General features: G+C 36.1%; 3 protein-coding genes and 1 long non-coding RNA gene across 12 annotated transcripts; 3 read left to right on the forward strand and 1 right to left on the reverse strand.

Annotated features, from left to right (window-relative positions):
* Window positions 1–17,432: 17,432 nt before the first annotated feature.
* LOC113285630 (E3 ubiquitin-protein ligase CCNB1IP1 homolog) lies at window positions 17,433–20,952 on the forward strand. Of its 5 annotated transcripts, none has more exons than XM_026534438.1 (10): window positions 17,433–17,570; window positions 17,671–17,746; window positions 18,357–18,436; window positions 18,546–18,618; window positions 19,080–19,125; window positions 19,203–19,233; window positions 19,357–19,612; window positions 19,709–19,872; window positions 20,044–20,317; window positions 20,526–20,952. In XM_026534438.1, exons 3-10 carry the CDS (start codon window positions 18,367–18,369, stop codon window positions 20,530–20,532), a joined length of 921 nt encoding a protein of 306 aa, XP_026390223.1. In that variant the 5' UTR covers window positions 17,433–17,570; window positions 17,671–17,746; window positions 18,357–18,366; the 3' UTR covers window positions 20,533–20,952. The 5 variants fall into 5 exon arrangements, with proteins under 5 accessions (XP_026390223.1, XP_026390226.1, XP_026390224.1 ...); XM_026534441.1 differs by having other exon boundaries at window positions 20,080–20,317; XM_026534439.1 differs by lacking the exon at window positions 17,671–17,746.
* A 112-nt stretch (window positions 20,953–21,064) lies between these two features.
* LOC113287469 (NADH kinase-like) lies at window positions 21,065–24,587 on the reverse strand. Of its 4 annotated transcripts, none has more exons than XM_026536235.1 (7): window positions 24,270–24,375; window positions 22,753–22,834; window positions 22,607–22,669; window positions 22,225–22,470; window positions 22,025–22,105; window positions 21,600–21,751; window positions 21,065–21,501 (listed from the first exon to the last, which is right to left on the reverse strand). In XM_026536235.1, the coding sequence occupies exons 2-7, from the start codon at window positions 22,819–22,821 to the stop codon at window positions 21,135–21,137; spliced, it is 978 nt and encodes a 325-aa protein (XP_026392020.1). In that variant the 5' UTR covers window positions 22,822–22,834; window positions 24,270–24,375; the 3' UTR covers window positions 21,065–21,134. The 4 variants fall into 4 exon arrangements, with proteins under 4 accessions (XP_026392020.1, XP_026392019.1, XP_026392018.1 ...); XM_026536234.1 differs by having other exon boundaries at window positions 22,753–22,890; window positions 24,270–24,373; XM_026536233.1 differs by lacking the exon at window positions 22,753–22,834 and having other exon boundaries at window positions 24,270–24,587.
* Window positions 24,588–53,496: 28,909 nt separating this feature from the next.
* Window positions 53,497–56,617, forward strand: LOC113287470. 2 transcript variants are annotated; one of them, XR_003330082.1, is made up of 4 exons: window positions 53,497–54,213; window positions 54,541–54,769; window positions 54,851–55,099; window positions 55,997–56,617. It is a non-coding gene; the product is annotated as an uncharacterized LOC113287470 (long non-coding RNA). The 2 variants fall into 2 exon arrangements; XR_003330083.1 differs by having other exon boundaries at window positions 54,654–54,769; window positions 55,997–56,616.
* A 2,035-nt stretch (window positions 56,618–58,652) lies between these two features.
* Window positions 58,653–59,383, forward strand: LOC113290784 (aspartic proteinase CDR1-like). The gene is made up of 2 exons (XM_026540369.1): window positions 58,653–58,659; window positions 58,809–59,383. The coding sequence occupies exons 1-2, from the start codon at window positions 58,653–58,655 to the stop codon at window positions 59,381–59,383; spliced, it is 582 nt and encodes a 193-aa protein (XP_026396154.1).
* The last annotated feature ends 12,706 nt before the right edge of the window (window positions 59,384–72,089 follow it).

The following is a 72,089-nucleotide window of genomic DNA, read 5'->3' on the forward strand; positions in this document are numbered from 1 at the left end:
TGATGGTTTATGCTTAGTCCTAGGGATTTTTGATATGCCATGCTTAAGAAATACAAGTAATATTTTATAAAATCTACTTTGGCAAAGAGTAGAGTTAATATTCATTTTGTTTTGAATTATAATTGCCTAGAATTAATTTCTGAACCATTTAAGAAATAAATTTGGCCGAATCCTAAGCCCCAGTAACTCTCACCATTGTTAATATTTTATTGTATATATTTATTTATTTTTTATTAAGTCTAAAAAAATTATCCTTCACAAATCCGAGAGTTTGAACCTCATTACTACAACCACGAAAAATCATTAATCAAATTGTTGTTTTAAAAAAGGAATAAGAGACGCCATTTGTTTCCATTGCGGGATGGCGCTAGAAGGAATTGTAATTATACCTTGGAATATTGGTTGATGTTGGAGATATTTCTCATTGAACAAGCCTGTGCAAATGGACTGTGGCTAGTCGTAAATGTTCCAGATGTTTTTCATGAACAGAGATTTATTGTGATGGCTACTCTTTCGAATGCCGAGTCCTCCTTCCGATATCGGTTTGTTTAGCTTATTCCACCCTATTGGGTGGAGCTTTTTGACAAATGAATCATGTCGCCAGAAAAAATTTCTAGCGATCCGATCAATTTGTTTGTGCACATGAGAGGGGAAAAGTTGGGTTTGCATAAGGTGATTGCAGGTCGGTGTTAAAGAGGTTTTGATGAGAACAAGTCTTCCTGCAGGGGTAAGGCATTTTGTCATCCATCCTTGAGCTTTACGAGCCAGTCGCTTGAATATTGGTTCGAAAATGTGTCTAGAGTTTCTCCCGTGTTTGAATTGCACTCCTAAATATATAGGTCGGATTGATGTGGTTGGCATGTCGAAGGAATGGTGTAGAGAATCTATGTTTTGATGTTGTAGCCTCAGATGGTGAATGATTATTGATTTCGATGTGTTGATTATTTGTCCTGTCGATAAGTTGTATGATCGAAGTATCCTTTTTAGGTGACTGATACCTTCATGTGTCGCCCTGTACGTGATGAGGATATCGTCTGCATACATTAGATGTAGAATGGGTGGTTCCTTTTTCGAAATTCGGAGACCCTGAATCATATTCCGAGCTTCGAGATTTCCAAGATTTGTTGAAAAAACACAGATAATGAAAATGTAGGAAGATATGGGATCTCCTTGTCTGATTCCCCTGGTAGGTGTGATGAATCCATATGGTGTACCATTGATGTTGACTGAGTAAGTGACTGATTTGATACATAACATGATATAGTCCACAAATATTGATGGAAAGCCCAAAGCTTTTTTGATGAATCCCCAATCAAGGCTATCATAAGCTTTATGAATATCCAACTTTAAAGTTATTTTGGGTGCAATAGTGATTGAAGATGTTTTGATGTGGTGAAACAACTCTCTTGCAATAGTTATATTATCATGTATTGATCTTTGAGGTACGAATGCACTCTGATAAGGGCTCATTAAGAATGGGAGAAGAGGGTGTAACCGGTTGACCAGTATTTTGGAAATGACTTTGTAACTGACATTGCATAGACTGATAAGTCTAAATTGGGATGGTTTTGTTGGATTGTCTACTTTTAGGATTAACGTTATGTTTGTGTGATTCATGAGAGGGTGAATGTGTAAAGAATTGAAAGAACTTTGTACCATAGCTATAAGTTGACTGTGAGTGGTTTCCCAGAAAACTTTAAGAAACTTACTGGTGTATCCGTCCGGTCCAGGAGCGCTTCCACAATTGATGGAAAACAAATCTTGCTTGATTTCTTTCACGGTTACCTCCGCTGAAAGCATGTCAAATTGTGATGATGTCAATCTTGGGGTGATATCCTTAAAAAGATCCTCATCTATTATTGTATTTGGGGATGTGTATTGATAAGTGAAATGATCCATAATGAGATGGATAACCAGATATTTATCGCTGACCCAATTGTTTTGATGATCTTGTAATTGCGTCATGTTGTTACGGCTTCGGTGTATGGTTGCTTTGGTACGGAAGAAAGTCGTATTGTTATCCCCTGATTGAAGCCATTGGATTCTGGATCTTTGCTGCCAGTATGTTGCATGGCATTGGAGTAATGTGAGGTGTTGACTTCATATCTCTTTTTCTTGATTTATCTAATAATCTAGTTCTTCTCCGGTTTGAATAGCACAGTTATGTTGAGCTTGCTTAAATTGTGTTGTTGATTTGCGAATAAATTTTGGAAGATGTCCAAAAGTTTCCTTGTTCCATCCATCATAGATTGTGATGTTGTGATCAACCTTAGTTGAAGGTCTAGGGCAGAATCTGCATCACTTTGTTGAGTCCATGCCGATTCGATAACTTGTTTAAGTTGTGGATGTGTGAGCCAGAGATGCTCAAACTTGTGATTTTTTTGCCCCTGCCAATCTATTGCTTTGGTTTGCAGTAGGATGGGGGCATGATCAGATGCAATCCTCGGGAGGTGAGTGACTCATGCATGAGGATTTGTTTTACGCCAATGTTGGGTTGCCATTGCTCTATCAAGTCTTTCCACGATGTCGTCTTGACCTTGTTGATTTCTGTCCAAGTGAATGGATCTCCTCGAAATCCTAAATCAATGAAACCCATTTGATCTATCATTATTAGAAACGGTTGAGTCTGATTGTATGTGGTTTGTCTTCCCCCCGGCCCCTTTTTTCCGATTGGTCCATGATGTCATTAAAGTCGCCTATCAGCATCCAGGAGGTTGAGTTATTGATATTGGGGAAGATTGATAGAAAATCTCTCCAAAGATCAATTCTTTCATTTGGATGCGGAGGAACACGTATAAGAGCTGAAATAGGGGTAGCCCCCTCCATGGCATCAGGTACCCATACATGAAGGGGGAATTGTGCAGATTTAGCAACTGCACCAAGGAATAATAAGGAGGCACACAAACTATTATTCTCAATCAAGTTATGGATTGTACAAAGCCATGGTTGTGTTGGGGCTGGAGCAGTGATAAGGACATGTATGTAACTTTGGGGTTGAAGTAGAACCTGAACGTTTAGGTTGTTCCACATGAGACATAGTCCTCCTCTACGACTAATTGTCAAAACTGAGGTTAGGTTTTGGAATTCAATGGATTGGGCAAGTCTTGACATATGACGCTCAGTGGCTAAAGTTTCAGAGATGAATAGGATATTTGGCTTGTGTAATGATGTTAACTCCTGTACGTGTTGTATTGTAACCGGATTGTTGACGCCTTGGAAATTCCAGGCCAAGATGTTCATCTTAGGTTTAAAAAGGCTTTGAGTCTGGTTAATGGTTGTAGGTTTTTGTTGAAAATTGAAGCTGGTGGTTGCGATGGGGTGGAAAAAAATGGAATAAGGTGATATAACTAAGATATTGAGGCGGGCTTGGAAATGGGCTTTTTATTAGGTTAGAAATGAAATTGATTGTGTTTGGTATGTACTGAGAAGCGTCGAGATGAGGCGGCTTATTTGAGCTAACTAACACTAATACACCATAAAAAGGCTAAGGATCAAAGCGGTGAAGCAATATGCAGTTTAATTGCGATTAATTTGGTATGTTGGAGTGTCATGCTTGTTCCAAAGGAAAGACTTAAAGCAGTTGAGAAATCAATAAAGGTACATAAAACAAGAAGAAGTGATGGATTAGATCAAACATGATAAACGAAATCTTCTTTTTTAATCAAGAAGAAAGTAAATTAATCAAAATGAAAAATAAAATAAGTAAAAAACCTTCTAGCACCTAAAACTCTAGATACTAATTTTTCTGGATGAGGAAGCCGAAGACAGGAGAAGCCCAAAAAACGGGGTCGAAAAAAATGACTAAAAAAAGGTGACCAAATAAAAGAAGACACTTAAGATAACTCCCCAGACGGAAATTGAGACAAGCCCTTAAACGAAACGACAATCCCAATAAAGATCTTGATTAGATAAATATGTCAAATAAATTCCACCTAAACCGCCCATACGTGGCGACATAACCTACCAATGGAAGTAGACAGCGAATATACATCTCGAGACAAAACTTCGAGATCAAGAAAGAAACGATGAATTTTCTTACACACGGTTTGAAGCCGAGTCAACCCGGAGCAACACGTCCGACATGGAACACATCATCTTCTCCGATGAGAGCTAACAAGAAAAGCAAAAACTTCTCCTATTGTAATGAGAATCAAAACCCAACAACAATAAAACTATGAGTCTATTGATAAAATTGCTTCTACGATAAATTTTCACTACCATAGATGAAAATCACTACCGCTCCAAACGACTTCCTTGATAACCGTTGGGAAAACAGTGAGAAACAAAGGGCCACGATTCCCCAAACTAAAAGCAGAAACCTAAATATCTACCATTATTTGATCTTCAGAAAAAACAATAAGGAAACCCAAGAAGAAAAACATAAATAAATGAGGAAAATAAAGTATGAGCTTCACACAGAGAGGAAGCAACATAGAGCAAAAGAAAATAAACAAAATAAATCTAATCCATTATTTGAAGCTACTTCGAAATACCAAAATTGAAAAACAAACCTGACTCTGTCCCGCCCGGAACAAGGTCTGCCACCACAAGAGAGGACTACTCCCGACTTGCCATTATGCAGGATGATGTTTTGATTTCCATGTATGTTAGTAATCAAAAGATGGGTTTTGACAATTCACAGTGGTCTGGGACATACAGTGGTTTGAGGATTTCAGGCTTCCTTCTTCAGAATACTGAACCAGAAGACCTTTTCGATTAGTTGATGTTTGTGCAGTTGTGATGATGGTTTAGAACTTAGAGAGAGTGTGTGTGTGAGTGAGGAAGTCCTGAGTGGTTTTTTATTTTCTTCTTTTTGGTTGACAATCCACATTATAAGAATAAGGCTAAGTCTTATAGGCTAGATTGATCTGCTAGATTAGCTAAAAAGTGTTGCAGTTCAAAAAAAAATGTTGTCTATTTGTTAACACTAGTTCTCTCTCCTAACATTTGCTCGCAGTTGAACTAGTAGCGAAATAATATCGCTGAATGTTTCAGCGCTACAAAATTACCTTTTCGTTGAATGGTTCAGCGCAGATTGATTTATTTTTTAATCTGACGGCTGAGATTGGTTCCGCTGAACCAAACAGTGTTGGGCGGTAATCTGAGTTGATTGATAAGCACGTAAATGCTACATTTTATACCCATGTTTATACTAGTCAGGACTCGATATTTTTTTAATAATACTATTTTAGTGTTTTTTTGTAGAAAGTACTCGCGAATCTGATCACTGAAGAATAAATGGCTAAAGTAAGAGCCTAAATAGTGTTTGCGACAAAAATGGAACCCACATTGCTGCTTAGAACATCGGAAGAGCTGAATTCTGGTTTGCCATGCTTTATGGTAACCGAACCAACCAAGCCCATCTCTTGGCTAGAGAACGAACAGTGGTGCCGGGAAATACCAAATGACGTGGCAGGTTCTCCACCGCAATTCCCTATAACATACATAATCTTGTCTTTGCCAAAGTAAAAGAAATTTTTATTTCTTTATTCAAGCTGGTGGTGTTGGTCATGGCTGTGAACTGGTTGGGTTTCGAATATGAAAAATGACCTGAAGAAGATGAACCTGAAGTCTAAGACCGAGATGGTGGCCAATGGAAGCTATGTTGCTTATTGCGGCTTTTGTGTCATGGTTCGCTGGAGTTGGATGTTTGCCAATGAACGAAGGTGACTGAGAAGTATATCAGGCGTAAAAATAAGATGAGTGGAGATGGATTCTCGAATTGGTGGTGACTGTTCGAGGGCTCTACAGCAGGGAATGGAGTTTGGGTTCTCAACTGTGCTTTCGAATTCAAGATGGACTTAAACCGGACGTTGCTGAATTGCAGTCGATGGTTAAACAGCTGGAAGTGATGGGTTTTTTGCCAGTTCTTGGCATGGCATCGATTGGTAATCTCAAATAAAGAAGAAATTGGATGGCTGATAATTGAGAAGTGGTGGTGTTGTTGTTTATCGAAGTTCAACATTTATTATCTTACTTGGTTTCGAGTATAAGACAATCACGGAGCTGGGAAGCTAAGAAGTTAGAAGCGGACATGGCAGCGAGCATTCTTCCAAAGGATGATAGGTGTTATATTGATCTCCATAGGCCAAGGTGATGTCGTGGTGCTGTGGCTGAGAGCAGACGCGAAGAGTGAATTGGTGGGGCAGCAACTTATTGTGTTCTTCGTTGTGGACTGAAGATGAGTCAGAAGTGGGACTCAGCTGCTGTTGCATGCAGTGGTGGTTGATGAAAATGGTCGAGGAAGTTGTAGCTGATGGTTAGACGGAGTTGCAAAGGAGATGGAGGAGGATAGACAGTGAAAAGATGGAAAAAGGCACGGTGTATACGCTGGCTGATGGTTGAAGTAGAGTCGTGGTATTGGTGGAGCTATACTGCCGGAATTAAGAAGCTGGTGCTGTAGTTTAGGAATTTTCAGTCAAGAAAACAAAACATGAAAACAAAGGAAAAGAGGAGTTAGTTGTGGTTAGATTTGGAAACCGGTGTGGTGATCACATTGGGCCTGGATCGCATTAACTTTTAAAGAAAAAGTTATTATCATTATAATTTTTAGGGTTATGACCAGATGTGTAGCGAGTTTTGTGTATGGTATTTTCTATGACCAGCTGTGTAGCGGGTTTCATTTTATGACCAGCTTTGTGCGGGTTTAATTTTCTCTTATGATATGACCAGCTGTGTAGCGGGTCAATTCTTTGTTTTACTCGAAGACTAGCAAAATATAAGTGTGAGGGTGTTGATAAGCACGTAAGTGCTACATTTTATACCCATATTTATACTAGTTAGGACTCAATATTTTTGTTAATAACACTATTTTGGTTATTTTTGTAGAAAGTAATCGTGAATCTGATCACTGAAGAATAAATGGCTAAAGTAAGAGCCTAAATAGTGTTTGCGACAAAAATGGAACCAACGCTGCTTCTTAGGACACTGGAAGAGCTGAATTCTGGTTTGCCATGCTTTATGGTAATCGAACCAACCAAGCCCATCTCTTGGCTAGAGAACGAACAGTGGTGCTTGGAAATACCAAATGACGTGGCAGGTTCTCCACCTCAATTCCCTACAACATACATATTCTTGTCTTTGCCAACGTAAAAGAAATTTTTATTTCTTTATTCAAGATGGTGGTGTTGGTCATGGTTGTGAACTGGTTGGGTTTTGAATACATTTCCGAATCTGAAAAATGACCTAAAGAAGAAGAACCTGAAGTCTAAAACCGAGATGGTGGCCAGTGGAAGCTATGCTGCCGGTTGCGGCTGTTGTGTCATGGTTTGCTGGAGTTGGATGTTTTCCAGTGAACGAAGGTGACTGAGAAGTATGTCAGGCGTAAAAAAAAGATGAGTGGAGATGGATTCTCGAACTGGTGGTGACTGTTCGAGGGCTCTACAGCAGCGAATGGAGTTTGGGTTCTCAACTGTGCTTTCGAATTCAAGATGGACTTAAACCGGACGTTACTGAATTGCAGTCGATGGTTAAACAGCTGGAAGTGATGGGTTTTAGGCCAGTTCTTGGCATGGCATCGACTGGTAATCTCAAAGAAGAAATTGGCTGGCTGATAATTGAGAAGTGGTGGTGCTAGCGTTTATCGAAGTTCGAAATTTATTATCTTACTTGGTTTCGAATATAAGACAATCACAGAGCTGGGAAGCTAAGAAGTTAGAAGTGGAGATGGCGGCGAGCATTCTTCCAGAGGATGATGGGTGCTACATTGATCTCCATAGGCCAAGGTGATGTCGTGGTGTTGTGGCTGAGAGCAGACGCGAAGAGTGAATTGGTGGGGCAGCAGCTTATTGTGTTCTTCGTTGTGGACTGAAGATGAGTCAGAGATGGGAGTCAGCTGCTGTTGCATGCAGTGTTGGTTGATGAAAATGGTCGAGGAAGTTGTAGCTGATGGTTAGACGGAGTTGCGAAGGAGATGGAGGAGGATAGACAGTAAAAAGATGGAAAAAGTCACGGCGTATACGCTGGATGATGGTTGAAGTAGAGTCGTGGTATTGGTGGAGCTATACTGCCGGAATTAAAAAGTTGGTGTTGTACTTCAGTAATTTTTAGTCGAGAAAACAAAGGAAAAGAGGAGTTAGTTGTAGTTGGATTTGGAAACCGGTGTGGTGATCGCATAGGGCCTGGACTGGGCTTTATAGCTAGTTGCTGGTGCTCGACCTAGGGGGATTCAGAGAACTATATAAATCAAGAGAGATGGACTGAGAAGGGATTGCGGCAACAGAAGGTTGCGGCTACAGAGCCGAAACCAGGAGAAGGAAAAGGAGGCGCGGCTGTGAAGTGCTCATATAGAAGGCGAGAACGACTGATTTCATCGTGGTGACGGCGCGATTATTATTGGTTTATCTTTCTAATCTCTTAGTCATTTATTTTTTTATGGGTTTTGAGAAACCCATAGCCATGTTCTAATTTCTTTGTAACTAGAGTTTATGTTGAAACCACTTTGGAGCATTAAACCAATTTAATTTGAAGCACATATGGTTTTGAGGCTATTATGATTTGAATAAATTAACTCTTGATATTGTTTATTGATTTAATCGAAATATGAGTTGTTGCTTCACCGGTTTCATAACCTTTGCGCCTAATTGTTAGGTTCATAAATATTTTTGTCTCATTATTTGATATTCCATGCTTTCATTGATGGCTTATGCTTAGAAGAGCCAGATGATATTTGTGAATCAATATTTTAGTTTCGTATAATTTTCTCGCTAACGCAATTTGATGGTGCATGCTTTGGTGTAAACTTTTGATGTGTCATGCTTAGGGTGTCCCTATGATATTTGAGATTCTAATACATATAATAGGTGATGTCAATAGAACGAACGATAAATAAATATTCATGGATTATGTTTCATTTCAGTAATTGAATAGAAATAGTGGTGGATACCATAGAACCCTGGTTACTGACTCTTCCATTGATTTCTTTTTATTACATTAGTTTATTTTTATGTTATTATTCATTCAAAAATCCAAAAAAAAAAATATTATTGCTGGTTAGTTAATTAGGAATACTGATTATTGATATTTCCAGCGTTCCTTGTGGGAACGACTCGTACTTGCCTCTGTCTACTAGTTATACACCGTTCAATTGCGGTTATCACATATAGGGTTCTTCCAGAATCCTATCACTGATGGGGGCTGCTAATCTAGTTGCTAGATTAGCATTCTCATAGGACTTAGGAGGTAGTCATAGCTGACGTGGACTGCTAATCTAGATGCTAGATTAGCACACCATATGACTTAGCCTAAGAGCTTTGAAAATGATAGTGAAGCGATTGAGCCAATGAAAATTCGAGAATGGATCATGATCTCGTTATTCGAGAATAAATCTAAGTTTATAGATCTATCATGTTGTTTTTGTGTGAATATATATTTTGATTTAAGCTATTCGATTGATTTGTGATATAATTCACATAAGATCTTTTTTTGTTCTAGTCATATAGTGACGTATAAATTAAAGTCACATTATTTCATGTCTGTTACGGACGAGAGAAATAAGATGGTGACTAAAAATGATATTATCGAATCCCTGCAATATATGAAGATTAAGTATTTCAATTGTTCTCAGAAGTTTACTTATCTTTTAGCCAGTTACGGACAAAAAGAGTAAAGAGTGTAACTTAAAAGAAATCATGAGGTCACTTTCTAATCACATCTACAATAAAAAAAACGATCTCATGAAAATAAGCAACACACAAAGAATAATAAATAAAGATCAAGTGTCGTAAACATCATCAGAATAAAATTTAACTAAATAAACTTCAGTAATTAATAGATGATAAATATGAAGTAGTAATATACGAAAAAGATTAATAAACTACTTCAAAATAATAGTTTTTCCTCCTTAAAACAAATAAGAATAAGTCCTCAGAAGGAGTTACCTGGAAACAAAAAAATTTGAGAAATTTTCCATCATCTCCAAAAAAAAGAAGAAGATTGTTAACGGCATCATAACATAGGGCTCATGATGTTTAGCTTTGAGGGCTCCAATCAATAGTTCATATTTCTTGACACTAGCTTACTATCAGACTTCGGACTAGAAATTAGTTGTGACCGAATACACCCTTCAAACGGTTCAGTTACAGTCACGCTCCTTACGTCTCTTGAACCTTGCAAGGTTCTACGCACTTGATTACCTTGGTTGACGTCCTTTACATCCTAGAGTTGCTTCAACAAGTGAAGACTTTTGATACCAATCTGCCTCTAACAGATAAGCCTATTTGATTTCCGTTTAGATCAAAGATCAAGATGTAGAAATATGTTTGCAATAGAAAAAGATAACAAACCTCACAAATCTGGAACTTACGACTCCCGAATAGCATCCTAGATTCTTAACCACCTCTCAAGAACAATCTTCGAAAGATCAACTAAGATCAGTCTTTATATATCTATCTTGAGGAATCAAAAAATCTGAGACGATGAGAACTTTGCGATTACTATCTATCTTGCCTGAAAAAAGATTATGAAAACCTCGATAACAGAAAAGCAAGATCAAGATTCACCAATTATCAAGATAAAGATAGTCGGACCTGGCTTCACGAATCCTCAAAGCTAACTCTTTTAGTCGTAGACCTAAAAACGTTTCACAGAGGAAACCTATGTCAATAAAGAACGACTCCAGAATCAACTAGGACACAAAGTGGCAGCGATTGATTTTTCCAGTTGACGGAGATGATCTATTTATAGTTTTCAAAGACCAGGGTTAACTTAGAATTCAAGCTAAGATAACTTGAGAATCAGGCAAACAATTTAGGTCTTCAAAATACAATTGAAAACTATGCATATAGGTTGGGTTACAGAACCGTGTATAATGCCTGTTCGGTTTGACAAGTTAGCCAAAGAACTGAAAGCTATTTGATGTTCATTTAAACACCTAAGAAATTAATCATGATACAAACACATAAGTTTTTAAGTAATCAATGAAGTCTTGGAAGTGTTTAAGAGAGTTCTAGCAATGCTAAATATATTAAAATAATAAGTCTTTAAGCATCTGCTGAACAATGTCGAGTCAGTTGGTACAACGGTTTGCCAACCCAAAGGGCTTGTTCACGAGTCAGGGTGTTACGGTTCCTGAACCGAGTTCGCCAACCCTACAAGACTATCGAACTCAGTTGACCACCGTTCGTGAATGTTAGCCTATTTATCCAACTTGTAAGATTCAGTTCACCACGGTTTTCCAATCGGGTTCGTGAACTGTTCCCAACTAAACTTGCGGTTTGCGAACTGGTTCTCCAACCTTCCTATATTTATGTATGTCATATATATATGCTTTGCGAACTGGTTCGCAAACCTACACTGTGTAGAATTTTCAGTAAAACCTACCATGTGTAGAAATTTCAGTAAGTTCACATTTCTCTCTTTGAAACATTCCCAAGTGATATAATCATTTGCATGGACTGAAAAAGCGGGGGTATGACAACCAAACCTAATAATTCGTTCGGAAATCTGTATGGACTAACTCCAATATAATTCCGAGATAACCAATTATAAAGCGGGCTCAATCAAGAAATATACCAAAGAGTTATATCTTAATTTCTCAATACAATCTGCAATCGAATAAATAGAAATCTGTGAGTCCGGTTGATATGAGAAATAACTTGGACGGTACCAAAGACCAATGCCCAAGTGTCAATCAATTTATATCAACAACCAAATGTCGGATTTACCAATTGATTGAACTACGCACGAACTGTGATATTTCAATTATATAAACAAATATAATGCGGAAAAGAAATAGCACAAACACCAGAAGTTTTGTTAACGAGGAAACCGCAAATACAGAAAAACCCCGGGACATAGTCCAGATTTGAACACCACATTGTATTAAGCCACTAAAGACACTAGCCTACTACAAGTTAACTTCGGACTGGAATGTAGTTGAGCCCTAACCAAGTCTCACACCGATTAAGGTACAGTCTCGTTCCTTACGTCTCTGAATCCCAGCAGGACTCTACACACTTGATTCCCTTAGCTGATCTCACCCACAACTAAGAGTTGCTACGACCCAAATTCGAAAACTTATAAACAAATTTGTCTCCCAAAGATAAGTCTATCTAATAGATAACTCTGTCTCCCACAGAAGTACCTATGAATTTTTTGTTCATTGTTTTGATAAATCAAGGTGAACAGAAACCGATTGATAATTCGATCTTATATTCCCGAAAAATAACCTAAAAATATCAATGACCTCACAATAAATTAACTATATGGTAGTAGAAAAAGTTATTGTGGAATCACAAAGAATGAGACAGAGAGCTTTGTGATTACTTTTTATATATTACCTATCGGAGATAAATCTCGAGTTAATCTTAGAGAAGATAGTACTCAATACGATAGAAAAAGTAAGATCGCAACTACAAAGAAAATAGTTAAAACATAAGTTAAAGGAGAATTGACTCTAGTCGCAACTAGGACACATGAAAGTGTCGGGATTAGGTTTTTCAGTTTCTAGAGTTCTCTCCATAGTATTTTAAACCAGGGTTTGCTTTCAATCAAAGCTAAGATAACTTAGTAACATAACATTCAATGTTCATCGTTAGATGAAAACCTGATTTAAGATTCAAGCTAAGTCTGCTTAAAACCAAAGAAATATCTCTCCACCGTTATATGGTCTTAGTTTGTTACACACAAATGAAATATACTTTCATTTAGATATGAGTAACCGTACCTAAACGTGTATATTGAGTTGGCTCAATAATAGTTAATCGAAGTTAGCCGTATGAACACTTTTGTTTTAACCACATTCATCTAACACATCTAGATAAACTATGATGATCAATCAACCATGAAAGTTTATTAAATGAATCTAATTTTGTTTAAAATATCGTTGTTCAATTTTTCACAATTTTACAAAAATATATATGAACCAATTGAATCAAAATCAGATTGATTCCTGAGAATCAATTCATGAACATTAAGCCACGGTTTGCAAAGATTGCATTCCTTAATTCATAAATGCATTTGTTCATGAGTATAAAAACATAATAAACCGATTTTAGAAATTTAACCACCGAGTTTGCAAACGAGTATGCAAACTATAGCTTTCGGACTTTGGTTTTGTCCAGCAGTTTGCAAATCGGTATGCATACTGTTGTCCCAGACCTTAACTCAGGTAGAATCGTTCTCATACTGATATGCAAACTTGGTTCCCGGATTTTAACAGTTAAAACCGTTCGCATACTGGTATGCAAACAAGGTTTCCATACCTGAATCATACCACAACAATTTTCATACTGGTATGCATACTGTGATGTATCCAGACAAAGGTTAATTGTTCTAAACTCCCATTTCAATCATTGAAACATCCTTAGAAGACGACAATAGTTGTCTCACACAAACTATTAGCTTATAAATAATTTTCAAGTGATCGAATGATCAATACAAAACTTTCCGAGTCGACATCAAATGATTGTTTCATACAAATCATGTAAGGTGTTTCAAAGAGATTTTCACATGATCATCTTTTGACTTATTATTTAGTTTCTAACAAATAAATTGTTTCCAACTAAACTCGTCAAGAATACGATGAATGTAGCTAAATCAAAAAAGCTTCCGACACATATTTCGAGAAATAGATAACCGAGTTAAACTCAGATTGAAATATCAAATGTGTATAATATAAAAGTTTATATAGATGTACGACTTAGTCTCATTAAGAGATAGAATATAATAGACTTCTGAGTGATAGATAGGTTTTAGTTTCCACATACCTTTTGCTGATGAAGTTTCTCCACGCTCTCCTCAGTAGATATTCGTCTTCAATCGATGAACGTCGTGAAGTCTAAAACTCAACTACACATTTTATCCTAATCTGAGACATAGCTATAAGTAGACTATAAATCAAGATTTATAATTTTGATCACCTAAACTTGACAAACAAGCTTGCGAGTTCGACCGAGCAATGCTCTACCATGGGCAATTTTCAATTGATCGAAAAATTATTTCATAAAACTAATATATTGTTAAGGACCTTTGAACATCTAATCGTTAAATCATATTTCGAGATTTTTCACAAGACATGCTTGACTCGGAACATTTTCTTTGTAATTCCACTATAAGTCATATGACATAGTCTCGATAGATAGAACGATGGTATATAGAGTAAAATAGAATGGTTCAGTCTTCACATACCTGATACATAAGTTCTCCAAATGTCTTAGTCGATCTTCAGTCTTCAAGGGTGATCTATGATACACAACTACAATTCTAACCTATCCGAGACTTGACTTAGTAGACTATAAATCAAGATTTAGTTTTGATCATCTAACACTGACAACAAGCTTGAGATAGCAGAACTTATGGCTTTAACCGAGCAATGCTATATCACTTGGTTCCCTTCCTGATGCCTACCTTAATATTGACCCCAACTGATAACATGATTGTGTGCTTTAGGCTTTCTTAGTTGAATTTGATCAGAACAACTTTCGTTTAATAAAATATATTTTATTGAAAGGATTAGTCTTCGTATTCACTGACACTATTGATATAGCTTTGCTTGTTTGTCCTTTTGCAATGTATATAATGGTTTCCTATATATTAAATTTAGGGACTCATAAGCATATAAAGGATTAAGTAACCCATCTAGACTAGTTGAATGATTTAACTTCCCGTTCTAAAGATAATTTCTAAAACATTCCTATTTTTTTCTTCTAATGTACACATAGTATTGTGTACATAATTATACACATGTAGATTGTTAATGTATTTATAGTTGTACACCTGCATATTTTTAATATGTATATAGTTGTACATACACTGATTATTAATGGTAGAGAACTGTATTATACCATAATGTACCTTTGACATCAACCTTTTCTAGTTTTAGGTATTTAATTTAGGGACTCATAAGCTCAAATAATAGAGCGCCCAAACCTATCATAATGTTTGTGGAGGTTGATGGTTCAAATCTATCCTAGTTTCCATGTTATATTTATCCAATATGGATAGATTTTTGTAGATGTGTACATAGTTGTACACCATTGTCCCATCTCATGAATATATTGCTTGTTTTATGGGTGTGAATATTGGATTTTCTGGATGTATACATAGGTGTACATCATTGTCCTGTCTCATTGATATATTGTCTATTTTGTGGGTATAGATGTTGGATTTCTTTAAATTTTTATAGATGTATACATGTCTCTACACCATTGTCCCGTCTCATGGATATATTTCCTGTTATGTGAGAATGAATGTTGGAGATGTGTACATAATTGTAGACCAATGTCAATTAAAAAACGAAAATTATATAGTCATGTGGTATTCTTTTTGTAGATTTTGGAAAGAGCTTTCCGAATAAATAATATTTGCGATTTTTGGACAAGTTGTTCGAATGATAAATTGTTTTTAAATTATTTTTATGTTATTTAAAATCGCTAACATCATCATGAGTCATTTTGGACTAAACTATAAATATTTGGACTAAATTGTGAATCATGAAGGTTATTTGTGTACTTTTCATATATGCGTTTCCTCCCCTTCTAAAGATCTGTAATTTGCGTTCCTCCCTAAAAAAAATTAAATTAGTATTTCCTCCTACGTCAAGTATTCTGTCCATTTGCCAGTTAGCTGACTCAGCAGGATCGTTTACGTAGCAAATATATACACATGTCAAACATGTTTCCAAAAATACCCTTATCTTCTTTGGTTAGTTAAACCAAAATTCATTTGCCCCAAATCAGTAGAACCCATCGATTCCTTATTCAAATTCTTTATCATAAAGCATCAACTAGAAATGAACAATAGAATCAAACATATCCAGTTCCCTCCCGAAAGAGAAAAAATGAGATGAACCCACATGGATTGAAATTTTTAGTTTTTGATTCTCAACATTGCAATCTATGTTTGCTTGAGTTACTCTAGCTCTATATTTCGTTCCCTTGTTTTGATTTTATGTTTGAGCAAATTCTCTCCATCAACTGATAAGAGTTAACAAAGTTCATCAGAGAAACAAACCTGAGTTAAGATAAAAACACCTCATACACCAATCGACTTGGCCTACAAAATCGATTAAAAGGATAACTTTTATTTCTATTTCTCCAATTTCAGTCGTAATTACTCGGATCTTGTTTCTCTGAACAATTTTTTCTTTTAAATAAAACACCCAAAAAACTAAGGTTTGTTCTTGCATTTTTTTAATTTCCTCTCTATATTTTCACCAGATTTCGAATCTTAATATAAACTGGTATTTAGACAATTTCATATTGAATACCCAATTAATTTTTTTGGAAAGAAATACACTTCAAAACTTCCTCCTAATTTGGTGTTCTTAGTCTGCAACTATCCTCGAGGATGCGAGGAGATGAAGAAGATGGTGCATTTGTTTATGTTTATGAATTGGTTTTTGAATGATTCCAATAGTTATAAAGTTGGATGGGATAGTTTGATTGATATCAGACGTTGGTGGAGCTGATACATACCAGAAAATCAGCTTCATTACCAAATTGCAATAAATTTTCAATTGAATCATCAAAGGAATAATCAAAGTTCTGAATTTTACCAGATTGGTAAACCCCTTCGAGGAAAACAATTGTATTAATGACAACAAGGAATTTAACTAAAGTTCTTGTTGTTTCATCATCACTGGAACCACTAGCATTATATAAAGAGATTCATCGGATCAGACAAACAAAGAAATTTTAAACTAAAAGGAAGGAGGTACTGACTAAAGAAAGACGAAACCTTGTCGAGATTGAATGGCTCTCTGAATCATTAACTTTAAATAGTTGGTTTCCGGTAAGTGGTTTGTCAATTCCTCAACTTTATTTCTGACTTCCTACAAATTCCATTTCCTTTAGAAACCAGAAGCACTTGTGAAGAAGGCCAGGATATACCAGGGATCTAACCGAAATAATTCTTACATATACCACGTGTACAATAATGTTGACTCAGCTAACCTATGTTTGGATGGAAAAAATAACCATACGAGGAAACACTTATTTGAAACTATTATGGAGGAAACGCTAAATCCCGCACAAATTAATAAAGAACTAATTTGTATCATGCTGAATGGTCAGGACTAGTATTTGGATTGGAAGATGGCAGCCAAACATAGATTAAACCGTTTATACGAAGGTGGCCGCCGACGGCTACAACACCAATCCTAAGATTTTAGGACCCAATCTATGCATAGCCCCGTAGGCTACAAAGTCCTAAACTGGGGCCTTACACATCCGCAATTGAGGTGGAACGAAGTCATATCTTAAACGGAAGTGATAGACTCACCGCGGGTTAGATCCCACGGTGTATCCCGCAAGAGAGAAAAATTCAATTTTCTTATGACCAGGCGGTTTAGCAGGATGGGTTAAGTGTGGGTTAAGTGTGGATCCCACCCCCTCTCTCACACTCTCATTATCGCCTATCGGGATGGCCCGCGGGGTTGTAAATCATTTCCGCATCTTAAATATGGCAAATCTCCAATTGTTTGCCGCCTCTTTTCATTTCAGAATTCTCAAATCAAAATTCGAGAGAGACGGAGAGTTCGGAAAACTTATTGGTTGTTCGTTGTAGCGATCTTGAGAGTGAGAGATACTGAGATAATTGGTAGTAAATTGATCGATTCTTCTAGTCCAGCGGTAAGTTTGAATTTGGAATTCAACTTCTCTGGATTTTGATATCGAATTTCGTACATGTTTCTGCTCGATTCCAAGGTTAAATCTCGTTTTATTTTTGAAGTCTGAGATTAGGTCTGTTCGCTCTGTATCTGACGAAGAAATCTTGAGAGATTTAAATTTTCTGCTTGAAAATACTGGTAAAATTCGTGATTTTCCATTTATTCCCTTTTTTTCTTTGGTTGTTTGATTTGATTTACAGATGTGAGTTTTTTTTTTTTTGTTGTGATTCTTAAGAGGTTTTTTTGATTCTACATCACCAATTGTCATTAAATCCAGGAGTTTCGTTTTTCTCTACGATTTCCTTACAAAGCCCTAATTTGGAACTTTCCGCAGTTCTGAACCATGAACGGTCATTACAAACCCTAATTTGGTGGATGTGATTCATGTGAAGTTCTTCTCGTATATAAAAACTTTCAATTTCGATAATTCCCCTATGTTTTATCATGTAAAGTGTAGCTTGTGGTCTTCTCTAAACAAACGTCTTTGATCTTCTCTGAACATGTTGTGATTTCTTTCAGTCTTCGGAATCTGGTATAAATTGTTTTTCATGATTTGGATATTTAAGACTAGGCTGTAGAACGATTCATTTAGTAAATGAGGTCATTAAGCACTGCGTATGGATTGTATATCATCATGCTTCAGACCAATTTAATAGAATTGAAGTTAAAGATAGTGACTAGTAATTGCCGCGTCTCATTTTTCATTCTTTCTCTCTGTCTGCACCATGACTTTTTTTAATTTTTGCAGCGACATCAAAATGAGGTGTAATGCTTGTTGGCGAGAATTAGAAGGTCGTGCGGTAACGACTGCCTGTGGGCACCTCCTTTGTATCCTTGGCCGTGTAATTATAAGTCTTGTGTATTTCTGCCATATTTGGATTTTAGATATTTAGATCTCGAAAGCTGCACCAATTTTTCCTTGACACCAAAAAAACAGGTACAGATGACGCCAGTAAAATACTTAGCAATGATGGTGCATGTCCAATTTGCGACCAAGTTCTATCAAAAAGGTATGTACAATATCCTGTTTATAGCTTGAGAGAATTTTTGTGTATTCACGAGCTATGGCTGTGTTTATCTGCTTTGTATTCACTGTTTGATTTGCTTAGGAAAGTTATATGCTTATTCACACCATCACACTAGCTGGTTGACTTGCTGCAAGCTGCTAACTGGTGTTGGTGATACGTTAGATGCATAAGATACTACTATCTGTAAATGAACTGTTCTGTTGTCGGTAGCATTTAAGTTGTGCTTATGCTATGTTCCTATGTTTATATTTTTCAGTCAACAGCAATAAGTAAACCAAAAGAAGGAAAAACCCAGCTGTTTGATATGTATCCTTAGCATGGACCCTTAACAATGAATCATCGACTCCAGATTCTTTAGAGTAACTTCTGCAGGCATATTCTTAACTTAAATTATCTTCTCTAAGTGCTAAAGTTCTTATTCAATTGTGGTTTCTAATTGCCAGCCTTATGAAAGCCGTGGATATCAATCCGAACGATGAGTGGACAAATGTAAGCAGCACTTCCTCCAGGAACAGAAACCTCTTTTATTCTTCTTGTTCTGAGACTTATGTAATGTATATTTACAGATGGCAATGACAGGAATAAATCCTCAGCTACGTATCCTTTTCTTTCTGTATATGCTAAAGCAGTTCCCCTTGTTGTTGCACCTTTCAAATATTCAAGGATGATAAAGTATGATATCTCCATTACTTTTATACATTTTCCTTGAACAAAAACCAGTGATGAAAAGTACATACAGAAGTGTGATGTTCTACATTGGGCAGAAAGAACTAGAGATGCAATACAAGCTGAACAAAATAGTAGCACAATGCAGGCAGAAATGTGAGGCAATGCAAGAGAAGTTCACAGAAAAGATGGAACAAGTACATACTGCATACCAGAAGATGGCCAAAAGGTGCCAAATGATGGAGCAAGAGATTGAGAGTTTATCCAAAGATAAACAAGAACTCCAGGAAAAATTCGCAGAAAAGTCTAGGTCAGTGTCCTTTACAGTATTTACTTATAACTTGTATATTACGTGCCTTACTCCCTAGCGGTTCAACTTCTTATCTATTTATTCTTTTATTACCAGGCAGAAGAGAAAACTGGATGAGATGTATGATCAATTAAGAAGTGAATATGATGCAACTAAACGATCTGCTATCCAGCCTGCAAATGATATCTTCTCTAGGGCTGAAACTGACTTGTTCGCAAGCCCAGCTAATATGATGGACAATAGAGACCCATTGAGACAAGGTAATCTCGTAACAACAATTGCAACAATGATTTATTAACCAACTCACAGTCGCATGTCTATAGGAAACCCATCATTCATGCAAGTACTCCGTGACATGTGACACAGAGCTGATCTTAAAAGACTGTTAATAGTACCTTCCGTAAATACAAGTTGATATTTATTTTTGGCAGCTCGTTCTCGGTCTGTTTTGACTCCTGAAACTCCAGGACAAAGAGAGGATATGTGGCCTGGAGCAAGACAGAAGAATTCCAACTCGGGCCAATTTGATGTTTCTAGTGGCTCGCCTATAAAACCACTACAAGTTCCTAATGATATTGGCAATAAAAGAGGTGGACATTCACTTTTTGGAACTGCAGCTGGTAACCCATCTTCAACTTTGCGAAATCTCATAATTTCCCCAATGAAACGGCCTCAGCTCTCTCGCACCCGCCCTCATATGTTCACGTAAGACTTTTTAGACCATCTACACAATAACAATCATTATCTTTTAATAAATCAGAATTTAAGTTGTTCTCAATTAATTGTTATTGCATAGGTAAGCCTAACTGTTTTTATTTTACTCTGTATTCTGATAATATTCCTCTATAATTCTTCAATACCGTATGAGTCCCACCATTCTGATTCCGAACATATCAATTGACTCTTGTTTCAGGTTATAGGCTGAAAGGAGAATTGCACAAATGGTAGAACATGTAGAAAGACTTGTTTGGTTGACTGAATAGTAGCATTTCTGGCAATCTCTCCAGTGAAATCTTTTGACGGACTTATGGAAGTGGAGAGAAGCTGTTCGATAGCTGATATCACTCATTTTCTGAACGAAACATGTACGCAGGAAAATGATTTGGGTAGAAGTGAAGAGTATAAAGTATATAGTATTATATTTCTCCTAACTTCAGTATTGAATGGAGTACTACTTTAGGACAAATTACAATATTGTGAAATTGCTTATTATGGGCATATTTTTCTTCATTCCGACCCTTCTTTTTCTGCATCTTACTACACATTTGCGTAACATTTAATTGCATATCGATGTATGGATTCTAGGGATCCATAAGACTACGGTCTGTTTTCACTTTTGAGAATGATATCTTCTGAGAATATTTCTTTCAGGTGAGTGGACGGCTAAGTGGGACAAGAGTAACTCTATAGAAAAAAAATAACACATCATTTACCACTAAAAGTGGAAAGAAATAAAGGTTAATTAATCATGTACGAACTTGTTTACCAGAAGTGAATTAAATTTTAATATGGACAAATGTACTTATGCTAATGAGGGTTGGCGCAAGAACACTTTTAAGGGTGGAGCTTTACAAGAGATTTCAATGGTATCTCCATGCCGCACTGAATGTTTAACATGGGATCCATCTATATATATAATGCCATCTTCATTATACCATGTCACATGCATCGATTGACCAGACTTGATAAACCCATGCATCAAGCTGGCGTTGGAAGCTCTAGATAAAATGGGTTCTCTAACCATATACTGAAGGTCTTGAGATGAAACAGACATTTGAAAACCTCCTGCTGAAAGCATGGCAGCCGTTGATCCAGCAGCAGAAGAAACTCTAAGCCCACTTGATCGAGAATTCACCATGGGGGAGATTGGTTCACCACAGGCCATGATTCTGTAGAAGCAAAATGAATGTACAAGTTGTAGAATGGAGGTCTAACAAAGAACCAGTAAATCTAGCTTATGGAAATATCCCAGTAGAAGATTACTAACTTGAATGAGAAACGAGAAACTGATGCAGGACAAGGGTGTGAAATTAGTATGTCATTTAGGCCACATTTTGACAGTATATGATTGTTCACCCTTATACCAACCCTTGATAGTTCATGAGGCTCTTTGCATCCCTCGAGGATATCATCCAACACCTGAAGAAAATGCTTGTATTGTAAGACGTTGGCTGAAAAAATGCACGGAAGATGAATTTGAGTTTGGTAAAATTGGTCAGAACTTGAACTGCTTAAGAGATGCAATCAAGCTCCATTATTTAGAAGGGTAGATCAATGAACTGAAAGCCATTTTGTTTGTAAGTTTGGTCTCGTACAAAAACTGAAACCGCGCCGAACACAAACTTTGCTGCATTTGTAAGTGTTGTCTTTTTCCTTCTGCCCTAAATGCAGTTGTAAATACGTTGAACTTACCTGTTCAAAGTTACTGACAGTTGCAGCACAGAGGTAACCAGTACTCCTAGAAGCATCAAAACTGTCGTTGAATTTCTCTACCTAAACCCAAAAACCGAGATATATAAGTAAACTGGGATTAAACATGGTCTGTTAATTAAAAATAAAAAAGAAGAAAGAAAATACAGCAAACAGAGAAGGAAAAACTTAAGTGAACTAACTTCTTCGTCTTGTGTAGGATCAGAATTCACACCCAGAAGTGGAATTGTATCATCCACGAAGTGACTGGCATGCAAAATAGTACCATCACCACCAATAGTGATTACCATGTCTACATCGCAGATTGGTTCAGATACACTGTCACGTAAAACGGGTACCCAGTCAATTGATTTTCGCCGCAAAATATCCTCACAGAATTTTACTGCTTCCTTATGAACCTTTACTCTGCTGTCCAAGTGGTTTAGAAACTGCAGTACTGAGAAGTTAGTTTAGAGGTTGGAATAACATAATGACTCAAGATGGCAGGACATTTTCATAAGAAAAACACTAGCAATGCTGTAATAAATAAGCAAAACAAAACTTTCAAATAGAAACATATGATACCAGTCTTTTCTCTGAATATATCAATCCATGGATACTGACAACCAAGTGAAGCCATAGGGATATCTGAAAAGTTAAAACTTGTTGAAACAATATTCCTGACAGAAAATGTCCAATCACGCCTGTGTAACTGACTCATGGTTTCATACCTTCCTCCAAACAAAAAGCCCAAGGCAGACAAATTTGAAAATCCTAAATTCTTCCTCTATAACCACCATCCACCAATATCCACTACAAGCAATCAAAGTGACATCTTGTGAAATTTTTCATTGAGCATGCATTAACAACTGAAAAGCCAAACACTGGATACTTAGCTTCCTTACTTTTGTTAATCTCGGTCGACAGTTAACTAAAGTCTAAACCATCAGCCAGCAACCATATCATTACTTATTTGAATTAGTTATCAGGATCACCAAGTGTAACAATTCAAGGGTAAATACAAAGCTGTTTAATCACTACATAGCCAGGAGTGTATATCTAGTTCATATATTTAGAAACTACAGAAAAGCTAATGTCGCAGTTATTAAAAAGTGTGAAGGACACTCATATATTTAGAAACTAAAGAAAAGCTAATGCTGTAGTTATTAAAAAGTGTGAAGGACACGATGGACTAAGGAACTGAATAAAACTCTAAAGCAATACAGAGTAGGTGGTAATGGTTCAATCAGACTTCTCTAACAACTGAACTTAAAAAATATAGAAGTATTTCTCAAGCCGAATGAAGTGTGTGGACATTTCACAAACATGAAGATACAAATAAATGAAAATGGGAGAAGGAAACAATGAAAAGCAGTGCACTTACAAGACCTATCAATGAGTGGATTTAGGTATGAGTACAGAGCCCATTGTTCCTCTAAAATTCTATACAACCATTACCAATATAAGTACCAATTTTCAGTTACATAAAGGAGGTTCACTGTTGAAAACTGCAAGGTTCAACGAGAAGGGACTTCGAGGAAAATCCTTCGATAAAGACATTCCAAACAAATTGTTTTTTTAAGATTATTACAAAACAGTTCCAACCAAAAATCAAGTAAAAACCTAAAACCACCAGACGAATGTGATCCCCATAGGCAAGGAGATAAAAAAATTACGGGAGTTTAGGTCTCTCCATAAATGATTGTTGGCCATTCCTTTTCTGTTAAGGTTGTGATTCAGCACATACTTCTGAGAACTTTAGCCCTTAGTTTCCATTGATTTACTAAATGCTTCACCATTTGACCCACAAAGTAAACCATGAGTTTAGAAAACAACAAAAGCAATCCAAGAATCAGTAGTTATTCCAAAATTTCAGTAGACCAGATCCTAACCTAAAATATACAAAGCATAAACCCTCCAACAAGTTGAAATCCAATGATTTTAACTCCAAAATTATTCAACATTGTACCACCCACATGGCCAATTTCTCCCATTATACGCTACTCACAATAAAAATATCACAAAAACAACAAAATACCTACAATCACAGCATGCAAATTCAACCTATACGTATAGCAAATAAACTTCAATTGTCATTACTCATTAGGAATTAGTCCTTTACTACCTCATTCAACACTTCGTGAAACCCATTTCATAAGTTAAACTTAAAAATAAACCCATTTCTGAATACCTAAAAAAAAATAACGTAAATTGGAGGTGAGAAGAAATGGTAATGAACGGAGTTTACCAGAGGGTTTCTTATGCGAGAGAATCCATCAGCTAACTTGGGTGGGTAAATAGTCATTGGTTTCAACAAAACCAGCAACTTCTTCCTCAACATCTCTGCGTTTTGGTGTTCGAGAGAAAAGAGTTTCTTCAGTTAAACAGAAAAGGCTGCGTGTGTATACAAAACGGATTACTGGGGAAGCGATGAAACAGAAAGTAGGCTGTAGTCATGCAGTCCGTGAGGAGAATCGCTCACGAATTTCTGATTGCCCTTTACGGAACGGGAAATGAGACCGAGGCAATGAGGCTGTGCCCTAATGCCCCTAAGAGCAAGGCTATGGGTAGTATGATGCAGTGAACTACTAATTTGAGCAGATTAGAGGCTATTATGGATAGTTTTGATCCCATTTTCACCCCCCAATTCGTTCGCGCAGTCGTTCAGGTGGACGAGTGACTGGTAGTATAACACTAGACAAAGAGGGGATGGTCTCCCGTTTGAAAAAAGAAAGCTACACGGGAGTCTCCCGTGTATCAAAAAATATTGTGCTGGACGGGATGGTCCCCGTCTGGATTGTTTTTAGTTTAACACGAGGACTTTGCCTCGTGTATGTTTGTTTTCGGTAATCATTTTCAAATGCAAAACTTTCCCTCCAGTATCATTTTATTATAAAATTTTGATTTTTTTTAGTAAACGGGAGATTGTTACCCTTCTAGTGTTCCATTTCAATTTTGCCCATAGTGACTTCATTCATTCAATTGAACTAGTTCTCCTTCGTGTGAACAAGATAGTCTCCAAATTACTCTCCTCCAAATGAAGACTACACATAGCTCTTGCTCTAACCGTTTTAATATTTAGAGCCACTTGGAAACGGTTCCATATATTTAAGGATCATCACAAAAATACTACTGGGGATATGGAAAAAGGGGGGAAATGGCTTAGTCCAAATACCCGTCCAAAAAAATACTTGTTAATCCAGCCCGAATCAAATAGGTACATGTCAGTCTAGTTGTTATTTAAAAAGATGTAAAGAAGTTATTATTTTTTGCACGGTTTTCATGATGCACATGTGCAGAGAATAAAAACCGTACTATAACTGACTATTTAATTAGGGGTCGTCACGTTATTCATTTTTCATACCTGAATAAAAAGTGAAAAAAATAACGAAAAAACTAGACAAAATACTCATTTAAACGAGAGAACAAATTAGTACAAAAAGAAATCAAAACCCCAATTGAGAGAAAACCAAAATCATCTTGATCTAAAAGAAATCTTCATCATCAAAAGCCATTGATGAACAATACAATAACAGTACATCATGGTGAAGAAGAAACAACAACAAAACAGTCCAAAATCATTATCATCTAAACGAAAAACAACAATTGAAACCAAATCAAGAGCTTCAAAGAGAATAAGACAACAACAAGCAAAAGATTCAACATATATCCGAGTAGCACCAAGTCATAAATCTTCATAGTCTAAAATGAAATCAGCAATATAAAGAAATCAAGAGCTTCAAGGAAAACAAAACAACAACAAACAGAAGATTCAACATTTATTCAACTAGCAAAAGGTAAGATCATCCGCTACTTTCATATATTGGCCATTTCTGTGTATATGGATGTTGTTTTTCTTAGATTTATTATATAGTGTACATATTTGTACACCAGAATGTTATTTTAGTGATATATGGCATGTTATGTGGATATGAACGTCGTTTTTCTTAGATTTATTGTGTTAGTGTCCAGATTTGTACATCAGAATGTTATTTCAGTGATATATTGTCCTATTATGCGTGAAAACTGCTTTTCCTAGATTTGTGGTGGTAATGTACAGATTTTTACGTACACCAGCATGCTATTTAAAGGGATGTGTGGCATGTTATTTGGATATGAATGATATTTTTCTTAGATTTGTTATGGTAATGTACAGATTTATACACCTGCATGCTACTTCAGGGATGTATGACCTGTTATGTAGATATGGATGTTGTTTTTCTTATATTTCTGCAGGAGTGTACAAATTTGTACACATGTAAGATATCTCAGGGATATATGGATTGTTCTGTGGGCATGCATGTTGTTTTGTTAGATTACTGCAGGAGTGTACATAGTTGTACACCTATGTGATATCTCAGGGATGTAAGGTCTGTTTTGTGGGCATGCATGTTGTTGTTGTTAGATTTCTGCAGGACTATACATAATTGTACACCTATGTGATATCTCATGGATATATGGTATGTTATGTATGGGCGTGGATGTTCGACCTGTCGATTTCAGCAGAAGTGTACATAGTTGTACACCTACGTGATATCTCATGGATATATTGATTTTTCCGTGGTTATGATTATTATGTGTGCTTCTTGGTTCTTATTTTCATTTGTTCATTTCGTACATAAAAATAAACCTTATAGATATGGTTTCCATGCACTAGTTGATTTTTTGGATAATTTTTTGAGAAAGATGAAGTAAAAAAAAAGATAGGAAAATCCCGACAAAGTGTGGCTCACTGAGTTGCAACTAGAGAAGCAAAAAGAATGCCCATTTTCATAGAGAAGAAAAGGAAGCAAGTCCCAAAACTAAGAAGAGGAAAGATGAATGGTTTAAGAATCCAGATTCAATTGGAAATTGTGAAAAAATGTTTCCATGATAAAATACTGCCGAAAATTATTTTGTTTTTACTAATAGCAAGAAGGATAAGAAAGTGGTAGTAAAGAGCATACATGAAGAGTTATTTATGATTTTTGGATTGGAGATGGTGGCATCAGAACCTGAAAAAGGAGACGATGTAAAAACAAAACATGGATCCACATACGGTCTAGTGATAAATAGATTAAAACTGAAGAGACCGAGTCAGCTGGGGAACTTAGATGTGGAGCAAGCAATCCTACACTCTTTACCTATTTATTAATGCAGTATTGGTTTGCTGAGCACAATAACATCATGATGTTGATCAATAAAGAAGGTATGCCAAGGATTGTAAAGTGGATAATGAGCAACATCAGTATTACAATTGAAAAAGATTTGAATGACGCGGTGAACAAGGTATCTCGATTAAATTTCTTACAATAGTGATTTCTGCTACATGTGCTCAATAATACACCTTAAATACATGTGTACGGGTGTTTGAGGGTGAAAATGGTTTCTGCTGGTTTTGTTAAATTCGTGCTTGTGGATGAGAAACAAGTCTAAACCCTAAGCAATGTACTGCACGAGAGTACTTTTGATTCGAGAGATCAATCTGTACAATCCTGGCCTAAACCAAGAAATGGTCGTTCCAGGCTTGCTTCGGTCACAAAGTATAGGAGAATGGTTGGTCTTAGGGAGGAAGCAAAGAGAGTGTTGAGACCAGAATAGTTGATTCTGAAGATGTGGCTTGTTTTATGACTTGTATCAGAAAGTGGAACTGGCTTGCAGAGTAAAAAGCTATCAGTTCTTAAGGATTTCTGGATACTATGTTGTTGCCGACCAAAAACCCCGTCGTTTGGCGGAAATAGGTGAAACCTATTTATACAAGTCATAATAAAATGTACCATGATCTCGTAGGAAGTGGAAACGATTGAGTGGTGGAAGAGTGGAGTAACGTGTAACGTTAGAATTTATGCTTCCATGATGAAGGAAACGTTTACACCATTACTTCTTGCCATTACTAACCGCCCTTCTTCATAACACTTACTTGTAAAGGGCGTAGATGTAAACCGCCAGACCAATACCCTGATGAGTATCCCCTAGTTTGTGACATGTTTGATGTCTCGAGTGTTCTTTGTGGAAAACATGTAGCACTTTGGCAAGTCAAAATCAATAGACTTGCCGCAGGAAAATAACATGTGATGCTATTAGACTCGTCTTGGATGGCCGCCTGAAACTTGCCACAAGTCTATCAGTTCGGTGGCGAACTTGGATGGCTGAGATTTCATCTAATGAGGAAGGGTAGCCATTGATTATGGCTACCTTCTGTTGGCGCCTGATAATGGCATAGTGGCGCCTTTAGTGCATGTCAGTGGCATTGCGGCATGGCTGTCATAGTTTGTGCATGCCAGCGGCATGATGGTGTAAGTGGCGCCTGGCGTAGCCATGGCCACGGTATTTAGGCGGCTGGTCGCCTAAAAGTTGCCACAAATCTGGTGCCTGACAATGGCACAGTGGCGCCTTTAGTGCATGCTAGTGGCGTTGCGGCATGGATGGCATAGTTTGTGCATGTCAGCGGCACGATGGTGCAAGTGGCGCCTGGCGTAGCCATGGCCGCTGTATTTTTGGCACGTTGGTGTTAGATTCAAACATGGTGTGGCAACATCAGTTTTAATGGCCCCATTGATCCCCATGTTCTGTGGAACATTTTTTGGCTCGGTTGGCGCGGCAACTTTTCCTAAATTAAGGTTTGGCATGTCGAAACCCTAATTAGCGTATATGGCATGTAGTATGCGGTAGGTGGCACGTTTGGCATGTGCACTTGGCATGCCTGTTTGGTGTGTGCGATTGGCATGCTTTTGGCATGTCGTTTGGAATGTGCGTCTGGCATCCGCGTTTGGCATGTTTGGCATGTCGTTTGGCATGTGCACCTGACATGTTTGACATGCCATAGCATGTTGGCATGGTTTTGGGAAGCCAACTTGGTAGGGTAACCTTTTGACACAATTTCCACCCTTTTTAAAGATGTGGCAGGTTTAGAGCAACCTGATTGGTCGATGAAAGCAGGGAGCCGGCCAAGCATGGGCGTGGCCACTCTTTTGGTCCGCGTGGCAGGTTTAGTGCGACCTGATTGGTCGATGGGAAATAGGGCCGGCAAGTATGAGCCCAGCCACAACTTATGTGCGTGTGGCGAGTTTAAAGCGCCTGATTGGTCGAGGAAAATAGGGCCGGTTTAGGATGGGGCGCGACCAATGGAAAATGGCGCCGGTTGGCCTGAGGCATGACCACACCTCTCTTTGTTGTTGCTCTTATCCCGCGACTCCTTGTTTTCTGATTCTGGGCAAGATTTTGCATCTGCTAATCCATGGCGGATTATTTACCTAGTTTTCCTAGGCTTAATTTCGACAAGCAAGATCTAATATACTGCGCAAGGCACAAAACCCTAACTTTTGCAAATTAGTCAGCATATTGATTGAATTCTATGTGTTGACACAGAGTTCTTTTAAGTTCGTTGCCAGAGAGCAGCATGCTTTCTGATTAAATACCTTATGCAAAGACCTTATCCTTGATATTTGGGAATTCGTGTTAATCTGCTGCGAGTGAACACAAATTGTCATGCCATATCAACATTAAGGGTTCAGTCGGGGAATATAGCACAGAAATCATTCAAAGAAACTTATATTAATTGAGTGTAGGCAAGGTGCCAAAATTTACAAAATGTCTGGGATTGTTGCTACATGCACCATTCTGGGTAAATTTCATAAGAAAGTATTGAGTTGCTCAATAAATGTTCCAGTGAAGAGGTTGGCACTCATGGTTCCGTTTCCTTACAGAGGGACGTCACATCATATGTAAGGTTTTACAATTCTAACCCTAAGCTAAAAACCACCATCAACAACGGGACTATACATTGGTGATAAATTTTAAAATTTGTTTTGTGCACAACAATATACACATGTAACACAAGTGTACAAGATTGTATACTAGTGAACGATATTTAAATTTTGGCATATTTTCAGATGAAACCAGAATGGGCGGAAGCTTATCAAAAGAAAATCTTTTTGGATGAGTACCGAAAGAAGAGGTAAGCCAATAGCACAGAAAATCTGAACGAAAATATGCACAAATCTGAAATGCAAAGAGAGAAACTATATTAAGAGCTTACTGATTTGGAGATTAAACATAAAAATATTATTAATTTTATTGAATAACAAAGACGATATGTTCACACAATTTCTCCCGACAGTTTGCCAATTGATGAGTCGAATCTTATATGTGTAGATATTTTAACCAAAATATTTGAATTTATGATTAAAATAATTACAAAAGTAAGATGAAGATAAGGAGGATGAGGAACAAGACGAGAATGGCGAAGGTGATGATGATGAGGAGGAGAACGGTGCCGAAGGTGAGGATGAAGATGAAATGTATGTGGAACTGGATGACGGTAACATTGGGAATAATGATGATGATGAAGATAAATATGGGAAGGACGCAATAATGAAACTGAACGTGAAAGTGAGGAAGGAAAAGACAACAAGGATGAGAAGGATGAGCCAAAGGGTAGTGAATCTGACAAAGGAGTTTAGTCTGAAACTGCTAAAAAGCTGAGGTATTATTTCATTTTTATTATATTTCCTAGTCATTTGTTTTCATATTGTATGCGTGTACATGGATGAACACATTTGTGATATCTCAAAAGGATGTACAGACTGTTTTGTAGCAAACCGTGTTCGATTTGTTAGTTTTCTATAGGTGTGTATATACTTGTACACCGGTGTGTTAACTCATGCATATGCATAATTCATTTTTATCACATGTGCAACAAGTATGTACACCCTTACATTTCTCAAAAATTCCATTTTCAGGAATATTTTATCAAAAGCAAATGAAAGTCCTGAAGATCAAGAAAACCAGATGCACCATGATAACCAGAATGCGATGAACAACACTGAAAATCCTGAAGAACCCTTTAATTCTGCTTTGATAATATCTTTTGAAGCCATATTGCAGCTGAATCCTGAAGCCATGTTTCCGGTTGAAGAAAACATGATTTTGCTGACATAGGGAGAAGATCCGGGGAAGGCATCTGAAATAACAAAGCAAGAAATTGATAACATTCTGTACATTTTTCAGAGTTTGTGTTCGTAAAGCTGAAACTGGTAGTCGTAAAATGGCACCTAAAATGAAGCAAAATGTAGCAACTGTAATCACTGATTGTCCTACCTGGTCATTTCGATTGATCCAAGATGATCCTCCAGAAGACTCGTCGCAAACATCATTGTCTAATAAAAATGCACAACAAAGGATCATTGTAGAAGCATTGAAAATCCAAGAGCATCAAAGTGATTTTTTCAGCAATCAAGAAAATTAAAAAGATAAATCTGAAAAGACACTAGCAAAGAAAATAGCGAGGAAAATACCCGAAAGAAAACTGTTGAAGACCAAGGCGACTGGAAAGTTTTCCAAAATACCATCAGCAAAAAGATTTTCAAAAACAAAGCCAGATCCTGACTTCACCGATGATAAAAACAAAGCAGAAATATGAAAACTGATCAAAAAGGCAAGGCAAAGGTACAACAAGGAAACATGCCTGCTGTTAGAGCACGGCTCGGTTGAACTCACCAAGTGTTGGTATTTCAAGTTTGGTTGTCATATTTTAGTATCAAAACTCATATAGAGTCGCTTGATTAAATACTAGAGTCAACTTCGTTTAAGTTAGACTAGAAAGTCTAGGAATGTTGAGACATACAAGTATTACTCCGAAGACCTGAAGAATGTGAAGAAGTAGCGAACTACAACGACGACATCATCCTTCCACTTGAGGTTAGTAATATTGACTTGAACTGTTTCATTCCTAACGTATCTTTCAAGTCGTGCTATATTGAAAACATAACTGCGAAACTGTATATACTATACATATTGTATAATATTCTAGTGATGTGACATGATCATAATAGTATGATCATAGTATTAGGAAATTATACTACGAAGTATAACGCTTATCTTTTGAACTTCGTAGATATGACATCGACATAATCTTGTATATATTGTTATGATTATGTGAATGGGTTATGCTTAAGATTTCATCATAGGAAACAATATTTTATATTTGTTTAAAAGAAGTAAATTCATGAACTTGTTTCGTGAACCGAAATGGAAATCATTAGGCTTATTGGTCCGATTATTCATTGCAAATCTTTGGATGACCAATATGTGTGAGATGGTAGAACCGATCTTAACTTAGGTTATGTATCTTGGTATAACTAATCACAATGCCTTACTTATGATTTGGTATGACTAGTTTTTATTAATTGGTGTAACCGATCCTCAGTAATCACCATGTGATGGTATTATCGATCCTTGTAATTGATGTGACCTATCCTAGTAATTGGTGTTACCGATCTAGTAAATGGTATGACCGATCACGAGTGTTGTATGACGGATCCTTGTAATTGCTAAGCGGTCTTGGTAACTAGTGTAACCGGTTGAGAATTTCAGACACAGGAAACATAATATATTCTCAATATATTTTCGGAAATTCCTAGATATTTCGGTCCGAAAGTTGTCTCTTCTTAAGAGAAACTTTCTCTTACTTGTACTGAGAAACCATGATTAATTTTTATTTAAATCCTTGAGTATGCCTCTAATAACTCGCAATATTACTAAGGTAAATAAGGAGGAAGCTCAGGGAGTTTAGGATTTTCAAGGAATCAATACAGAAAGGAAGAAGAATATGATTTAAAAAATCATATCTGATCATGAATCTGATAGTTCTACCAGATCCCAAGATGAGTCATGTTTGTTGGCTTACAAACTTCAAGATCCAAAAGAAACCAAGTGGATACCTTATGATAGTATGGTTAACTATATCCATGGTTTTGAAGAACTAAGAACCAATCTCATAATAACGGTTCGAAATCAAGATTGGCTGGAAGATAGGATTGAAGAAACAAAATCTGATCTTGCAGACATGAAAGAACAAGTTAAGAAGCGGTTGCTGACAAGTCTCTCGAGACATGCTTTAAGAGTTTGAACACTGAAGATACCCCAGTGAACAATCAAAGCACCACTAGGGATTAAGTTATATGTTGTAATACTTGATCCAGAAAATAACCATCAATGTTTTGACTTACTTCAATTATTATATAAGGTCTATGTTTTGAATAAAACTATCATTATTATTTATGAATACAATTATTATTTTATAATTTTTCTTGTGATAGTTAACGATTACATAGCCTGTGAATGAATGCTTATAATTTTACTATGTGTTTTCGGTTTATGAGATGTCTGATTTCGGTTTTTAATAACGTTAATATTAGATCTCATATGATGTAACCCTTATGTTTTGTGTGGCTTTTTGATTTATCGGTATCAAGTTCTAGCCCATGTTGGTAGGCTTTATCAAAGGATCATAAGGTGTTTCGATTGAAACTCATATGTGAAAAGTCACAATATGTTGAATCAATTTGTGTTTACATGAGTTGTGTTTAAAATAACATATGTGTTTCGGGTTTTCAACTTTTGCTATTGGCACACATTAGTTAAAACCAATTCAACCTTTTTATGGTAAAGGTTGCCTTTTTTGTTGCTCTTTTTTTCTTACGAGAGGATGACAACACACTGGGGGAGAGTTCTTATTTGAACTTGCGCTTAATGATATATCTTTCTGGGAGAAGAGGCTGCAGAATTTGAGGTAACGAATTTGTTAGTTAATCGTTTTCATGTTTAAGAAAAGCCTATTTATATTGCATATATTTTGCTTTTTCTTAATAAAATTTCTTTACAATTGACATGTTCCATTATATTGTGTATGGATGTGTGTGTGTGTGATTCAATTGTTTCCGGCTAAGAAATATTGTGTCAATTTATTTGGCTTATTTTTTGGTATTTTATTTATGGGTATCAAGTGTTTTTGCTTAACGAAAATGTTTATGTTTGTTTCAATTGCTTCCGGCTAAGAAAATAATTATGCAAGTCAATTTATTTTGGTTTGTATGTATTGTTTAGGATTAACAAAAATACGGGATCATTTGTTTAGTCCAATTGATTCCGGATAAGAGAAACTAAGTTATTTATGATCTTAGTTAGACTTATCAAATTAGAGGATTCGGTTATTCAAGTCTAATCGAATTCCTTTACAATAAAAAATTAGTTAACTAACCTAGTGTATGTCTTATCTAAAGGAAAAGGTCTAAGTTATTGTATGAATAATTAGAACTTGATGAGAGAAATAAAGTTAATTCTGATCTTTATTTGGTCTTGTCGAATTGACCGATTGCATATGCGTGAACCGTAAATCAAATTTTTTGGTCAATCGGGGTTTAACAAGGGAATTAAGTTTCTTAGTCGATTTGTTAAACTATTTTCTTCGCGAAATTTTTTCCTTGATAACATGTTGAAACTAAATTACTTTGTAGTTTCGGTTTTAATATTGGTTATCTAAAGTGGTATGTGAAACCTTCGTGCTTAACTCTTATAGGTTGTTTACAAGTCTTTTAGATTTGTACGATCCTTTCGGTTTGTTTTTTATTTGCTCGAACCTTTGTCATTTTGTGACAAAAAAGGGGGGGGGAATTATATGGAGTAAACAAGTGATTGTTTATCACTAAGGAAAGGACAATTTTGCTGAAACGTTATATCTAATGAAAGAGTAAAGCATTGACTAAGAGGGAGAAACATATCATATAGTTGTGTAGTAATTCTGACTACAAAAGGGGAATAATAAAGATGTTCGGATTGGATATTTACCTAGCTTACCTTTAGGGGGAGTAAAAGCTTTTTTTGTTCAAATGTCAACAACGACATTTATTGATTGAATATATGCATGTTATTGTGTTGTTGAAACTTGGAATCAAGCGTATGTAAAATGAATTCTTTTGTAATTTGTTCATCCATATGTAATAAGAGTTTTGTCACTAAAATTGACAAAAGAGGAGATTGTTAGAGCATTGCTCGGTTAAACTTACCAAACACTGGCATGTCAAGTTTGGTTATCATACTTTAGTATCAAAACTCATCTAGAGTCGCTTGATTAAATACTATAGTCACTTCGTTTAGGTTAGACTAGAAAGTCTAGGAATGTTGAGACATACATTAAAAACTCCATATATTGATACTCCATATATTAATAAAAAATCATAGTCCCAACCTGGGCCAGTTATAAATAGTAATAACCTCCATATTTTAATATTAATAGTTTTTTTTTAGTCCCGCTATATGGAATTTAACTCCATATATTAATATAATTGACACTATATTGGAAACTTATAGATCTTGTTACATCAAAATATAAGGTAAAATAAAATACTTATCTACAGCTGTTTTAGACAAGGATGTAACTTGTTGAATTGTCATCGCATCTTTTAATTTGAGAATGTGTAAGATCTCATTACTATTGACACCTTCTTGTTGAAGCCAAAACATTTCCAACTTGTTGAGAATGTTTAAAGATTTTTGTCATGAAGCTTTTAGTATTTTCGTACTATCATCATCAGGATTATCTCCCTCAACTCCTTATCTAATTACATCGATGATTTATTATTCGGTTAAAGAAACTTCATTTACAATTCCATTAAGAACGGATATCTTTAATGTTCCCAAAACATGCTTTTCAATTCGTTTCAAAATATCTTTTACATACATTGAATTAGCTAGAAAAGTATCGAAAAATTCTTAAATGTCTTATAAGTTCATACATAGATATATGTATTTGTGTATTGAGACTGCAAATATGCATACACATTATCCAATATCATTTACATATTTTGAACTAGCAACAAAAAAAAAAGTTTGGTATGCCTCCTTATATTAATAAACTCCATATATTAATAATTTTGTGAAGTCCCAAAGATATTAATATATGGAGTTTTTACTGTACAAGTTGTTAGAGCATTGCTCGGACGAACTCGCAAGCGTTGCTATTTCAAGCTTGTTTGTCAAGTTTAGTTGCCAAAAACTATAAGTCTTGATTTCTAGTCTACTTATAGCTAAGTCTCGGATTAGGATAGTAAGTGTAGCTGAGCTTTAGACTCCACGGCGTTCATCGAATGAAGACGAAGAACTACTCAAGGGAACTTCTGTAACTTCATCAACAAAAGGTATGTGGAGACTTGAACTTATCTATCACTCAAAAGTCTATCTACTCTATCTCCTATTTGAGACAAAAACTCGTATTGCTATATAAGCTTCAATTATACACATTTGCTATTTCGAGCCGAGTTTATCTCGCTTATCTATTTCATGAAATATGTGTCGTTAAGCTTTCGCTTTAGCCAAGTTCATCTTTACTCGTGATGAAAGTCATATTATTTCAATAACTTGAAAATCTCTTTGATGCTAATAGTTTGTGAATAACAACTATTTTAACATCCTCTAAGAAAGTTTCAATGATTGAAATGAGAGTTTAGAACAAGTAACCATGTTTGGATATAAACATAGTGTGTTCTCAAATTTGTGTAAAAGTCCAAAACCGAGAACCTAAAGTATGCGTACCCGTACGCATACTGCGCGGAAGTTTCACGTCCGTGAATTTCTGCCGGAGTTTGGAAGTGTGAATTGGTATGCGCACATGTACGCGTACTTAAGTAGGTTACTTTATAATATCGGTTTATTCATGAACTAAAACATTTATATAATAAAGAATGCAATCTTTGCAAACCGTGGCTATAATGTTCATGAATTGATTCGAGTGAATCAAAATCGATTTTTCTTCGATTGTGTCTTGTATATTTCTATGAGATCTAAGCAATTGAACAACTTTCAAACTAGTTCATTTGAGTCATTTGAACTAGTTATGGCAAAGATGAATAAGGTTGATATGAAAGTGCTCATATGGATAACCATTGGTTAATTATTGTTGAACCGACTAAATGTACACATTTAGGTACGGTTACTCAAACCTAAATGAAGGTATATTTCATTTGTATATAACAAGCTAAGTTCGATCTAACTGTTGAAATATATTAGCTTGAATCTAATCAGGTTTTCATCTAACAGTGAATATTGAATGCTTTGTTACCAAGGTAACTTAGATTGCAAACCCTGATTTCAAATTTATATAAAGGAGAACTCTAGCAACCGGGAAACCTAATCCCCACACCTCTTGTGTGATACTAGTTTCATAGCTAGAGTCGATTCTCCTTTAACCTTAGGTTTTTCACGAAACCTTGTAGGTTAACGAATTAAAGATCTAATTGGGATTGTGCATCCAGACCCTACTATTTTCTCTGCAGTTGCGTGATCTGATCTTGCTGTTTTCTATCGTGTTTGAGTACAATCGTAAGATTGACTTGAGATTTGTATCTCAGACAGGCAAGATAGAAAAGTAGTCACAACAACTTTGTCCCATCGTTTGTGATTCCACAATATCTTGTTTCGTTAATCGATTAAGATTATTGTGAGGTGATAGATAATACTAGGCTGTTCTTAGGGAATATAAGTTCGGGTTATCAATTGGCTCCTGTTCACCTTGATTTATCAAAAGACGGAGTAAAAAGCTCGTAAGTATATCCGTGGGAGACATATTTATCTATTCGATAGACTTTTCTGTGTGATACAGATTTGTTTATCAAGTCTTCGACTTTGGGTCGTACCAACTCTTAGTTCTGGGTGAGATCAGTTAAGGGAATCAAGTGCGTAGTATCCTGTTGGGATCAGAGACGTAAGGAACGCGACTGTACCTTGATCAATGTGAGATTGATTATGGCTCAACTACATTCCACACCGAAGTTAGCTTTGTGGTAAGCTAGTGTCTGTAGCGTCTTAATACAGTGTGGTGTTCAAGCCTGGACTAGGTCCCGAGGTTTTTATGCAATTGCGCTTTTCCTCGTTAACAAAATTCTGGTGTCTGTGTTATTTCTTTTCCGCATTATATTTTGTTATATAATTGAAATATCACAGTTTGTGCGTTGAATCGATCAATTAGTAAATCCAACCTTTGGTTGTTGATTGAAATTGATTGATCCTTGAACATTGGTCTTTGGTACCGTTCAAGTTATTTCTCTTATATTCAATCAGGCTCGCAAATCTTTATTTGCTTGGTTGCAGATTGAATTGAGAAATTGAGCTATAATTCTTTGATATACTTTTTATTAAGATTGAGTCTGACTGTCTAGTTGATTCTCTTGAAAGTATATTGGAGTTAGTCCATACAGATTTCTAAGCGAAATATTGGGTGAGTTTGTTAGACCGCCGCTTTTTCACAAGGTATCAGCGTAGGCAAACACTACAAACCTGATAAGTTTGTGTTTGACTGATCCCTAAAGTCTGTTCTCATGGGAATTTTCTTTGGGAAACTTGCTCTCGGCATCTGTAACGCATGCCAGAATTCCCTAAAGATTGTTCAGAGATTATTATGGACTTGACATTTGGGTTCTTATGATAATCTCACTCCATCCGAGACTTTGGAAAACTCAGATAATGATAAACAATCTAGAGGAAAAATTAAAAGGTCCTCTAAGAAAGGAAGGTTGAAAAAACGTTCTTTATGCTCAAAGATATGGAATCTCACTAGATTAACTCGTGATCTTTTCGAGGAATACTATCATGATGGATCAATCGACAAAGATCTATTTAGAGCATTCGAAAACGCTTTTAGATTCTTAGAAAAGCTTAACTCGGTTAAGAATAAGAATCGGTCTGATAAAAGTTATGTATATGTCAAATCATGCAATCATGATGTATGAACGAAACATGTTGTCAACACGAGCAGGTCCTGTAAAACGGGTTCTTGTGTTTTTAATACAGGTTTAAGTCATCAGAAAAATCTCCTTTCTGTTTATATGAAAAAGAAGTTAGAAAGCTCTGTTAACCCTGATTATCACCAATACTATGATTATATTTTTTGTACAGTTCACAAATATCAACCTGTGCATGAGGGTCTCTCTGCACATCTTGCCACTTGGTAACTTGTTTGGCGCTACCCAATTTGTATATATCTTGGGATGGGGCAAGAAACAGTTTGATTTGTTTGTACTTGGGTTGTTGTTTTATTTTGTCCTCCTCAGGATAAGTTTAAAAATAGCTTTCTACTGCATCGTCTTCTCACACGATTGTGTGCTTTCGTGAGTTGCATATCCTTAGTGTTTGAACACCTAAGAAATCCTACATTTCTTTTGTTGGTCGTGGTTCAGAAACGGGTTGAAGCCCATCCTTGGGTTTATAAAAGGAACGTACGCGTACCTTCTTCTTCCTCCCACCTTGTCCGCGTTCGTGAACGTTTTAGGGTTTTTGTGTTTTCTCCATTAATCATCCTTGGAGGTCAAAAGTTTAAAAGAGGTTTTCAAGAAACATATCAAGTAAGTCATCTCTTCCACTAATCTCTTAATTTCTAAGATCTCATGAAGAATTTCTAGGTTTCAAAAGAGGGTTCAAAAAACTTGGGTTCCTCATCTTCTTCTAGCATGAACTTATCAATAGATCAAAGTTCCATTAGAATTAGATTTGTCAATGATTCTTGTGGAAAGGTTTTTGAAAGAATTTTATCTAATGGGTTTATTCTAGAAAAGAAGTTGGATTTTACTAGTGGGCATAAATAGGATTTTATTTGTTTTGAAAAATTCAATCTTGCAAATATCTTTGATGGTTTTGGTGAAGGTTTTGACACTCTTACAAGAATCTTCTATGCTAACATCTATGATGTTAATTATGATGACATGGAATTCAAGACCATGATAAATAGACAAAGGATTCTTGTATATAGAGAGTTGTTTTCAAGAATTACTAAAATTCCCTTAGGGAGTTTTCGCCTACCAAGACCTAGTCATGAAAGACCTTCTTATGAAACCATCTATATTGGTCTCTGTGGTAAGAGTGTTGATTGAAATATGGGTAAATTTCCTATTAATAATCTTAGTCTCTCCTTGATGTCCTTTGGTAAACTTGTATATCTAATCTTTGTCCCTCCACGATTGAGAATTCTCGTTGGAGTCGTGAATTTGCGGAGTTGGTCTATTTCCTTGAGTTGGAAACTCAAAGTCTCGACATTTCTGGGTTTATCATATATGAAATGTTTTCGATGACGTCTTCCAACAAGAAGTTAGGCTATCCTTGCTTGATTAAGAGAATTTGTCACACCTTCTCTATAGCTCCGATTGGAAACTCCATTGGAACTCCCAAGCTTGTTCGTCCATGTACTTTCAAGCGTATGAAGGAGAATGCTTGAAAGAGACAAAGATGTGACACCCTTGATGGCTCATGTGATACCTCCTCCATGAATCTTCTACATCAAATTCTAAAAGGTATTTGTAAGATTAGTGCCAAGGTAAGGTGTGTGCAAGAACAATTACTTAAGATTGCTTCTAAGTTTCCAGAAATCAAGGATGACATGGATAAGATTCAGGCCACTCTTATGGTCTCTGATGATGAAGATGATGATTAGTTTTTTGTGCTTTATCAGTTTTTGGTGTTAGAGTTTTTTTTTTTTTTTTTTAAATTGAGGAAACTTCTTGTGAGAATTTATTCTTATGTTTTAAGAAGGATAAAGCAATTATTATGAGTACACATAGCAATTTCCAACGATTTTCATTTTGCAGTGTTTTTAGATTTATTTATTTAAATTCTAAAGTTTATTTGGAAGATGATTTTACAGTATTAACCTTTATGGTTTTATATATTGCAACTTGTTATGGGATATGTGTGTTTGCGTCCGTGAACTATGATTGTCCCATACGTGGTTAAAAGTTAAGTATTTCAATGTCATTATGCAAGTATTGACAAAAGATTGAATGAACTTTTGATAAACAAAAGTTAAGCCTATCATGTCATTATGCAAATATTGATGGAAGATAAGATAAACTTTTGTTTACAAAGATTAAGTCTATTATATGTCATTGTGCAAATATTGATGAAAAATAGAATGAATCTTTGTTTATTCCGCAGTATTGATCTTCCCTGATCCATATCTTTTTATAAATATTGTGCGGCTCCGTAAGTTCTCTTATGTGAGCATTTCCGATTAAATTAATCATGGGTTCTTTTGTGGTTAATTTAATTGATACAGATTAATGTTTCATGTGATTTGTTAATGTCCAAAGAAATATTTCTTTTCTTGTGAAAGTAATGTCGCTCTTGTTGTTCCTTTTGAAATGACATTCTATGGGGGGAGAGTTCTTAATTGAACTTGTGCTTAATTGCCAAATCTTTGTAGGGAGTGCGGCTGTGAAATATTATAGGGGTTATCTCTATGGAAATTTCATTAGGATCCCACTAGTTTTCGTACCTTTTCCAATTTTATTGACAAAAAATGGGAGAATTAATGTGTAGTTCACACTACAAATACATATGGTTTTCGGATCATTATGTAAGGGGAAGTGGTTTTCATGAGAGATGAAGTATTAACTAAGGAGGAGTGATACATATCACCATAGTATTGTTGTCGAAGTAGTGATACAATTGAACTTTGATGTTGTGTAATAATACTATGACATTGTATAACAATGATTGAGAGCTATTGTTTTCTCATTGTTATAAATACGGATCTTCAACAACGATGATGCTGAGTTGAACACATTTAGAATCATTGGAGTACTTGGAAGTGACAAAGATTTCGAGTAGTGTTGAAGAACCAAGGTGATCAAGCATTTGGATGAGAAGCTACAAAGTTTATTTATTTTTTATTCCATATATATTGATAGTTTTGACACTAAAATTGACAAAGTGGGAGACTGTTAGAGCATTGGTCGGTCGAACTCGCAAGCGTTGCTATCTCAAGCTTGTTTGTCAAGTTTAGTTTCCAAAACTATAAGTCTTGATTTCTAGTCTACTTATAGCTAAGTCTCGGATTAGGATAGTAAGTGTAGTTGAGCTTTAGACTCCACGGCGTTCATCGAATGAATACGAAGAACTACTCAAGGGAACTTGTGGAACTTCATCAACATAAGGTATGTGGAGACTTGAAATTATCTATCACTCAAAAGTCTATCTACTCTATATCCTATTTGAGACAAAAAATCGCATTGCTATAGAGACTTCAATTATACACATTTGCTATTTCGAGCCGAGTTTATCTTGCTTTTCTATTTCTCGAAATATGTGTTGGTAAGATTTCGCTTTAGCCAAGTTCATCTTTACTTGTGAGGAAAATCATATTATTTCAATAACTTGAAAATCGCTTTGATACTAATAGTTTGTGAATAACAACTATTTTAACATCCTCTAAGAAAGTTTCAATGATTGAAATGAGAGTTTAAAACAAGTAACCATGTTTGGATATAAACATAGTGTGTTCTCACATTTGTGTAAAAGTCCAAAACTGGGAACCTAAAGTATGTGTACCGGCGGTTGTTGGAAATCCGGGCAAGTATGCGTACCCGTACGCATACTGGCGGAAGTTTCACGTCCATGAATTTATGCTGGAGTTTGGAAGTGTGAATTGGTATGCGCACCCGTACGCGTACTGGCGTAACCAAACTCGGTCCGGCTACTTAGGTATGCGTACCCGTTTGCATACTTAAGTAGGTTACTTTCTAAAATCGGTTTATTCATGAACTAAAACATTTATATAATAAGGAATGCAATCTTTACAAACCGTGGATATAATGCTCATGAATTGAATCGAGTGGATAAAAATCGATTTTTCTTCGATTGTGTCTTGTATACTTCTATGAGATCTAAGCAATTGAACAACTCTCAAACTAGTTCATTTGAGTCATTTGAACTAGTTATGGAAAAGATGAATAAGGTTGATATGAAAGTGCTCATATGGCTAACCATTGGTTAACTATTGTTGAACCGTCTAAGTGTACACGTTTAGGTACGGTTACTCAAACCTAAATGAAGGTACATTTCATTTGTATATAACAAACTAAGTTCGATCTAACGGTTGAAAGATATTAGCTTGAATCTAATCAGGTTTTCAGCTAACGGTGAATATTGGATGCTTTGTTACCAAGGTAACTTAGATTGCAAACTCTGATTTGAAATCTATATAAAGGAGAACTCTAGCAACTGGGAAACCTAATCCCCACACCTCTTGTGTGATACTAGTTGCATACCTATAGTCGATTATCCTTTAACCTTAGGTTTTTCACGAAACCCTATAGGTTAACGACTTAAAAACTTCATTGGGATTGTGAAGCCAGACCCAACTATTTTCTACTTAGTTGCGTGATCTGATCTTGTTGTTTTCTATCGGTTTTTAGTATAATCGTTGTATTGTCTGGATCTCGTATACATAGATGACCACATGAAGTGTGAATCGATTAGTTGTATCGTCTCGACTCAGTCCATAGACAATCACTTTCGGAAAAAGGACTTATAGGTGGAAAAGTTTAGATTGAGGTATATTTGGGTACCCTCATCTTTTCAACTACCACATCTCTTATCTTGGTGTACAATGGTCTTTCCAGGCTATGTAAGTGGTGGAAAAAATACATCACAAGATACACACTTGTTACCTGTGAATTTTTGCCACACTTACACAGCTTCAGGTCGCATCAATGAATCCTGGCAAAAAAAAAGGGAAGGGTAGTAAGAATCAATCAATTTTCATCAAGGTAAAGAGACCATAATAATAGTAATTAATACAAGAAACTCTAATGTGTTAAGAGTTTACTCACCAACTGGAATTAGAGGTTACTTGTGAAAAAGTGGGGGTCTAACAGCCTCACCTAATATTTCGCTTAACAATCTGTATGTACTAACTCCAATATACTTTCAAGAGAATCAACTAAACAGTCAAACTCAATCTTAAGAAAAGTATATAAAGGAGTTATATCTTAATTTCTCAATTCAATACTTACTCAAGCAAATAGCAATTTGCGAGTCTAATTGAATACAAGAGAAATTAACTTGAACGGTACCAAAGACCAAAGTTCAAGGATCAATCAATTTCAATCAACAACCAAATGGAGGATTTCCCAATTGATTGATTCAACGCACAACCTGTGATATTTCAATTATATAACAAAATATAATGCAGAAAAGAAGTAACACAGACACCAGAAGTTTTGTTAACGAGGAAACCGCAAATGCATAAAAACCCCGAGACCTAGTCTAGATTGAACACACACTGTATTAAGCCGCTACAGACACTAGACTACTACAAACTAACTTCAATCTGGAATGTAGTTGAACCCCAACCAATCTCACAATGATCCAAGGTACAGTTGCGCTCCTTACGTCTCTGATACCAGCAGGATACTACACACTTGATTCCCTTAGTTAATCTCACCCACAAATAAGAGTTGCTACGATCCAAAGTCGAAGACTTTAATAAAAGAATCTGTATCACACAAAAAAGCCTACAGTAATAGATAAATCTGTCTCCCACAGAAATACATACGATTTTTGTCCGTCTTTTGGTAGATCAAGGTGAACAGGAACCAATAGATATAGCGGACTTATATTCCCGAAGAACAACCTAGAAATATCAATCACCTCACAATAATCTAAATCGTATGACGACGAAACTAGATATTGTGGAATCACAAACGATGAGACGAAGATGTTAGTGACTACTTTTCTATCTTGCCTATCGGAGAAAATAATCTCGCGCCAATTTTACAATTGTACTCAATACGATAGAAACAACAAGATCAGATCACGCAAGTACATAGAAAATAGTTGAGTCTGGCTTCACAACCCCAATGAAGTCTTCAAGTCGCTAACCTATAGAGTCTCGGTAGAAACCTATGATTAAAGGAGAATCAACTCTGGCTTATACAACTAATATCACACAAGAGGTGTGGGTATTAGGTTTCCCAGTTGGTAGAGTTCTCCTTTATATAGTCTTCAAATCAGGGTTTGCAATCAATGCGACATTGGTAACAAAGCATTCAATATTCACCGTTAAATGAAAACCTGATTAGATTCAAGCTAATATCTTTCAACCGTTAGATCAAATCTTAGCTTGTTATACACAAATGAAATGCATGTTCTTTTAGGTTTGTGTAACCGTACCTAAACGTGTACACCTAGTTGGTTCAACAGTAGTTAACCAAATGGTGAGCCATATGAGCACTTTCATATCAACCTTGTTCATATTCACCATAACTAGTCCAAATGACCTAGTTTGAGGGTTGTTCAATTGCTTAGATCTTATAGAAGTATACAAGACACAATCGAAGCAAAATTGGTTTTGATTCACTCGAATCGATTCATGAACATTATAGCCAGGGTTTGAAAATTGCATTCCTTATTATATAAATATTGTAGTTCACGAACAAACCAATTTTAGAAAGTAACACACTTAAGTATGCGTACTTAAGTAAGCGGATTTGAGTTTGTTTTGGTTTTCAAACTCAGCATAAATTCACGGACGTGAACTTTTCGCCAGTATGCGTACGAGTACGCATACTTAGGTAACCGTAATGAGTTAGTTTTTATTTCCAAAAATAAACAGAAATTCACGATCGTGAACTTCCGATAGTATGCGTACGGGTACGCATACTTACCTAGTCTCCGTCAACCATTTAGTACACACACAAGTATGCATACATTTGGTTCCGGTTTTGGACTTATATACTAATGTGCGAACACAGTATATGCTTATATCCAAAGATGGTTACATACTCTAAACTCTTTATTTCAATCATTGAAACATTCTTAGAAGATGTTATATAGAGGTTACTTATATTCTATTTTTCATCAAAGCGATTTTCAAGATATTGAATAATCAACATGACTTTCATCATTTGTAAAGATGAACTTGTCCAAAGCGAAAGCTTACCAACACATATTTCGAGAATTAGATAAGCGAGATAAACTCGGCTCGAAATAACAAATGTGTATAATCAAAGTCTATATAGTAATACGACTTTTGTCTCAAGATAGGAGACAAAGTAGATAGACTTTTGAGTGATATATAAGTTCAAGTCTCCATATATCTTTTAGTCGATGAAGATCCACAAGTTCCTTGAGTAGTTCTTCGTCTTTGCATGATGAACGCTGTGGAGTCTAGAGCTCAACTACACTTTCTATCCTAGTCTAAGACTTAGATATAAGTAGACTAGAAATCAAGACTTATAGTTTTGGCAACTAAAACTTGACAAACAAGCTTGAGATAACAACGCTTGTGAGTTCGACCGAGCAGTGCTCTAACAATCTCCCCCTTTGCCAATTTTAGTGACAAAACTATCAATAATATGGAATGCAAAATAAATAAACTTTGGAGCTTCTCTTCCACATGCATGATCTCCTTGGTTCTTCAACATTACTCTAAATCTTCGTCACTTCCAAGTACTCCAATGATTCCAAAGATATTCAATGCAGCATCATCGTTGTTGAAGATCCGTAGCCATAACAATGAGAAAACAAAATCTCTCAATCATTGTTACACAGTGTCATAGTATTATTACACAACATCAAAGTTCCATTGTATCACAACTTTGACAACAATACTATGGTGATATGTATCACTCCCCCTTAGTCAGTACTTCATCTCACATGAAAACCATTCCCCCTTACATAATGATCCGAAACCATATGTGTTTGTAGTGTGAACTACACAGTAATTCTCCCCCTTTTTGTCAATAAAATTGGCAAAGGTATGAAAACTAGTGGGATCCTAATGAAATTTCCATAGAGACACTTCATGACCAAAAGAAAGCATATATCAAATTTTTAGATGCAATCATATAGCCGAAACTAAATGCATTCATCAAGGAGTTTATAAAGATACAAGATAACCCCTATAATATTCCACAACGGTTACTTTCACAAGAAAATAAGGATTTCTTTGGACATTAACAAATCACATAAGAATATGAATTTGTGTCCAAAGTACTCAATTAAAATAATCACAAGAGAACCCATGATTAATTTAATCGGAAATGCTCAACATAAGAAAACTTACGAAGCCGCACAATATATACATAAAATATGGATCAGGGAAGATCATATTGCGGAATAAACAAAGATTTATTCTATCATTCATCACTATTTGCACAATGACATACAATAGATTTAGTCTTTGTAAACAAAATCTCATCCTTTCTTCCATCAATATTTGCATAATGAAATAAAAGGCTTAACTTTCGTTTATCAAAAGTTCATTCAATCTTTTACCAGTACTTGCATATCGACATACGACAGACTTAACTTTTGACCACGTATGGGACAATCATAGTTCATGGATGCAAACACACATATCCCATAACAAATTGCAATATATAAAATCATAAAGATTAATACTGCAAAATCATCTTCCAAATAAACTGTAGAATTTAAATAAATAAATCTAAAAATATTGAAGATGAAAAACGTTGGACATAGCTATGTGTAATCACAATAATGGCTATTCCAAACTCTAGTTATTCTTCTTAAAAACACAAGAATAAAATTCTCATAAGAAGATTTCCTAGACACTGAGACCTCTGAAAAATTCTTTATCGTCCCTGAACTCCTTGTCGTCAATAACCATGAGAACATATGGTTCGTGAAGAAAGGAGTCAATTCCAACAAACCTTCTAAGCTGAAGATGCCGAAACAGGGCCTTCTGAATTCCAAGAGTTCTCAAAACACAAGCTTTTATTTGTTGAATCTCCTTTCTTGTCTCCTTCAACTCTTCAAGAACATCAAAAAACTTATGAGAATTTGAAGGAACAGCTCTTGGCTTCCTCACATTCCTTCTTTTTCTTTTCAAAGTTGGAGGTATCAGAGATTTTTATTTTTCCTTCATGATTGATGGCTTAACAATCATATTAACATCTTTTTCATCAGAAGACATGATTCTTGGAGTACCCATATGCGTACGATTTTGTGAGAGGAAGTCACAAAATAAGCTCAACAAGTAGTTTTTTATTAAAAAGAGTTTTAGAGAAGGAAAAAGATATATAGGGTTACGAAACTTTCAACACAGGTTCGTGTATACACAACTCTCAACCCTATAAAAGGCAGAATTGTCTATTTTAACCCTCTTTTATTGACTAACCAGGGAAGTCCTTTCCAATATCAATTAGATACGAAAGGCGGCATGAATTCCAGACTTTGCAAGGTTCTTAGAGCAGACACAAACAAAGAAAATCAAAAGAAATAAAGGCTTTTCTTTTCTCAAAGCCTGATATGTGCAAAATCTTGTCTCTTTTAATCAGGCACATGAGACAAGATGCACTAACCAACACAATTTAAGTTGTGCTGGGATGAACAATAATTTGTCTGTCACATCCTTTTTGATCGGAATTCATAGAACCCTGTTTCTCATAGTTTTTAGACCATAACTTTCTTTCCAATGGTCTTGTATTATCCTTGGAAACTAACTTCTTCGATGAAGATAAAATCTTACATACCTTTGCGGTCTTTTGAACAAGTTTAAGCTTGTTTGCTAATCGATTTGTTTTTCGTTGAAGTTTGTTGACATGTATCAATTTGTGTTTGTACTTGTAACACTTGATAGTTCATGACCCTTGAGTGAAAAATATGAGCACGTCAACCTGGAATATAATTCAGGTATCCGAGATGTGCAAGCTGCTAGACACATAGTAGAACCTGAAAAAATAGACAGAGAATTTCCAACGGAAAAGTCAATTTTTTCTTCCAGATTGGTTGAGTTCTCTTATGAAAGAATATCAAGATTGATGTATGTATTGCTAAAATTATCAAAATAAATATTTTCACACAGAAGTGCAACACTTTATTTTTCTTCTTCATTAAAATCTTAATTGTCATACATTTCATTAAGAGTTGCAGCAAGACCTTTGTTCCCGGTGTATTTCGTTCGATCTGGACACTCATTTGCAAAATGACCAAAACCTTTACACTTAAAGCACCGAGGCATATCCTCGTCATCAGTCTCCTCATTATCCCTGTTTTTAGGAGGAACACGATTATGGGGCATAACTAATGACCTGGATGTATATCTGGAGAACCGTTTACTTCTCTTCAAAAGAAGATCCCTAAACTGTCTAGTGATCAACGAGATTGACTTGTCAAGATCTTCATCTGATGAATCAGCCTCAGAAAGATCATCTTCAGAGATGCAAACACTTTTACTTTTATGATCATGATGAAAGATCCTTCCCAGATTTGGATGTATGATCATGATCAAAGATCTTTAGCTTCCTAACCAGAGTATTTCTGGAAAGCGTTGCGAGATTATTTCCTTCAACGATGGCATGTTTCTTAGAATCGTATCTAGATGGCAGAGATCTCAGAATCTTCATCACAATGTCCTTTTCAGGAATAGTCTTACCCAAATGCAAAATATGAATTTACAATTTCAGATACTTTGTGATTCAACTCATCAAATGAATCTTCATCTGCCATACGAAGGTTTTTCCAATCAGAATTTAGGTTTTGAAGCCTAGCTTCTTTTTCACAGGTATTCCCTTCAAATACGGTTTCTAAGATATCCCAGGCTTCCTTAGACTTTGTGCACGCAGTCATATGGTGCTGAAGATTTGGGGTAATGGCATGTATGATAGCATTTAAGCCGTCAGAATTTTGCTTTGCAGCAAGGATTTCTTCTGGACTATATCTACCAATATCCTTAGATATAGATACATCACCTTCTGTATTAACCGGATGATCATAGCCATTAAAAACACGTACCCATGTTTGAAAATCACGATCTTGAAGAAAAGCACGCATAGCGATTTTCCACCATAAGTAGTTTGAGCCTTCGAAGATTGGTAGTACGTTTATGGAGATAGAATTTATGTCCATAGAGTCAGATCGCTACAAACACAGACTTATAAGGTCTTTGAACGTGTTTGCCTGCTCTGATACCAATTTAAAAAGTGGGGGTCTAACAACCTCACCCAATATTTTACTTAGCAATCTGTATGGACTAACTCTAATATACTTTAAAAAGAATCAACTAGACAGTCATACTGAATCTTAAGAAAAATATATCAAGGAGTTATATCTCAATTTCTCGATTCAATACTTACTCAAACAAATAGCAATTTGCGAGTCTAACTGAATACAAGAGAAATTAACTTGAACGGTACCAAAGACCAATGTTCAAGGATCAATCAATTTCAATCAACAACCAAAGGTTGGATTTACCAATTGATCGATTCAATGCACAACCTGTGATATTTCAATTATATAACAAAATATAATGCGGAAAAGAAATAACACAGACACCAGAAGTTTTGTTAACGAGGAAACAGCAAATGCAGAAAAACCCCGGGACCTAGTCTAGATTGAACACACACTGTATTAAGCCGCTACAGACATTATCCTATTACAAACTGACTTCGGTCTGGACTGTAGTTGAACCCCAACCAATGTCACACGGATCCAAGGTACAATTGCGCTCCTTACGTCTATGATCCCAGCAGGATACTACGCACTTGATTCCCTTAATTGATCTCACCCACAACTAAGAGTTGCTACGATCCAAAGTCGAAGACTTTAATAAACAAATTTGTATCGCACAGAAAAGTCTACAGTAATGGATAAATCTGTCTCCCACAGAAATACCTACGAGTTTTGTTCCGCCTTTTGATAAATCAAGGTGAACAAGAACCAATTGATATACCGGACTTATATTCCCGAAGAACAACCTAGAAATATCTATCACCTCACAATAATCTAAATCGTATGACGGCGAAACTAGATATAGTGGAATCATAAACAATGAGACGAAGATGTTGTGACTAATTTTCTATTTTTCCCATCGGAGAAATTAATCTCGAGCCAATTTTACAATTGTACTCAATACGATAGAAACAACAAGATCATATCACGCAAGTATAGAGAAAATAGTTGGGTCTGGCTTCACAATCCCTATGAAGTCTTCAAGTCGTTAACCTACAGGGTCTCGGTAGAAATCTAAGGTTAAAAGAGAATCGAATATAGCTTATACAACTAGTATCACATAGGAGGTGTGGATATTAGGTTTCCCAGTTGCTAGAGTTCTCCTTTATATAGTCTTCAAATCAGGGTTTGCAATCAATGCTACCTTGGTAAAAAAGCATCCAATATTCACCGTTAGATGAAAACCTGATTAGATTCAAGCTAATATCTTTCAACCGTTAGATCGAATCTTAGATTGTTATACACAAATGAAATGCACGTTCATCTAGGTTTGTGTAACCGTACCTAAACGTATACACCTAGTTGGTTCAATAGTAGTTAACTAAATGGTTAGCCATATGAGCACTTTCATATCAACCTTATTCATCTTAGCCATAACTAGTCCAAATGACTTAAATGAACTACTTAGAGAGTTTTTCTATTGCTTAGATCTTATATAAGTATACAAGACACAATCGAAGCAAAATTGGTTTTGATTCACTCGAATCGATTCATGAACATTATAGCCACGGTTTGCAAATTGCATTCCTTATTATATAAATATTTTAGTTCATATAACAAACCAATTTTAGAAAGTAACACACTTAAGTATGCGTACGGGTATGCATGCTTAAGTAACCGGATCTGAGTTTGTTTTGGTTTTCAAAATTTGCAGAAATTCACGGACGTGAAATTTCCGCCAGTATGCGTACGGGTACGCATACTTAGGTAACCAGATTGAGTTGGTTTTGATTTCCAAACTCAGCATAAATTCACGGTCGTGAACTTCCGCCAGTATGTGTACAGGTACGCATACTTACCCAGTCTCCATCAACCATTTAGTAAACACACAAGTATGCTTACATTTGGTTCCCGGTTTTGGGATTATACACTAATGTGCGAACACATTATATGCTTATATCCAAAGATGGTTATATATTCTAAACTCTTTATTTCAATCATTGAAACATTCTCAGAGGATGTTATATAGAGGTTATTCATACTCTATTTTCCATCAAAGCGATTTTCAAGATTTTGAAATAATTAACATGACTTTCGTCACTTGTAAATATGAACTTGGCTAAAGCAAAAGCTTACCAACATATATTTCGAGAATTAGATAAGCGAGATAAACTCGGCTCGAAGTAACAAATGTGTATAATCGAAGTCTATATAGCAATACGACTTTTGTCTCAAGATAGGAGATAGAGTATATAGACTTTTGAGTGATAGATACGTTCAAGTCTCCACATACCTTTTAGTCGATGAAGATCCACCAGCTCCTTGAGTAGGTATTCGTCTTTGCATGATGAACGCCGTGGACTCTAGAACTCAACTACACTTTCTATCCTAGTCCGAGACTTAGCTATAAGTAGTCTAGAAATCAAGACTGATAGTTTTGGCAATTAAACTCGACAAACAAGCTTGAGATAGCAACGCTTGCGAGTTCGATCGAGGAGTACTCTAACAGGTATGATCAATCATTGTAATTGGTGTGATCGATCCTAGTAATTGGTGTAACCGATCTTAGTAATTGGTGTGACCGATCACGAGTGTTGTGTGACCGATCCTTGTAATTAGTAATCGGTCCTAGTGGCTGGAGTGACCGACCACAAGTAATACCATGTGTCGATTGAACCGATCTGTAATTGGTGTAACTGATCCTAGTGATTGGTGTGACCGATCACAAGTGTTTCCATATTTAGGTACAATCGATCCTAATGATTGGTAGAACCGATTGAATCCATGTATATGATTTGGTAATTGATCAATCACATAGTAGTCTTGGAATACAGGTGAACCAATTCTAAACTTGTTTGGAAGTGTGATATAACCGATTGTAAGAATGCAAATTCATGTAAATATGAAATAAGGATTTGCGGTGGATGTTAACATACTTTGAACACGAGCAGTAACTATTATCAATTATTGTTCAAAGATATTCCTTAGTACTAAAGGTGATCCTGAGCCGAAATAAATTAAGAATCTTTTAATTAAGGTTTTTGGTTTTATATGCTTTAATTACCAGCAATTAATGCATATTTCTAGAGAATAAAAATTAGTAATGTGTATTTGCTAATTGGAGATTTTCTATTGAGAGATTTCGGAAATATTGGATAAGCATTTATGAATTTTTCCATTCATTGCAAATCTTGAGAATATTTTCGGTTTTGGAAATTCCTTGATGTCCAAAAATCCTTGGTCTATAAATACCTAAGTTTTTATTTCTAGCAAACTATCATAAGAGCCAGGAAAACTTCATTTCTTGTTGCTTATGGTGGATCCGTCTATTCGGAGAGGAAAGTATCTTAATTATGCGAAATCTCTTACGACCGCTCGTTTAAAGACTTATGTGGGATCGAGAAGCTCTACGAGTATCGTTGGTGGGAAACTAGATAATTGCAGTGTTATTAGTTTTTGATTGACTTGATTGACTAACGTTTGTTGAAACTTTGATTGCACATAGTTTCTTTATTCTTGAGAATCTTCTCTTCTGATATAATATTCACTCAAACTAGATCGAAGTATCGACGAGATCTTCAGAACTGTTGTTATATCAAAAGACATCTTGTGATAATTCATTTTTATCAGACTCCGTTCTGTGCATGATTGATCACAAGTGATTCAAGTGGTGTTGAGCAGGTTATTGAAGATTAAAGAAGATTTGAAGATGAAGAAGATTTCTTATTGGTTTTCATATCTTGTGAATTGGTGTGCACAAACCTTGATCAACTGGGATCCAACTAGAATAAGATTTATTCGATTGATTAGTTGCATGAGATCGGCATCTCAATATGCCCCTGTTGTAGATGGATTTTTTGTCATAATGATCTAAAGGGCGCGGGTTCGAACCCCGGGCACCACAAAGTTTTTAGTTTTTATTTTTTTTTTCGTTTATCTTCATTCTCCTTCAGTTTTTTTCTTCCTCCAAGTTCATATCGAAACTGCTCCATCTTCTTCTTCAGTCCACCCCCATCACCATCACCATCACCATCCACAAATATTGGAATTGATTATTATCTCGAACCTGTGAGTGACGCACAGATTTAAACAAGAAAATAGAGACAAATTTGTTTCTGAAGATGATTGATTTCAAGGGTTTGATGGATTTCTGAAGTTGAATGAAGAACAGATTGGGGACTTGGTGCTGATTCAAGTTGTTTGAGTGATGCTGATGTCGAATTGAAGAAAGAGGAAAGAGGGAATTGCTGATTGTTAAAAGAAATTAAGGTTTGAGTTATGATGATTCTGTAATCGAGACAAAGATGGAGATCGAGAACATGAGTTGAAGTTCTGAGATGAAAGAATAATTGGGTCTGTGAAACTGAATTTGGTGGTGAGCTAGGTCAGGTGAAGATTGAGATGTTACAGGGAAGATGGAGACTGGAAGGAAGAGAAGATGAACTGTTGGTCTTGTTAACTGGTTATGCAGTTGAGAGTTAACAGGCGGAATTGGTACTGGTGGTACGGAAACAGAACTGAAATTGTTAATTGAGTATGAAATGGAATGAGATTCTAGCTGCTAGTGATGACTGAGCAGATACAGGAAAGTATGGTTATTTGCAGTCGAATTGAAGCTGAGAATAAATGGTTATGAAGCTACAGAGTAATTAACTGAGCAGGTGTTGGTCCATATGCATTCTCAGAATTACAAGGTGAGTTGGGTTCTGTTAGTAAATTTATTGCATTCTCTCTTTGGTTGGTATAGGAATGCTATTGAAACCCATGTATTTTGCCCTTATGTGCTTATCATATCATGTTGAGCAGGAATTTGGCATTGTTCTGAAAATTCAGTAAGTGGGCATCTGTGAGATGAACTGTATCTTGTGCATTCTCCGGTGCTCACTGGAAGGAACTTTGAAGGAATTCCCATGCTTTTGTTTTGGCATTATTATGAAATACAATAATAATGCCAAAATGTAGTTTCTTTTATAAAACAGAATGCAGTATTTACTGGATTTATTTTGTTCTTGAATTTTCAGTACACCAGTAACCTATCAAGGTTTCAGGACAATTGTTACATCTGTATCATGTTCATAGTGCTCTTATGAGCTATTGAACCATCTACTTAGTTGTATTTACTTCGCCTGAGCAGAGCATTTCAAGAATGGATACATCTCCGAGAGTAAGCTATTATGGGCTGAAGGAAGAGCCGAGTGACTGCCGTTGTCATCGATCCCAGACTGTTCACAGGAATATCTACTATTACAGGTGAGTTTATGTACCAACTTTGGTTTAAATATGAAAGTTTCATATGACAGATATCTGAATATGTTTCTATTCATGTTACAGCAGCGACTTCTGACAATGATGATGAGTTCTCCAAATGGCAGGAGGAGGTTAGGAAAGCGGAACTCGAAGCTGAGGCTTTGAAGCATGGCTTAAAATTAAATGATGTTGGTGGCTCAGATCACTTGAAAGACTTGGAGGGGGGTGTTGACGAAAGGCCTTCCACACCACCTGATGCCGAGGAAGAATTCACTGACGATGATGGAAATTGTGTACAAGTGGGACAGAGGTCTTAGAGCATGGGTTCCCCAAGTAAGTTTTTTGCTGTGTCCATCTTACTTGGTTCTAAACTAATACTAGATAAATAGGATATTTTTTCATCTCTGGATACAACCTGCGTGATTGAATGGTTATTGTCTTTTTTGCACTTGTGTATTCTTATTGTGTTATTGTGTTTGAGGCTTTTGCCGATGAGATGGATATACTATCGGTTCAAGAAATGGCATTACTACCTGGTGAACACTGAATTTTCTCAAATTTTGATTTATGCTTGTTTCGTTATAAGCTGTGGAGGGGTTTGGCTTTTGATTTTATATTGAAGACAAAAATTGAAACTGTAGTATGTTTTGTGTTTGTTAACTTACTTTTAAGTGGACCTTGAGATGAGCAACTTGTTGCGTGTCTCGATTTATTTGGTTTATTAGAGTAGAAGAGAAAGAGGCTTTAGTGTGGAGACTTAATAAACATCTTTTTTATTAACTTGATAGATTCTACAATCAATGTGTTTCCAGTTATGTGGACCTCGTATTCGTTGGTAGCTTCCTTCTTTAGTTCTTAAGAAATTGTTGAACTATTATTCAATTGATCATTTTGTGAGATTGCAATCAAGTACATAGAAGAACAATCCATGATCTGTTATTTTGGTTTGTTTTGTCTCTCATAATTGGAAGCAAGAGCATTTGCAGTACCAGATTACGATAGTTGCTAGATACAAGCATGCTCTGCATTTGAGTGCAAAGTTCGAGATACAGTTTCCCTGGTCATTTTTATCTTTGAGATACAGGATGTTGTCACACATTAGGAAAACTGGTCTAGGGGTTGCAATTTGAATTATTTGACGAAAACCAAGTTTACACGTCCTAAATTTTCATAGGTACTATTCTTCCATTTCTTTTCACTTATTCTCTTTCCTGCTGCTAATGTTGGCAGATAAATGTCAAAGAAAGCACAAAAAGCAAATAATATGTGGTGGCGTCTGAGTGGAGTTCTAGGTGATCAGAATCGTATGCTCATGTATATCCTGTTCCAAGCTGCATTCACAGTTGCCACAATGGCTTTAACTGTGCCAATATTTCTGTCTTATGAATTGCATGTGATTTTCCAAATACTCAAAGTCTCAGCATCTATATGGAATGGAGGAATCATTTTATTAGAGGTGATGCCCTGCAGGCAAGTCATAATGAAGGAGAAGAAGAAACTTGAAATGGTGCCATTGCCAGTCCAACCCGATCAGCCTGCTACTGTCTCAACCTAAATTCCCACAGAACTACAGCTTCACAGAGTCCGACAACCAGTCAGAATAGCCTTGTATAAAAGAAAAGGACTTGTAAAATTTCGTTTTCGCTACTGCTAGAAAAGTTTAGTTAGTACACCTATGACTGATATCTTGGGATTTTGGATTTTGAGGTGTGGAAAGTTTAGTTTTGAACTCGAGCCGTAGAAATCAAATAACAGCATATCAAATCTCCTTTACAATTTTTCCTGAACATCTCTTTTACAAAAAAAATAAATTCATTTACTTTTTTTTTATAAGAAAAAGGAGGATAAACTCCTAAGCGGCTTACATGTTGTGGGAACTGAAGCTGGCTAGCAGACTTTCAGTTTGATCCCTGTTCAAAATATTGTTTTCCAAGACTGGATTAAAAGTTACAAAGCCATTGTTCTGATTTCCTACTTGGCTTGTATTAAAGTTGTCTGAAATTAATAGAAGAAGATCATGAATAGAAGATTTGTTCCAACTTCTATTAGCGATTGATTTCGTACTCATTAAAGCTAGGTTAACTGCCATATTGTTTTCCCTTTCACTGATGGTGCTCCAAGTGCTTACTTCAAAAATTTCCTCCCCTTCATGGTTCAGTGTGAATCTCCCTCCTATCTTCTCTGCATGCAGACTCCTGATCAGCTTTATTAGTTGGCCAGAGTGTGATTCGAACTCCATTTTGCTTCGTAATTCTGCTGTCCAGTTGTAAGCATCTGCAACCACTTTCCTTCTCATTGTTGTAACGAGCTTTGTTAGACCCGTTCCCCTTTAGCCCCTCTGCAGGTTCCTGTGTGGTCAATGAGAAGCATTCCCATTCCATACATATTATTCTCAGGGTTAAATATGAGAGCAATGTTAAGTTTTAGCGTAAAGAGTGTTGGAGCTTTCCAAGTTATTCTGAATTCAATAACTTGTGCTTCCGCTTCATCTTTTGTGTACTCCACATGCATTGGATTATTCTTTTCTTTCTTTTTTGCAGCTATTGTTGTATTAATGTAGCGTATAATCTCCTTGGCAATGAGATCAACTCTTGGTTTTATTTTTTCGAAGGTTAAATTGCATCTGGCTTTCCAGACATGCCATAGAACAATCTCACACAGTTCAGACCACCCCATAGTCTGTTGTTCAGTGTTTCTTATCATAAGAATATGTGTAAGCCATCCATGAAAGTCCCATTTATTGCCAATTACATCATATGGGTCGAAATATAGCTCCTGCCAGACTTCATGGATAAGGGGACAGTGGATAAATAAATGGGAGATGGACTCTTTAGAACTGTTGCAGATTTTGCAAGTAGTGTCTATGTAATTTAGGTGTTTTCCAACTCTTTCTCCTGTTGGAAGTATTGAGTGGGCTGCCTTCCAAAGGAATAATTTTATAGAGGGGGAAACTTCCAGATTCCATATAGCTTTCCAATTCTTCACGTTATGTTGATGTTTTCCTCTATGGGTAAGTTCATTGTAAAGTGATTTTACAATGAATATACCATCCTTGGTTAGTTGCCAGTAGACTTTGTCTTCCTGTCCACTTAGGATTTCTATGTTCTTTATTTTGTTCACAATAATGTTATCAAAGATATTTTCTAATATGGTGATATTCCATTGGTTGTTGTTGATTATTAGGTCAGCAACATATTCAATGTTTTCAGGACAGTTGTTAGGCTTGACTAGTTTTCCATCTAGATCATGAACCCAGGCATCTGTCCATATATTCACTTTTACTCCATTCCCTATTTTCCATTTCCCATAATTTTGGATGTTTGCAATGCCTGACAGGATTCCTTTCCAAACCCAAGAGTCAGTTGGCTTAGGAAGAGCTGGCATATGTATTATATCCTTCATGTTGAAGTATTTGTCTTTCATGACTTTTGCACCTAAAGTGTCTGGTTGTTCCATCATTCTCCAACCCATTTTGGAGATTATAGCACCGTTGAACTTTTCTAAATTAACAAAACCTGGCCCGCCTTCCTCCAAAGGTTTACAAAAACCTTTCCAAGCTTTGAGATAAATACCTTTTGGTTTTCCTTTCTCCTTTCCCCAGAAGAAATCTCTATGTATATTATTCATATCTTCAATGGTTTTCTTTGGTATTTTGAATGTACTCATTTGGTAGTTAGCCATTGTGGAGGTGACATGTTTAATCAAGACTTTTTTCCCAGCTGGGTTTATATTTTTGATGTTCCAACCCTCTATTTTGTTCTTCATATGGTCTACAACAGGGTGGAAAGCTTCCACTTTTGATTTATTAGTGAATAGTGGTGAACCTAGGGATGCACAACGGGTAGGGTGGGTACGATATGGCCTATTTCTCCACCCTACCCGCTAAATGGCGGGTAAAATTTTTTTTACCCGCCATCCTACCCGCCATTAAATGGATAAGATCCTACCCGACCCATTATTTGGCGGGTCGGGCAGGATAGGGTTGCGGGTATAATCGTTTTTTTTCCTTACTGTTTGGTGAATGTTAATGCAAACACAACAGCAAGTAAATTAACCTTTGGCAGCAATCCTAAGCTAGTTGATGGATCAAAAGTTGTTTCAACTCCAATAATCTTTAAAGAAAACCAATCTTTCTATTATCTGACACTTGAAGCTATTAGTGTTGGTGATATTAGAGTTCCTTTCAACACCAGTACTAGCATCAATAATGAAGTACTACTTGAAAAAGGGAATATTGTTATCGACTCCGGTTCTACTGTAACATCTCTACCAGCTGATTTTTGCGCAGCATTTGAAGCAGAAATGAAGAAAGCCATTACAGTTGATCCCGTTATTGATCCTAATACAAGTTTAAGATTATGTTATCCAGGGGATTCAGACCCAAGTTCGGTTCCAACCGTTACTGCTCATTTTACTGATGCTGATATTGTTTTTAATCCCTTGAACCTTTTCAAACTAAACGGCGACAATGATGAGCTGTTTGCATGTCTAGCATTCCTTCCAACGGACGACGTGTCCATCTATGGGAATATAGTTCAGAATAACTTCATTGTGGAATATGACCTTGTGAACAAGTTGGTATCATTCATGTCAACAACAGATTGTCGAATGCCATAGAATCGAAGATTAAGGAGAAAGATTTTACCCTGAACGTTTGATCTACTTATACATGTTCCTGTAGAATCCTGCATATAAATAAGACAGTCATGGTAATTGATGCATTATGTAATAAGTAACACATATATGATAATAATTCTCTACCGCATCATGGATTCATGTTATATAGATCAACCGAATGAAGTTCTACTTGGATTTTGGATGGAGAGGCAACATTTTGCAAGGACCAAGCTTCTTCATTTGTATTTGAAGAAAAAAAACAATTACAAATTGACTAAGCAAAGACCTTGTCAGGCGGGTAAGCGGGTAGGGTAGGATATTTTCGGGTTTTATCCGTCACCCTACCCATTTGACGACGGATAAGATAAAATTTAACCGTCACCCTACCCGTCAATTATCGGGTAAGATAGAATGCGGGTAAAAATTGTGACGTGTAGGATAGGGTGGCGGGTAAGGGTAGGATATGTGCACCCCTAGGTGAACCCAAGTATTTGTCTTTGAGAGATATGTGGTTTATTTGGATTATCGTAGTTATATTCATCACAGTTTGTGGGGAAGAATTGTTACTAAAGAAAACCCCTGACTTATCTAAATTTATCATTTGCCCTGAGCAAGTGCTAAATTTATCTATTATTTTTAGGATGTTTTCAGCCTCCAGTTTGGAGGATTTTCAGAATATGATGCAGTCATCTGCAAATAGCAAATGACTTATAGGGGGAGCCTTTTTAACGATTTTGATACCATGTATTTTTCCATCTCTTTCAGCTTGCATTAACATTCTAGAAAAGTATTCCATACACATGATGAAAAGATAAGGGGATAGGGTATCCCCTTGTCTCAGTCCTCTTGTTGGATTAAAAAAATTACATGGGACTCCATTTAGAAGAATGGCTAAGATGGTAGTTGATATACATTGGTTAATTCTAGAGCACCACTCCTCAGAGAAGCCCATCTGTTTGAGAATGGCTAGAAGGAAAGGCCATTCTACTCTATCGAATGCTTTTGACATATCTATCTTTAGACCCATCCATTCTTGTCTATCTCTTCTATTTCTCATATTATGAATGATTTCATGTGCCACCATGGTGTTGTCATTTATCTGCCTTCCAGGAATGAAGGAAGACTGGTATGGTGAGATAATTTTTCCTAAAAAAGGCTTCATTCTCTGAGCAAGAATTTTGGAGATTAGCTTGTAAGTGGTATTACATAAGGATATGGGCCTGAAGTCTCCAGGAGAAGATGGGAATTGCACTTTGGGGATTAGAGAAACAAAAGTTGAGTTCATTTCCTTTAACATGTAGCCAGTTTCAAAGAATTTTTTGACTAACTTAATGAGATCCTCACCAATATTTCCCAATTACTTTGGAAAAAATTTGGAGGGAACCCATTTGGTCCTGGGGGTTTATTACCTTCCATGGAAAAGAGGGTTTTCTTGATTTCATTAGCATTAGAAGGTTCTAGGAGGAGAGTGTTATCTCTCTAAGATATGGATTGAGGAATAAGACTTAGAATTTCCAAATCAATCTGAGGAGTAGTTGATATGGCAATACTTTTGAAGTGGTTGGTAAGACAGTTTGATATGGAATCTTTATCAGTCAACCACAATCCATTGGAATCTTGGAGAGTATCAATTATGTTTCTCTTATATCTTGTTCTAGCAGCATTATGAAAAAAAGAGGTATTGCTGTCACCAAGATTTATCACATTGTTTCTACTTTTTGATTTCCAGTAATTTTCCTCTATGCTTTGCCATCTGTGGAGAGAATTTTCCATTCTCATAATGGTGGTATGGCATCTGTTGGGATTATCAGCCAGGGAGTCAATTTCACATTTTTTAGGTTAGAAGCAAAGGAGAAACTAGCAGAGCCATGTTGGTTTTGCTTCCAAGAGTCCCTGATTATATCTTTGCAAGTTGGATGTTCCATCCATCCTCTAAAGTACTTAAAAGGGTAGGCTTCATCTTTCCAACTTGGGTTTGTTTTTAATATTATGGGACCATGATCAGAGCCCCTAGCAATGAGATGATGGATTGTTGATTTTGGGAAAAGATCAATCCATTTTTCATTGCTTAGTCCCCTGTCAAGTCTTTCTTCAACTTTTGTGTTATCCTCTCTTTTGTTGCTCCAAGTAAATGGGTAGCCATTAAAACCCAAATCCTGAAGCTTCATGTCAGCTATTATAGTGTTGAATATGTTTGCTTCTTCTCTATTAAAAGGTCTTGAACCTTTTTTCTCCTCCTTTTTTAGAACTACATTTAAGTCACCCATAACCAGCCAAGGGATGTTAACTTTTTCAGCTAGTTTCATCAGATTTTCCCATGATAAATGTTTTTCATATGGGTAAGGACTCCTATAGAAAGATGTTATCATAAAGAGTCTCTGATTGCTACTATCAGTAATCAAAGCATTTATTTAGTTATGATGGTGACCGTCTATGATAACTTGTAAATTATGTTTCCAGATAAGAGCCATTCCTCCTGCTTGTCCTCTTGGAGGAACCAACCAATAGTTGTGAACATTACACAATTTTAGAATCTTGTGCATATTAGAATTTTGTTGTTTGGTTTCCATGAGGCACAGGATATCAGGATTATGCTTGTTGAGAAGGTCAATTAGATAATTTTGTGTGTTTGGCTGCCCTAGGCCTTGGCAATTCCAAGTAATAGCTATGAAAAATTCCCAAAAATATGAGATTATGGGAAAAGTATTAGTAGCTTTACGATGAGTATGTAAACCAGATAAAAGTGGCTTTCCTAGGATGACCCAATTCATGCTCAACATGCTCAGATTTATAAACTTAAAGTATAAGTTAGGCATACCTTTTTGTCTTTCAGATCTCAGTTTGAGGCAGAAGTCCCTTCATTAGTTGTGACCTTTCTCCTCTGCGTTTCTGGTGCGAAATTTTTCTTGTGAGCACTTTCATTAGAGAGACTTATAGGCTCTTCAAACAGTCTTTTCTTCCTAGAAGTTCCAGGGTTTTGTTCTCTTTCTTCATTTTAGTAGCTTCAAATTCATTCATCGGATTTATTTGACGTGGGAAACGAGTCCATACTCTATTTGGGATTTCTTCCTCTGCAGCTTGAGTGTTAAGTCTTTCAAAACCCAGAGGGACTCAAAGAGAGTTCAAAGCAGGAGAAGCTTTCGTAGTTCTTGGTTGCTCTTTTGATTGATGAGTTTCTTGCATTTCTTCTACTCTGAGATTCCCTCTTAACTTCTGTTTCATCTCTTCCCCCCATGTTGAAGTGGATTTCTTTGTCTTCTTCTAGAGTTCCTTTGAAAGGTCTGTTGATGAAGGGGTCTGATAGATCTGCTGGTTTTAAGTTGTGTAGAAACTCTTCCTCAGTCATATCTTTGATGTTCACTTCATTCTCCTGCTCTGGCTTTTTTTGTGATTCTTTTCGATAGAAAACAACAATTTTTAGTGCATTTGGAATATCATTTCTTGTGACTTGGACTGTAACAAGATGAGAGTCAGATGATTCGTTGTTGCTATCCATTTTTCCTTCTTCATACTTTGGAGATTCTTTGTTCTAAGCCTTGGAGGTGTCCCCTAGCTCTATTACTCTTCTATTTTCAGTGATTAATTTGCTTCTCCCTTTTTCCTTCTGAGGTGAAAAATCCTTTTCAGGATGATCTGGGATTCTGCAGATTTGGCAAAGTCTTGGAGTGATGGCACAGTCATATTCTATTCTAGTCTTCTTTTCTCCTACTTTAGCGCACATACCAGTTGGCATTTTATTCTTGAGATTTATCAAGACTATTACATCCACATTCTTCTCATCATCGTCTCTTCCATAGGGTCTTTTAGATTTTTGTAGAATACCCGCTGGTGTGCATATCTCATACAGAGCTTGCCAACCGGTCATTCTTGTTGGAACTCTTTTTAGATGAATCTGCATCGTAATAAAGTCAAACCATTTTGTATCAAAATATGTGAAGCCATATTTTGGTATCTCCTTGAGAACCATGAACTTATGCAGGGCTAGCCATGGGCCTCTAGTTGCAATGTGAGTTTTGTCTTCTTCACAGTTAACCTTGATCACATAGAAGTTGAAGACTTTGTTGAATCTGGATAAGCTGAAACCTTTTGACAGGTCCCATGATCTTTTGATGCAGTCCGTGAGATACACTAGGAGTGCTTTGTGAGGGCTAACCAATCTTCCAACAAAACTTAATCTCCACTATTTTCTTTCAGGTTCTTTGAGGTAGGAAGGATCTATTTCAATGCAGGGTTCTTCTTCATCTTCGATTTGGACAACTTTCTTCATCTTGTCTACTAGTTGGCTGATTGTGTTTTCAGATTCAACCATTAGAATTGTATAGTTTTTCTGTGTGTTGTTCTTTAGAGAGAAGAGGTAGTAATGGTTGGTATTTCTTTGTTCTATGTCGAGGCTCAGGGTGTTTGTTATTGTGTGGTGGGGGAGTAAGAGTAATTGAGGTGAGAGAGGCGGGGTAAATTTGATGTATTTGAATTTGAATTTAATTCGTACTATGAGTTTCTGCATTTTCTCAGAGATAATGTAACAATGAAACCTCCTGATGGCATGCCTGCTCTTGTTTTGATGTTTCTCTATCTTGTAATGATAAGTAGGCAGTGTATGGGATCGACTAGAGGTTTGAAGAGGGTGATTAGTACTCTCTCTACTCATATGGTTAGATGGAATATAATTGGAGATAAAAGGACTGGGATCCAAAGAATCCTGTCGGTATAGATTGTAATTGCAAGAGTCTCTCTTATGAAACTTCACCCTTGTTATTTTTTGAGTGGTTTCCCAGCTTTGAAAGTGACTATACGTTTTAGTATTCACAATAGGATAGCAGTATTTCTTTCTTACTGTATTTATCCTTTTGATTTGAACAGAGATATTGAGACAGTATGAGAGATGGTATACAATGTTTCTAATGTATGACTTTTCTTTGGTGCATGTGACTTTGTATGGACTTTTGTGGGTTACCAAATTTTGGCTGTTATTTTCCATTGGGAACCTAACAATTTAGTTAGAGATGAAATGGATAATTGTAATCCTCCGAGCTTCAAAGATTGTAGTATTCCATCTAGTTTTACTAGATTTTGTGATAAATTTTGCATAAAGTGGGACAGATGAATTGAAGTGGGGAGGTATATGATGACTTACCAAGTCACCCCTAACAAGTTCAGACTCTGCCCACATTTGCATAGGCAAATAATTTGAGGGACTATAAGGGTGGCAGAGAGTGGAATTTGATATCTCATAGCGGTGTTTGTGCATCCAAAGTTTATTATAAGTCAATTCATAGTTGGTATTTACTTTTGGCATGTAATTTTTTAGCCTTTTTGACAGTTGTTTCCTCACCCCGTAAGAGGTCAAACTGTCCCAAATGGACCCAAAATTTCTTTGTCTCTGTATTTTCTATAAAAACCAAACCTTTTCTTGTCTCATCAGAAGGTGATAAGATGGGTTGTTTTTATTGCCAGATGACCGTTGAGGGTGTGCCGTTGAAATGGCACTTTGCGATTCATGTCTAGAATTTTCCAATTTACTCCAGACTGAGTAAGATGATCGATTTTTTGTTCGATTAATCTTCTCTTTTGTTAATGGATACTGAGAAAGCTGATGCGTGTGCCATTCGTAATAATTTAAATGAGTGATCATGATCATGAGTAAATGGATGGAATTAATTTGATTATTGGATCGATCCTTCTTTCCATCATTTAATATAGGTCAGTTGAGGAAAATGTATGTTTTTGACTTATCCTGCCAAAGTACGCACACATTTATTGTGTTTTCTATGTAACCGATGCTAGTTAATGTATAAACCATCAAGAGTTGCGTGTAACCGTACTCTTTTGATATTTTAGAGATCAACAGTGTTGGTTCGTATTGAGTATTGAATTTTTCTCTGGTTCGATTGATGTGCCTCACATTAATGGCTGTGATATTAACAACGAGGTTCCAAGTTCCCTTCATGCTATAAATTGTCTTATTTTCCCCTTCATAGTAAGCCATCAGAAATAAAAGAGATTGACTAAGATGTATATCCATGGTAATTTGAGGGGTGAGAGTGAAAGCAGTGTGCGTGTAGTCTCTCCCCCCTCCTGATCCACCAATCGAAATCATTAAGTCTGAGATGAGTAATGATTCCAGTGATCATCAGTATGGTTTTGTTGGCTTTGATGAAACATATCCCGGATTTAAGTTTGAAGCTGTTGGCACTGGAGGAGATGGATTTCAATTCAGCAAAGTTGGGAAGGACTTGCATGATCAATTTGATTACTTTGTTGGTGGTCACTCCAGGTTTTATCTGACTCACTTTAAGCCTAATGAAACTAGGTGTGTTGGTTCCTTTTCTGGTGTAGGGTGTATACATCAAGTTATTATTGATCGAAGATTGGATGCTGCTCATCATGAAGCTTTTCCAGAAGTTTTCTGCTGTTCTTCTTTTCCGCCTCCTGCTGGGTTTGATTTTGTAAGCAAGAGAAAAGTTTCTACTGCTGAGCGAGTTCCAGCAAGTGCGTCTGATGCTGTGTCTTCTCGTACTCGAAGCAAGAGTGTTGTTGCAAGAGGTCTTCATGCTAAGGAGAAAAAGAAGGGAAATAGGGGATAGGATTAGGGGCTCAGGGAAGAAGAGAGGAAAAAGCAAAGGTAGTGAAGAAGCTTAAGAAGTGATTTCTAATATTTCTGTTCTTTAAATTATGATGATGTAAAAGGTAGGATCCTTGCATTAAAATCCTAGAATAATGAAGTAATCTTAATGCAAATAGTGAGCTCAAAGTGAAAAAGATCTAGAACCCAAAGAAATCAAAAGAATCTGATGAGGGGATCTGTGAAATGGTTAGTAATCATAGATCAAAATTTTGAGAATCGGTTAAGAAACGATTTGCAGAGCGAAAATCGGATGAGAGAGAATGAGTAGTGTTTGTTTATCTCATTCTCGTAGTGGTGTTGTTTCGTCATTTACAAATCTGAATCCGTGCAATATCACGTAGTGGTGTTGTTTTGTCAAGTTCTTCGGCCGGCCCTCCCACTGTGGCAACGGTTGTACTAGTCTATATCTTGTAACAAGATTGATAAGAGTGGTTACCAAACAAATTCTTCCTTTGTTGTTTGGAATACGATCCAAATGACTTGTTATTCACGTGCTTGACTCTAGAAGTCGAAGGCGCAGGGATACTGAGGGAATTAAGTAGCTAGGGGTAGTCTGCTTGGTCTCAACTATACGAAGTTGGTTTAGATTTTTTATAGCGGATTAATTCTGAGAGTATTCAAAACTGGACTAAGTCCCGTGGTTTTTCTGCATTTGCGGTTTTCCTTGTTAACAAAATCTTGTTGTGTATTTTACTTTGATTTCCGTATTATAATTATTTATTATAATAAAGTAAAATACACACATACGTTAACTCCGCATTACTTGATAGTCATCCTATATAGTTTGGTTTTTACCAAACATATTATCAAGTAACATACTTCCTTATTGTATTGTCTCGATCTTGTATCCATAGTCAATCACAAAAGTTATCTTGTTGTCATATTGTCTCGATCTCATATCCATAAACGATCACACGAAGTCTGAACCGAATTGTCGTATTTTCTCGACTCTGTCCATAGACGATCACATTCGGTAGAGGACGTATAGGTTGAAATAAAAAGATTGTGGTGTATTTGGGTAACCTCGTATTTTCACCTGCACCAATAAAAAGAAAGCCAGGTGAGTATCATCATGATGGAGCGTTGCCAGATATACGTCAATCCCCACTATACCAAATGATGCAACCAAGATACAAAATTTCTTCGACTATGCACGACTGGTGTAAGTTCAAGAGACACTACCTTGCACTCTTTACATAATTGTAAATCTTTGAAAATAAGTAATGTGCACCATGTTAACATTTCCTTTATGATTCTACAACACTGTAGCTGGGGAAGTAACGAAAGTAGAAGAACCTGAATTGAAGGAAGAAATTCTTATTGTGGGACATGAGCTAAGTGACTTGATGTTCAACAGAGAGCTAAGTCAAAAGGATTGCAGTTCTGCATCTACCAACATAGAAGAGAGATTGTCAAAGACAGTATGAGAATCCAGATGAATGGAAGTACTTGAGCCATGAATTCTTGAGTCCTACCGCATTTGTAACTTTTTCAAAAAAATCCAATACATTTTTTTCTCCAGTTTATTTAGATACTAATTCAAATATTATATACATAGTTCTACACCTCGTTGATATCTACTTGGTTTGGTTGTAGAAGTTGAATTTGTTAGATTTCTTTAGCTGTGTACGTAGTTGTACACCGTTATGCTATATGATGGTCCGTTTTGTGTTGGCATGGATGGTTGATTTATAGATTTCTTTAGGTGTGTACATAGTTGTAGACCTATATGATATCTCAGGGATATATGGTCTGTTTTCTTGGCATGGATGTTTGATTTGTTAGTTGTTTTGTAGGAGTGCACATATTTGTACACCATTGTGCTATCTCACGCATATAGAGTCCGATTTGTATAATTAATTCAGTTTACTTACTAACAAAAAATTGACTGCAGTACTATGTGAAACATAATATCATCATAATGGTAAAAAAGCTTGTGACTGATTTTGTAAAAGACTTGCCGGCAAATCTAGACGTTCTAGTGATCCCCATAACACAAAAACACCGGTCGTTGTTGGCGTTCGATTTTGTTGCTCTTGAATGGAAGTGGTATAACTCCTTGCACACAGAACAAATGAGATGTATAAATATTAAACAAAACAAATGTAAAATATAGTGAAAGTGGAACTCAATAAGAAAACATCATTATTGGGAGATCCAGATATTAAAGACCATGAAATGAACATCATTCAGTGCCCAACACAAATAATACACCCAGACTGCCTCATCTTCACTTGCTACTTTCTGAAAAAAAAAATATCAAAATAACAAAAAATATAAAAAGAGACGAGGAGAAAGCCATAAACATTTTCCAATAAGTGGGATTTAAAATGTTGGCCAAGATGCTGAGAAATGTCGATGGTTATGCCAAAGTACAAAATGGAATATTGCAGAAGAGAACAATACGATGCCCAAGTAAAGGAATGCAAAGACATAGGAGGAAGTTGTTTTCTTGAACAAGAAGAACTACACTTTCTGTTTAAGACTTGCTTGAATTGTGTTTAATTTTCAAATAACTTGTAAAGTTTTAGTTTAATTTTCTGTTTAAGACTTGATTCAATATGTTTTGTGACATTTTTAAAACAAGTATAGACTTGTGTCAGACTTATAGGTATACTACAGGTTAGAAAAAATTAAGGTGTACATGATTGTACACATGTACTAACATGATAGAAAGTGTTAAGGTATACGATTGTGCAAATGTACTGATAGGGTAGAATAAGAAGTATGGATTTTAATTATGAAACGTACTGATAGGTTATTGAAGTCGTGTTCATACTACTTCTTGGGATCAACAAGTTCTATTCATTCTATCAACCATATTGAGGTGTACGTGATTGTGCACATATACTAACAGGTTATTAAAAGTATTCACTATTACATTCCTTATCGAGGTGGATTGGTGGAGTGTGATAAGTAAATTCCAAACTAGATTCTTAAAGAGAAATAACATAATATCATTTTTTTTAAAGGTGTACATAATAGTACGCATGTACTGAAAGGTTAGAAAATTAAAATTTAGATGATGGTGTACATAATGGTACACATGTACTAACAAGTTTTTCTAATTACCGGACCTACATAAATAACAACATTAACAAAAATAAAAACTTAAATATATAATCTTTCAACAAAAATAACATGGTATCATCTATTGTAACAAAATCTACAAAAAAAAAATAGTTCATATAAAAAAGAAAAACTACCAAGTATAGTAAGCAAGAAAGAAGTAGTACACCATCAAGGGAGGGGACAGGTAGCTCTATTATGATTACCAAGGGTAAAGCACTTTGTGCACATCACAAGTCTCCTTTGCTTCTCCTATGCACTTTTTAATACGCTGAGCTGTTCGTTTAGAGATATGTAATACGATCTCCTGGTATGCCAGATTGAAATATTTAGTGGTGAAATATGTCTCGACATATTCATAGATACCGTCCCCTTTTGCATGAATGGCATCACAAGCATGTGCACAAGGAAAACCATTCACTCGCTACCTATTACACGTACATTTTTTCTGCATAAGATATACACAGTGAGACCTGAGAGAATTAAATTCATACAATCTATCCCTAACTCACTAACACTCCATGTACTACCAATGTCGGTGTTCTCCTTGAGTAATTCCTCCTATATGGGAGTGAGCCTAGAGATGGAAGTTTTTAGAGCTTATACCCTTCTCTTAGAATTCATCCTCGTAATTCAACCTGAAAAACAAAACACAAAACATCAATTGAAATGACCTGGAAAAAACAAAACATAAAGTTGCAGAACTAAACGAATATCTATATTATAAGGGACAATGACTTTTTTCCATATGGACGGTGATCTACATTTTGGACATATAAAGAACGAACCTGATTGAACCACTTACTCTAGACATATGTGCTTTTTCTATTGGACGGCGACCTACATTTTGAAAAGATAAAGGGAGGTCCGGATTGAATCACTTATTCTAACACTCCAATAACACTTGCCATCCGTTTTTCCCTTCGTATTACTCTCCCTAATCTCTAGCTCTTCCGTTACTCATCCCGTTAATTTCCATATTAATTTAAGTTTCCTTTTCATCAATGGCAGAGGCGTCACACATGTGCAAGTGTAATAAAACAAAAACAATGTTGATTCTGGCTATTTATCACTTTGATTTTGGTGGATTTTGGATTACGGTTCTTCTTTCTCAAAATTTTAGTTGATTTTTCTTTGTTCATATCACAAGTTTTTTCCATAATCTTCGACATTTCCGGGTAGAAAGTGCAGAAACTTTGTATCCGTAAGTAATTATCAATTTTTAGTTTTTTTTTAATAAGTCATAGGGTTTCATTTTTAACAATCTATATATATATGTAAGTAATTATCAATTTTTAGTTTGATTTTCTTTGAATAATTATAGGATTTCGGTTTTTAACAATCTATGTTTTAAAATTTTACTTTATCATTGTTATTTATGTTTACCATTTCGAATTAGTATTTATCTATTCAGAAATCTTTACTCTGTCCTCTTAGGTTGTTGCTCTTCGTTTGATTGTTGTTTGGTATTTCCTTTTTTGCTTTCTTATGAAGCACCCACCTCCAGTTGTGGAATTTTCATCTTGGTATCTTAGTGAAGTAAGATGTTAGTGAGATGACTAAAATAGCTCACAATATGGAGGTGTTGATTCTCATCATTAGTAGTACTTAGATACTCTTTAGAGATTTAAGACCATTAGATATGCAAACTCATGTACAATTTATAAGTTTAAATTGAACATCTTTTTTAGATTTGCTGATGGAGGGAAATATTATGCTTCTTTTCTATTTAGGATTGAATTATCTGCTGGATGGATGTGTACCTCTTTATATTGACTATGGATGCATTTTTCACCTTTTACAAAGTCTAGATATCTTGAGATTTTAGGTGAGCTAATTTTAGGTTGTGGGGTTTTTTAAACTCAAAACCTCCTCAGTTTGTGATTTTTTTTATGTCCTCTATAATACTTGAACTGATTTAGTTTTGTGTGTCTTTGATAGGATTAAATTGATGGAAATTATCATGGTAACATAATATCACAATTCCACAACTTATTTGGGTTCCTACTTGACTTTTCCCCACAACTCTAGGTCTTGCGCACGCATGTCATGGTCCAACCTACATCTAACTCTTTTCTCCATTTAGGTTAGTGAAGATTCAATGTTTGAATGAAATAACCGGTACGCTTGAAGATTCAATGTTTGAATGATCCAGTCGGTACTCTTCAAGCGGTTACGATTCTTCTCAATTATGGAACGTTTCTACGGGCTGGATGGATCTTTTGGGAGTTAAAATGGAGGAAGAGTCCAATTCTTGGATTAAGAGGGTGAAATGCTCTCATATATTTTTGTCTTAGATTGGATTCGTCGAGATTATAATCACTAAGTTATTAACTTAAATAGAATTCAAGGGTGTGGTCAAGTAATCAAATCTTGAGGTATCAGCAACCGTCCTTGATAATTGGGATACGCAATGGTCGAGAAGTACGCTAGTTGGAAGCCATTGCATGTATTATTTTTGTCAATTTTTTTAGCTGCAAATTCTAATATGTGGTCATTCTTATGACACAAGTACATGTTTTGAAAATGTCGACTTTGCTGTTAGAGTGACCTGATAGAATGCACATTAGTATTTACCGGAACCAAATAACTAAATCCACATACTGGAAGCCCGATTTCATGCAGAAACTTACGATCATCAGAAACATACATTTTGTACCCGCTAACAAATATGGTTGCGCATCATCAGTTTTGCAATTGACTCGAAGTCGTTATTTACAATGGAGTATGTGAAATCACGCCACAATTAATGCACTAATAAACAAGCTAAAGGATACATAAGGATATAAGGAAACATGGTTTAGGTTCACAATAAATTCGAGTGTATTTTTTGGATGTCAATGCTTACGACGTGTAATTATTGGTGAGTATTAGTAATCGCCGTTCCATATCGAATTATATTTTTAACAGTTGTCTCTGATTCTAAATGAACAAGTTCAAAACAAAACTAGTGAAAGAAAACCTAAAAATGGAGTTTTGCTATTGTAGTTCCACATCCATCCTTAGATTCGA

The sequence above is a fragment of the Papaver somniferum genome, chromosome 6 (genome assembly GCF_003573695.1).
Source record: "Papaver somniferum cultivar HN1 chromosome 6, ASM357369v1, whole genome shotgun sequence".
Lineage (NCBI taxonomy): Eukaryota > Viridiplantae > Streptophyta > Magnoliopsida > Ranunculales > Papaveraceae > Papaver > Papaver somniferum.

Bases quoted from the DNA above. Each gene is read 5' to 3' on its own strand.
- LOC113285630 (XM_026534438.1), top strand. From the start codon at position 18,367: ATGAGGTGTAATGCTTGTTGGCGAGAATTAGAAGGTCGTGCGGTAACG. The intron at 19,613-19,708 runs GTCAGTGTCCTT...TTTTATTACCAG, and splicing joins AAATTCGCAGAAAAGTCTAG to GCAGAAGAGAAAACTGGATG. The intron at 19,873-20,043 runs GTAATCTCGTAA...TATTTTTGGCAG, and splicing joins TAGAGACCCATTGAGACAAG to CTCGTTCTCGGTCTGTTTTG.
- LOC113287469 (XM_026536233.1), bottom strand. From the start codon at position 24,362: ATGTTGAGGAAGAAGTTGCTGGTTTTGTTGAAACCAATGACTATTTAC. The intron at 22,471-22,606 runs GTATCATATGTT...TCAGTACTGCAG, and splicing joins TATATTCAGAGAAAAGACTG to TTTCTAAACCACTTGGACAG. The intron at 21,502-21,599 runs GTTAGTAATCTT...TTGCTTCTACAG, and splicing joins GTTTCTCGTTTCTCATTCAA to AATCATGGCCTGTGGTGAAC.